The sequence below is a fragment of the Dromiciops gliroides genome, chromosome X (assembly GCF_019393635.1).
Source record: "Dromiciops gliroides isolate mDroGli1 chromosome X, mDroGli1.pri, whole genome shotgun sequence".
In the NCBI taxonomy this organism is placed as follows: Eukaryota; Metazoa; Chordata; class Mammalia; order Microbiotheria; family Microbiotheriidae; genus Dromiciops; species Dromiciops gliroides.
Window position 1 is genome coordinate 55,311,857 of NC_057867.1, and position 72,089 is coordinate 55,383,945.

General features: G+C 38.3%; 1 protein-coding gene and 1 non-coding gene across 2 annotated transcripts; both read right to left on the reverse strand.

Moving 5' to 3' along the window:
• Positions 1-14,474: 14,474 nt before the first annotated feature.
• Positions 14,475-14,581, reverse strand: LOC122734224. Its single transcript, XR_006354030.1, has one exon. It is a non-coding gene; the product is annotated as a U6 spliceosomal RNA (small nuclear RNA).
• A 33,569-nt stretch (positions 14,582-48,150) lies between these two features.
• On the reverse strand, positions 48,151-49,377 carry LOC122733955 (vacuole membrane protein 1-like). The gene has a single exon (XM_043974652.1). The coding sequence runs from the start codon at positions 49,375-49,377 to the stop codon at positions 48,151-48,153; it is 1,227 nt and encodes a 408-aa protein (XP_043830587.1).
• Between the last annotated feature and the right edge of the window lie 22,712 nt (positions 49,378-72,089).

A 72,089-nucleotide genomic window follows, 5' to 3' on the forward strand; every position in this document is an offset into this window, starting at 1 on the left:
ATGAAACAGAGGATTTTCAAGCATTCCTGATGAAAAAAAAAACAGAGCTGAATAGAAAATTTGACATTCAAACACAAGACTCGAGAGAAGTATAAAAAGGTGAACATGAAAGAGTAATCATAAGGAACTCAATAAGCTTAAATGATTTATGTTCCTGTATGGGAAGATGATATATGTAACTGTTGAGAACTTTATCATTATCAGTGTAGTTAAAAGGAGTCTAACATAGACAGAGGGCATGAGTGTGAATTATGTTGGAATGATCTCTAAAAAAATGAAGGAAGGAATGAAAAGGAAAGATGCCCTGGGAGAAGGGGGAAGGGAGAGGTAGAATGGGAAAAATTTTCACATAAAAGAGGCACATAAGAAAGAGCTTTTACAAGGGAGGGGGAAATGGGGGGGAGCATAGTTGGCAATGTTTAAATCTCATTCTCATTGGAATTGGCTCAGAGAGGGAAGAATACACATACACACATACACACACACATACTCATGTATAAAAATGTAACTTACCCAATAGGGAAATAGGAGGAGAAGGGGATAAGAGAAAGGGAAGAGATGATAAAAGAGAGGAAGGATTAAGGGAAGCAGTAGTTAGAAGCAAAATAGACTTTTGAAGAGAGGATAAAAAGAGAGGAAGAAACAGAAGAATTTGGGGTGAAGGGAAATACACAGTAAGCATAACTATTAATGAGTAAGATGAGCTCATCCATAAAATGGAAGCAAATAGCAAAATGGATTAGAAATTAGATATATTGTTTAAAAGAGATGCACTTGAAACAGAAAGACTCACAGAGTTAAAATAAAGGACTTGAACAGAGTCTATTATGCTTCAGCTAGATTTTTAAAAGGCAGGAGTAGCAATCATGATCTCAAACGAAGCAAAAGCAAAAATAGAACTAATTAAAAGAGGTAATCAGGGAAACTACATTATGCTAAAAGGTACCATAGACAATGAAGTAATAACAAAAATATTTACAGCAAGTTTATCTGAGAAAGGCCTAATTTCTCAAATATATAGTGAGTCAAATTTATAAAAGTGAAGAGTCATTACCCAATTGATAAATGGTCAAAAGGAGATTAATAGGCAGTTTTCAGATGAAGAAATCAAAGCTATAGTCACATGAAAAATGCTCTAAATCACTAGTAATTAGAGAAATGCAAATTAAAGCAACACTGAGGTACTACCCCATACCTATGATACATGACAAATGTTGGAGGAGATGAGGGGAAAATAGGTACACTAATTAATAGCTGGTGGAGCAGTTAAGTGGTCCAATGATTTTGGAGAACAATTTGGAGCTAGGCCCAAAGGGCTATAAAACTGTGCATACATCTCAAGACAGAAATTATGCTATGAGGTTTATATCCCAAAGAGATCAAAGGAAAAGGACCTATATGTACAAAAATATTTATAACAATTTTTTTTTGGTGGCAAAGAATTGGAATTGAGGGGATGCCCATCAACTGGAGAATGGCTGAACAAGTTTTGGCATATGATAGTGATGGAGTAATATTGTGCTATAAGAAATTACAAGGTGTATAGTTTCAGAAAAAAACTATTTGAACTTAGGCAAAGTGAAGTAAAAAGAACCAGGAGATGAATGTACACAATATTGTAATGACAACAAACTGTGAAAGACTTATCTACTTTTATCAATGAAATAATCCAAGACAATTCCAAAGGACTCATAATGAAAAAAGAAAGAACTGATGAACTCAGTGCAAATTGAAGTAAAATTTTCTCACTTTATTTTTCTTGTTTTTTGGGAAACATGGCAAGCATGAAAATATGTTTTGTGTGATTTCATATGTGTAATTGATATCTTATTGCTTGCCTTCTCAGTGATTGTGAAAGAGGTTGGGAAGGAAGGAGGGGGTACATTTTAGAACTCAAAATTTAAAAAGAAAAGAATCTTAAAATAAAATAAATAAATAAAAATTTAAAAGATAAGAAAGAAACTAGAAGCAATGGAAAATAGAGAAATTACTTTTTTTTACAAGTTCATTTGCTGTTTCTTCATCTCCCCCACCTATTGTTGGGACATTTTTAAAAAAATGATTGTCATTTTATCACACTTTCTTTTACATGAGAGAGTTGCTTTTCTTAGTTTTGGGGTAGTGATGTTGTTGTTTGCATTTTTGTTGGTAGTTGGTGATATTCTTGCCTTAACACATGCAAACTTGACTTTTCTCTGTATCCCTCTACCCAAGCAGCTGAACTTTTTTGAGAGTCGTTCTGCCTGAAATTTTTGCTCAAATTGGAACAGGTCGTCTTTCCACTTCTCCATCTCTGCTCCTAAAGAGACTTCATTGATTGATTTAACTCTACTTAATGTTTCTATCCAGAAAGCTTAGCCATATGATTGAACAGAGGCAGCAGGGCCTAGTAGATAGAGAATTGCAGTCAGATTTAGAAAGGCCTGGGTTTCAGTCCCACCTTTGACATTAGCTGGTTCACTCTGAGCAACTTCGCTGGTATCTCTGAACTTCATCTTCCTCATCTGTAAAATGGGAAATAGAACCAAATCTTATGGTTGTTATTAAGATCAAGTAAGACTGTTTATTTTTAAAAGTCTTAGAAACCAGAAAGCATCCTATTAATGTCAGTTATTCTTTTGTTTCTCCTGCCATCCCACTTATTCTTATCAGACTGATTTCAAAATATGAACCACACATTTACAAACTGTTGGTGGCACCAATCAGCAGTGGCTGAAATTACTATTCTAATTTCTCCATCAGGGAGGCTTTACCAGTGGATAATAAGCCTTAGTGGATTCTCTGCCAAGAAATCTTCTCTAGTGGTAAATGGGGCTCCTAGTGTAGACTTCTCCATGCTAAGATCAAGATTACCACAGGTTTCTCTGTTAGCAGTGGAAAAGAGACAGTCATTATACAGCAGCCAAATGTAATTTTACCAGGTAAGAAGACAAGCCACTTTTGGCTGCCATGACCCATTCACCTAAATAGCCTCCTTTCCCTCCTGCCCCCTTCCTTTGCATAAATCAGCAGATACTGCAATTTTCATAGTGTTAGACTCTGAAGTAATCACAGGGCTGAGCTATTTCACAATTCCACCATAGCAAAAGGGTTCAACTGAACCCTGGGGCCTGCTCTTTCATTTCACCATCAGACAATGGCCCACTTATAAGCAATTACTTATTATATGTTGGAAGACAATTGCAAAGCTCCAGCACCATTTGCCAAATGTAATTGGTTGAAATTGGGCATAATTTGTCCTGAACTCATTTTCTTTTTTTCTGATTTTTCCATATTTCCATTCCTATGCAAGAGCTATTCAGTAAATGCTTGAACGAAAACACAGAGGATAGATCTTTGCCCAGTTGGCCAAAGTTCGACAACAGGACTAAACTATTTAATAATAGAGCTTTCACTTATTCTATGGGTGATTTTTGACAAATGATTTGGAATGCTGGTTACTTGCTAATTTTGTAAATATTTAAATATTTCCCTATTTCTGACACCAGAGCTTAGATATGTAAATAAAAATAAAGCTTTTAGATTTTATCATGACTAAAATTTTTAAATATTAAATTTCTACTAATGGTTGTTTTTTTACATAATAACAGAAAAGTTAAAAACTGAATTTGAATGGGGAAAAGTCTGGCTTCAGTTAAAACGTTGTAATTAGAAAATATTGTCAAAGAGTTAAATGGAAGTTAATTGCTGTGAAGTCCACATATTAACCAAAGCTAGGCTGACTTCCTGCCTAGTATTTAGGGAGAGGAACTTTAAAGAACAGAGCTTTGTGACAGTGGCTTACATTTATGTAGAACTTTAAGTACACACAAACAATCCCATGAAAATGTGAATATCTGTTTCTAAAATAAAAATAATAATTCAGTATAGGTCTTGTATAGGGCTTTAAGTTTACAAAGCACTTTATGTCTGGGACATGTGTGTATATTGCATAAAAATATAGCATATATATGTATATGTTAGTGTTGTTCAGTTGTTCCAATTGTGTCTCCATTTGGGGTTTTCTTGGCAAAGATACTAGAGTGGTTTGTCATTTCCCTCTCTAGCTCATTTTACAGATGAAGAAAATGAGGCAAACAGAGTGAAGTGACTTGTCCAGAGTCACACAGCTAGTGTCTGAGACTGGATTGGAATTTAGGGAGATGAGTTTTCTTAACTTTAGGCCTGGTGTTCTATGCACTGCAGCGCCACCTAGCTGCTCCTATTATGTATATAGCATATATACCCATTACGCTGCACTGTCTGCAATAATAATAATGATAACATTAAAACATTTCGATACTGCTTTTAGGTTTTCAAAGTGATTTCTAAACAATATTCAGTTTGATCCTCACTAATCCTATGAAATAGGTTCTATTATTATCATCACTGTTTTATAGAAGAGGAAACGGAGGCAGACAAGTTAAGTGACTTGCCTATAGTCACATAGCTGGTAATCATCTGAGGTTGGATTTGAACTCAGGAATCTCTTGGATCCATGTCCAGTGTTCTGTCTACTGTGTCCCTTCTCCAAAGAATCAAGGGCATTAGCCCAGTGCCTTATCCTTCATAGACCCTTATTTTTATTCTTTTTTTCTGACTTGTACAGTAAGGTTTAGCTTCTTAATTTAAATAGTCTTTAACAATCTTATTTATTTTATTTACTTATCTGCTATTTCCCTTTTATAAAGAGGATACAAAGAGAAACTTGAATCTAGTCTACTGTACTTTCTGCCAACCATTACAGATCAATTCATAACTCCATGTGTTGGTTGTTTTATTCTTTTTCACAAGAGCCTTCTTTTGTAGTAGGTATTCTTATCCTTATTTTATAAACTAAGAAACTCGGCTTGTATCTAAGGATAATAAGAGCAGACAGTTACTACCTCATGGTTACCAATGCATTTTATCTTCATGACTACCCTGTGAGGTATTCCAGTCCAACCTAACAAATAGTTGGAAACACCATTGATTTGATGCATCACATACACTGTAAGTGATGTGGAGGGCAGCACTAACCATAAGGGAAGGCATTATTTGTCATTTTAATCGCTTCCCTGGGAGACAATACCATAAGTATTATCATCTCTATTTTATATCAGTCCCCTTTGCCCCAACTCCCAGTGACCTCCTGAAATCAATGACCCCTTTCCTCTACAGTACTGGCAAGAAAGAGATGAACTGAATCAAACTTGATTATTAACTCAGTTCAACTTCTATCCTTCTCTCTCACCTTTTAAATCCAGTATAATTCCCTTTTTGACTATACTTCTCCCCACACACACTCTCACCCTGAACACTCATGTCCCCTCCACTCCAGGTATGTGTGTGTGGAGGGGGGGGACCATGAACCAAATATGAGCTGTACAGTCATTGCCTTATGGAAATATTCATGGCAGTGTTTTGGTGTAAGAAAAGATTTTGCTAATGACATGCTTGAAAACATGGTATTTAAAAAATTGATTAATATGTTCAGTGCTTACTTTGTTTTAGCCAAGAATTTAATCAAAAGCGAGGCACTTTTATCTGTCTTTGTTTTAGAAATTGTCAGAAATTAATCAAAAGATCTCCCAATGGAACAGGGAAAACTGACTGCTCAAAGCCTGGGAGAGGAACAAGGCTTATTTTCCTCCTGCTTGCTGTCTCCATGGAAATAGGAGAGGATGAATAGGAGGGAGGAAAACAACCCAAGAAGGAGTTATAAGGTTATTTTGAATGAATGCAACACTAATTCAGAATTTTAGAAACAACTTATTTTTTTTTTTACTAAAATTCATTTTGGTGATTTGTTTATCAACTGACACTTGCATTTAGTTTATGTCCAACACTAGTAGCACTGTTTAAAACAATTTTAAAAATTTCAAATGAAGCCTTTATTTATAAATGTTGCAAGTACTTCCAACTGACAAATGGGCTGTGTTGTAAAAGTTCATGTTTAAATCACATATTTAGAACTCAGAACTTGTTTCTCCTTTAAAACAGCCCAACATATTAAATGGTTGTTGGGTTGCCTTTCTCTCTCTCTCTCTCTCTCTCTCTCTCTCTCTCTCTCTCTCTCTCTCTTTCAGTATATGTATGTGTGTATATACAGTGTGTGTATATATAAACACACATGCACACACAGATAGATAGATAGATAGATAGATAGATAGATAGATAGATAGATAGATAGATAGAGCAATACCTCTTTAAGTCCTGGTATTCAATCCAATTCAACAAGTACTTGTGAAACAGTCTCTGCTTTTGGAGCTTACATTCTTCTGGCTGAAATATTTTTATGTAGTGAAAATGGTAGAGTAGAAATGAAGGTTGTTGCAGGTGCCAGCAGTATAAGTAGAGCAGGCACCTGGGACTTTGTTCCCAGGTCACTCACACAAATTTAACAGATATTCACTTCTGCTGCAATACAGGAACCAATTCTCTCTCCTGGTCAACTGAATTTGTTCTTGTTACTATTTGTATTATTTTCATATTATTAATTATATCACTGGTTTGAGGGAAGTTTCTTGTTGCTTGCTCTCAGTGCCAAAATGGTTCGTTACAACTGGTATCTGTATGTTTTATGTCTTTGATGTGCTAAGGAGATGTCCGTGGGTTGCCTTTGGAATTTAATCACTATTTATAATAATTTTATGGGAAAATGCATAGGAAGTTCTAACTTGGAATACCTAGGACCATAGGGGACCTCTCTCTCCAGCTGGAGACTTAGCAGTGAAGAGAAAACTTCTGTAGTAAGAAGGGGAGATTCCTTTCTTTTTCAATCATAGTAGTAGATACACTTGCTTCAGTAGGGATTCATATGCCAGGGATATTTCTATATCACTTGCTTGTACTTTGAGGAACTTCCTATGTGTCCAAAGTATTGCATTCATGTGAAGATGAATTATGATTCTTATTTTCAGGGTTTTTTTGTTCGTTATGGTTGTGTCTACACGCACAAAAGAGTTTGACTATCTTGACAGGTCATCTGTCAAACTGGCTTCTGTGTAGTTATATTCAACATACATTGCTGAACTGCCAGAACTGTGGAAGAATATGAACTTTTTGTTCAACATATCTTCCTGAAGGCTTTAGTTATACTGGTCAGTATGTTTCACTCTTTTTTTTTTTTCTGAGTGCTGTAGACCCTCTACCCACCATGCTTATTTTAAGAAAGACGTCTTACTAAATGATATCTTGAAACCAGTAACCAAAACAATTGGCATCCTTAAATTTTAAACATAATTCCAAGGTTACATAAAATATCCAGGAGTTGGCAAGTAGGTGAATGTGTATTACACTATTTAGAAACATTGAAATGATTAAAATTGAATAAACAAAACATCTGAGTCATTTAGACAACTTCTCTTTCCTTTCTATCCTATTCTAGATTATTTTTAGGTGGCACAGTGGATAAAGTTCTGGGCCTGAAGTCAGGAAGACTCATCTTCATGAGTTCAAAGTTAGCCTCAGACATTTACTAGCTGTGTGACCCTGGGCAAGTCATTTAACTCTATCTCAGTTCTTCTTCTCTAAAGGAGCTGGAGAAGGAACTGATAGACCACTCCAATATCTTTGGCAAGAATACCCCAAATGGGGTAACAAAGAGTCACACATGACAGAAAAATGACTCAACAGCAATATTTTTGTTAACAAGCAACTTTTTCACCCTCTCCTTCACATGTCTCCCTGTAGAAAAAAGGAATAAAATATATTGTAATAGATAGGCATAGTTGAGTAAAATAAATTTCCACATTGGCCATGTCAAAAAAAATGCATATATCATTCTGCATTTTGAATCCTTTGCCTCTCTGAGAGGAGGTGGATGACATGATTTTTCATCAGTCCTCTAGAGTCATTGTTCAGCATTCCTTTATCAGAGTTCTTAAGTTTGACTTTATAATGTTGTTGTTATTGTATAAATTTTCTTGTACTTCTCACTGTACTTACTCTTCATCAGTTCATACAAATCTTTATAGGTTTCTCTGAAACTGTCCCTTTCACCATATTTCACAGGATATAGTATTTCATTATTGCCGTATGCCATAATATTTTCAGCTATTCTCCAGTTTATAAATACTTCTTTCCAGTTCTTTGCCATTACAAAAGAGCTGCTATTAAAATGGTTTTTTTTGTATGGTTCCCTTTTCTCTTTCTTTTGCTTTCTTTGGGGTGTAGGAAAATAAGTGGTATAGCTATGGCAAATCATATGCATATTTTAGTGACTTTGGGAGGCAGATTTTCAAATTGTTTTTCAGCATGGCTGGAGAAAGTGTCAACTCCCTCAGCAGTGTATTTTAGTGTACCATAGCCTCTACAGCCATTGCTATTTTCCCTTTTTGTTTGAAAGGAGGTATATTGAGGTCCCCAATTTTTATAGTTTATTGTGCACTTCTTCATATAAATTGTTAAATTTTCCTTTAAGTAGTTAGATGGTATGCCATTAGTGGCATGCATGCAAACAAACACATGTGGTAGTGATGCTAACTCATATGGTGCCTTTAAGCATAATGTAATTTCTTTATATCTTTTAATTAAGTCTATTTTAATCTTGTTTTGTCTGAGATCATGATTATTATTTTCCCTTTTTTTTTGTATTCTCTTGAAGCATAGCAGTTTTTTCTCTAGCTCCTTATTTTAACTGTGTGAATTTTTATTTCAAATGTATTTCCTGTTAACAATGTAGTGTTCGATTTTGTTTTCTCATCCATTTTGCTATCCTCTTTTGTTTTATGGGTGAGTTTATCTCATTTATGTTCAAGGTTATGGTTAAATTTTATCTTTCTGTCTTACCTCTTACACTTTTTCCCTCTTTGGCCCCCTTTGCCTTCTCTCATGGTTCAAGTTTGAACATTGTATCAGCATGGCATAGTGGAAAGTGTACTGACTTGAGAACCAGGAAGCTTGACTTTTTGTCCCAGCTCTGCCTTTACTGTGTGGTCAGGTTGCTTAATTTTTTGGTGCTCAGTTTTCTCATCAAATAAATTAGTGGCTTGAGCTAGATGGCCTTTAAGGTCCCTTTTAGTTTTATTTCTATGATGTCTATGATCCTTTGGCATGTAAAATCACTTATAGGTAGATGGTATAGACTTGTTATTGTTGTTGCTTGTCCTTTTTTCTAGAAGAGGACCATGACATCAGGGTGATGTCATAACCTGCACTGAATTGGACTTAAGTGAGGGAGGGCTGTGCAAGGTCACCAGCCTCACTCTCTCCTCCAGAGCCATCTGGGTCCAGTGGTAAGATATACCTAAGGATGACTGCAGAAGGTCTAGGATGTTTAAGGTAATTGGTGTTAAGTGACTTGCCAAGATCACATAGCTAGTAAGTATCTGAGGTGAGATTTGAACTCAGGTCCTCCTGACTCTAGGGCCAGTGCTTTATCCGTTGCACCACCTAGCTGCCAAGTGGTATAGACTTAGATGATATGGCTATGTGTAATTTGTCTTGAATTTTCATCCCTATTTACATAAAATAGTATTTTCAAAATGAATAAGTTATTTGATATATTGTTTTGATACAGTTATTTTATATACATGGGGACTGTTTGAAAAATACCGTGTTATGGGAATCTTATTAAAATATAATGTTGTGAGTAGATTATGTGTCAGTAACAAAATGCTTAGATATTCTAAAAGTAATACTGGCAAAATGATAATATATGCATTATTATCATCCTAATGGGAATGTTAAAAATATTACACTTATTCTTTAGATTTTTGCTTTCATATATCATGCTTTTAGATATATTCATCTTTGATTCTGGAGACCTATTTTAAACTGTTTACTTTGTTTTAAAATGTAAAAATAATGAAACTATAATAACAACAAAACTGGTAATAAACTATAAGCCTAATATTAGCAAATGGCTGAACAAATTATGGTATGTGTGTCTAAGAAATGATGGATAAGAAGAATTCAGAGAAACATGGGAAAACCTGTACCATGGGAAGGACCTTTATATATCCTCTTGTAGATCAAGTGAAGTCTAATTTCAAAAAAAGATGAACAAGAAAGAAGTTGGAGCTTTTAATAGAAATTTAGAAAAGTTAAGTATAAAAGATCTTTGGCAATTACTTAATGGGAATAGAAAGGAATATAAACTGATATAGAGTAAATGAAGCAGAACATAGTGAACAGTATATGGTTATATCTACATTTACAGTATAAATGATGCTGATGCTAAAAAGGGACAAATAAGGTAAAATATAATGGCCAATGTTGGTGCCAAATTATTGCAGTGAAAGCATATGTCCTTACTTCCTGTTAACATACAGTAAACCATAGAAATAGAAAGAGAAATGTATACTATCATTAGCCATGTCTTTATTAAGTGGTTTTGTTTAACTGTTTTGGGGAACTATATACCATGTGGGAGGTTTCTTTGAGCATGTGTGACACTCTATCTCTTGGCTCTAGGCATTTTCTCTTGCTGTCTCCCATGTTCTCCTTCCTTATCTTTGTTGTTCCTGGCTTCCCTTAAGTCTCATCTAAAATCCCATCTTCTGTAGTGGTAGTGTCATACTCAAATAGAAAGAGATCCCTGGGACCACAAAATGACATTTAGAACCTCAAGAGTTTTATGGTCAATTGCTAACACTGAATTTGAAATCTCTTGTCTACAGGAACCCTATAAATCCACTTAATTCTAATTGCCTTCACTCTTTAAATTATTTCCTACTTTTTTTCCTGTATATAGCTTATTTGTACATATTTATTTACTTGCTGTTTCTCCCATTAAATTGTGAGCTCCTTGAGTGTAGCGATTGTCTTTTGCCTCTTTTTGTATCCCCCACTTAGCACAGTGCCTGACACATAGTAGTCATTTAATAAACAGTTATTGATATATTAACTATATCTTACACTTACTAGCTAAAAGAAAGTCACTGAGCTTTTCCAGGCCTCTTCATATGTTTCTTCATGTGTAAAATGAAGCTAATAATATGAGTAATATTGACCTCATAGGGTTGCAAGACTCAAAAAGGAATAGACAGTAAAGTGTATTACAAAGTTTAAAATGCTCTATAACTGTCAGCACTTATTGTTAAAAAATGTATACAATTAAAAAATAGAATCCTATGTAGAACTAAACATGGCCTTGGAGGGCATCTATTTCTACCTTCAAATTTTACAAATGAGGAAACTGAGGCTCAGGAGGATTAAGTGATTTCCCCAAGTTTTACAAAAGTTGTACATATCAGAGCTGGATTTGAATCTAGGTCCCCAAATTCTTAACCTAGGACACATTCTACTGCACCATAAGACATTCATTGATATTCTCACATCCTATTGGTATTTCAAGGACTTTTTCTTATCGGTAGATGCTGCTCATGCACCTAGTTTGTTCCAGTAAAGCCTGAGAATCTAATTTAAATTGCACAATGAAAGAGACTTCAAAAAGAAACATGTTTTCTATGGCAATATCTCTATAGATGCATGAGGCAGATTTCTACTATACCATAAATGCATTCAAACCAGAATGTTGAATTATGAATAGTACTTTGGTAGCACAAAATAAAAGCAAGACCTGGTAGAAATTTAGTTATTTTCATCAGAATGCTGATCTATAAATGTCTTCACTTTCTGCTGGGGATCCACAGCTGTAGTAGGCTGCCATGGAGTATGCTTTGAAGGCATTCCAGGCCTTTGAAGCTCATTTTTTTCGAGAGCAAAGGCTCATAGATTTAGAGCTAGCAGTGTCCTAGCCAGGGTAGCTAGGTGGCACAGTGGATGGAGCACTGGGCTTGGAACCAGAAAGACTCATCTTCATGGGTTCAAATCTGGCCTTAGACACTTACCACCTTTGTGACTCTGGACAAGTCATTTAACCATATTTGCCTCAGTTTTTCATCTGTAAAATGAGCTGGAGTAGGAGTCTCTTCCAAGAAAACCCCAAAATGAGATCATAAAGAGTTGGATACTACTTAAATGACTCAATGAGTGGCCTAGTCTGACCTCTTCATTTTACAGATGAGGAAACTGAGGCTCAGGGATATTAAATCACCTGCCTAAGGTCACACAGAGAATAAACAACAGAAATTGGAATATAATTCAGGCCTTCTGACTCCAAATCCAGCATTCTTTCTACTGTTGGGCAGAGTGAATGGCTCTTTTTTATGATTTTTTTTAAACCAATGGGTAACAGCGTGTATAGCCAGGAATTCCTTGCTGAAAACCCAAGCACGCGCACACACACACACACACACACACACACACACACACACACACTCTCACACACAGAAATACATATGGAAGAGTTGAGCTAGAGAAATGATTTTTTTTTCATTAGGCATATCTACATTGAGAAAGGTAGTTGGTTCTGGTAGTATTAGAAGAAAATAGACAACAAAAATTGTGCTTCAACAAAACAAGAATCAGATCTTTGAAAATGAATTTTTGTCATTTTTATCAATTTATGAATATGGCATTAATGTGAGTTTTTTAATGACCAAAACTGTTTCATATAACAAAATTACTAATGTATGTGCTAACGTGGAGAATATGAGTTACTTTGGATCAGTAGCAGGAAAAAAAGGCATTACGTACCAGGCTGCACAATTCCTTAAATAGCCTGAATTTATTTCAATTGAAAAACTTTACCCAACTGCAAAGAATGACAAAAATGCTATTGTTGGAGTAGGGGGGAATCTTTGAGAAGTTATGAATGTCTAAAATTTTCTGGAGTTATTTTCTGCATAGATTGATTCATATTTAGATTAGCTTCCTGCCAGATGGAAGAAACACACAGTAAATCAGCCTTTTGCAGGAGATAATCCAAAAAGAAACTAGGAGCTCTTATTGAAAGGGTTTTCTCTTTCTCTCTCCTTCCATATTAATAGCACATTAGCTCACAGCAAGTGTCCTGGAAAGTAGAGAAATAACCAGGGGGTGGTCACCAATGCATTCTCTAGGAGCTCAGAACATTTTTCAGTCTCCCACATCTAATAAAGAATGAATTAATTGGATAACACAACTTGATTTCATGACTGTGCCCCTTACCACCAATATCAAGTTAATTGTCAAATTTCATCCATTCCACCTCTACAGCTTTTGCATTGGACTCTTCTTCACTTGTTCAGCCAAGACTCTAGGTCAAGGTCACATCACCCCTTGCCTAGACTACTGCAATAGTTTTCTAATGGGTATCTCTGTCTATAGCCTCTTCCTATTTCAATTTCTCAGTGACATAGCTGTCAAACTGATATTTCAAAAGTAGAGGTTTAACCATTGTAACCTCCTGTTGAAGAATTTTCATTGGCTTCCCTTTGCCTCTAAGATAAAATACAAACTCATCAATTTTTAATTTAAAGCCCTTCCCAATCTGGCTCAGTCCCATCTTTCCAGAATCATTTCACATTACTCCTCCTCACACACTTGATATCCCTGCCAAATCGACCTATTTATTGTTCCTGATTCTCTGTATTCTACCTCTTGTCCCTGTACCTTTGCACAGGCTTACCCCCAAGTCTGGACAGGCCTCCTTTCTCATGTCTCCCAAAAGAACATTATCAAGTTTTCAAATGACAAGAGCCAACAATGAATCAAGTCTCCACCTGAGAATAGACCCCTATTCCAGAGAAGTCCCAGATGTTTTGACTTGGTAGCCCTTGAGAGGTCTATACTGGTTCTAAGTTATCCCCTGTTCAGACTACTGGTTCTTTGGGTTCAGTTTCTCTCAAAAGTAAGTCTACTCCATTGCATTCAGCGCCAAATTCAATCGACTCTTATGAATGGAGGAGACACCAGTCATTTGCCTTTTTTGTATCATTATCTCATCTTAGCTGACCCCTGTGGACAATGATAAAGTTGATGAAGTTTAGCCTTGGCTCCCAGGCTTCTCCTTCTCAGTTCTTTTGACCCCTCCCCGCCACCACATGTGCCCAAGGACTTCCTGGTCTACTTTTCATTATGGATGATTGTATATTTTTATTATCAGTTGATAAAAGTAAGAAAAAACGAGCTAGTAACTGTAACTTTTACAAAGAATTCTTAGACTTTTTCAAGGCTTTTCCTGATCCCCGCAGTTGTTAACCACCCCACCCCCCCAGATTCTCAAATTACTTTGTATATATCTTGTACACAATTTGCATTTGTTTTTCTGTGTACATGCTTTCTCCTATTAAACTCTAATCTCCTTAAGGGCAGAGGCGGTTTTGTTTTTGCCTGGGGATCCTCAGTGTACAATGCCTTGCACATAAAGTTGGAGACTGGACCTGTGATTTCATTGTTATATGGAACTCACAGAAGAAGAAACTCTCTCTCTCTCTCTCTCTCTCTCTCTCTCTCTCTCTCTCTCTCTCTCTCTCTCTCTCTCTCTCTCTCTCCCTCTCCCAATGCACGTTGGCATTCTCTACGACTAAGTTGCCTTCAAGAGTTGCTTAGAGTTCAATGAGAGATGAGGTAACTTGCTCAGGGTCATGGCCAGTGTGTGCCAGAGGTGGGACAAGTCTTCATAGTTCCGATACCAGCCCTCTTTTTTTCTTTTGAATTTAATTTAAATTTTTTTTCTTTTTTTTTTTAATATGGAACGCTTCACGAATTTGCGTGTCATTCTTGCGCAGGGGCCATATTAATCTTCTCTGTATCATTTCAATTTTAGTATATGTGCTGCCAAAGCGAGTACCAATGCTGGCCCTCTGGCTTAAAAAGAGCTTGTTGTTTCAAGTAAAGTAATGAACAAGTGGTCTGTAGGCATCCCTTCACCTCCTTTTCTCCCTTATCTCATTGTAATCTCTGGATTTACCACCGCTCCCTCTGTTTTCCTTTACCAAGCCCTTTTCTTTGTCTGTATTCTGACCTCAAATCCCGTAATCCCTTGGTTCTGTCCCAGGCCACATCCTCAAGTTTTACTGATTACTCTATACCTATGTCTATAATTAATCTATACTTATGTCACTGCTGGTAAATTACAGCAAAACTCCCTTCTTGATTGAATCATTTCAGAAAACACAATTAGAGTCTGAAGGTGAATTAATCCATAAATTTTGCCTGTATTTAACTTAATTTATAAAATGATTCTGGTAAAAGCAACTTTGTTTCTGAATATATTATTATGGAATTCAATGGACTTGAACAAAAATGATATTAGAAAAAAAGATAATTAGACAATGTGGAGGAAGAGATAATGACAAGTTAATAAAGGTCATGATGGGTATGCTTTTGATTCAATCTCCTAAATTAAAATGTGAAATGGCAGTGAAAACCAGTTACCATCATCATTTTGGTTTTAAAATCCTAGCATCACTGGAAAGTCATGGCAAATCAAAAAATGCCCTGAAATCCATGGCTAATAGGATGTTTACATATAATATGTGTGTGTGTGTGTGTGTGTGTGTGTGTGTGTGTGTGTGTATAAAAGAATGGCACACTGGGTCTGATGTCAAGAACACCTGAATTCAAATCCAGCCTCAGACATTGCCTAGCTTTTGTGGCAAGTCACTTAATCTCTGTTTGCCTCAGTTTTCTCAGCTGTAAAGTGGGGATAATAGCAGGATATTGTGAGGACCACATGAGATAATATTTGTAAAGTGCTTAGCACAATACTTGGCGAGTAATAGGCACTATATAAATGCTTTTTCCTTTCCCTTTCCCTTATCTCCCCTATCAAGTCATAGACATTTTTTTTCCTTCTCTCTTAATTTCCCCCTTTATCCACTTTGGTCATCTTTCCATCAGACTCTTGTTTTTGATGCCAAGCTCATTGGATCTCTTTGGGGAAAGGATGACAGTGTTATGATTGTGATCTGGAAGAAAACTCAGAGGGCATCTGGATCAGTGAACCACTAGCCCATACAGAAGTGTCCCTGCAGGTTACATATTGGCTTAGTTTGAAAAATGTTATGTTATCTACGTTTTATTGTACTTTTATTTTATTTTATTTATTTATTTTATTTTGTCCAATATTTACTTATGACATTTTGGGGTGGTTTTTTTTTGGCAGGGCAATGAGGGTTAAGTGACTTTGCCCAGCGTCACGCAGCTGGTAAGTGTCTGAGACCGGATTTGAACTCAGGTCCTCCTGAATCCAGAGCCAGTGCTTTATCTACTGCACCATCTAGCTGCCCATCCTTATGATATTTTAATTTCATTCAGTCTGGTGCTGTTAGACACCGCTGTTTTAGACTATAACCCTTGCTCAGGTCACAAGGATAGAAAGTGACACAAATCATACTGTGGTTTGAATCCACCTCTTTTGACTTCAAATCCAGGAAATTTTTCTACTGTGCCATATTGTGGAAGGAGGGGGCAGCGAGGTGGCATAGTGGATAAAGCACTGGTCCTGGAGTCAAGAGGCCCTGAGTTCAAATATTACCTCAGACAGTTACTAGTTGTGTGACCCTGGGCAAGTCACTTAACCCCAATTGCCTTAAACATCCAGGGCCATTTCCAATGGTCCTGATGTATATCTCACCACTGGACCCAGATGTCTCTGGAGAAGAGAGTGAGGTTGGTGACCTTGAACAGCCCTCCCTCACTTCAATCCGCTTCCTACATCTGTCATGGTCCTCTTCAAAAATGAAGGACAAACAACAACAACAAGGACAAGATCTGTGGAGGGAGGTTCTTCATATAAGGCAACTGAGTGAGAAGAGACTTCTACAGCCAGGGCTGGAAAAACCTTCCTTCCTCTCCCCAAAAACTGTTTTTGAAACTTGAGGTGTGTGGTTGGATTACTTCTAAAATGTTAACAACCAAAAATAAATTTATCATTTGGTGACATTTAGTCCAGGCCTGTGATTTCATTGATGTAGGGAATTTCCATTGTAGAATATCCTCTACAGTTGCAGATCAGCTACTCCTTTGTATCTGCTGGTCTTAGAGACTTGTCCTGAGTACTTAGATGACTTGTCCATGGTCACACAGGCAGCATGGACTGCAGGTTGCACTTGAGAGCAGATTTCACTGACTCCAAGGTCGACAGCTCTTCACGAACTACACCACACTCTGCCTCTATTTGATGTAGAATGTTCATATCCTGGCTGCATTTTGTCTTTGTGCTAAGCATTTTTCTCTCTTACTTTAGCTTTTCTTTTAGTAGAATACTAAAATCTTCAAATATCATGGAAATATTGTCACAAATGAGGAAACTTCTACTTAGGGAGAAGAAACTTGCCAAAGATCACTTCTCTAGAGGGTGTGGTAGAGCCAGCTCATATAAGCTATAGAGAGCCCATTGTTAAATTTGCTATGTGTACATTTTCACCTCAGAAATAGGCAAACATGACAAATGAAGGCTTCATATTTTGTTTTGTCAATTGCCTAGACTTAAGAAAGTTATGGAGAAAATGTTAATAATACAGATTAAATTTAAAATTGTGCTATGTGTACATTTCCCCAAAGAGAGCCAGTTGTTAAACATAGACCAGGACTCTCCTAGTTCAGTCTTCTATTTGCCATGTGGAGTAACATGAAGATGATACCCATGTCCCTCAGGAGAGATGTGGTAAGGATTTGAGAGGTGTGAATATTAAACATGGAAACTGTTATTATAACCAGCATAGCAGAGCTTCTATATCCAGGCCTGTACCATTGCCTCTAGGGGCCATGCACAGTTTTGCTGCCAACATTACTGTACTTCCTTTGGAGAATTCCCTTCAGAGCCAGCTGAAGAAACATATGAGAAAGTCTGTCTCATCCCTTTGGAGTCACAGCTTGTTTTGGACCAAAATGTTACCACCCCCTCCCCCAAAGAAACAGTTATATTCAGTTCAACAAACATGTTTAAGCACATGGGTGCTAGATACAGAGTACATAAAGCCAGACATGAAACAATCCTGGCCCTCAAGGGGCTTGTATTTTGGGAGCTGGGGGGTGGGGTGGGGAAACACATGCAAATGAGTAAGAAAATGCAAAATAACATCTTAAGGTCTATGACTTGGTTCCAAGTGACTTTTAGTCATATCTACCATCAGAGAACAAAGATCTGCCACCACGGAAAATATTTTTAAGAATATACAACTTATTCCCTCTCTAGTGGCTAACCACTAATTGATCAATACAGGAAGCAAAGCTCCATCAAATAGGGATAAAAATACTGCCACTGCCAACTTTTTATAGTTATTTTGAGAATCAAATAAAACCACGGATGTAAAAATACTGAACAAACTGCCAAATACGATGGGAGGTTGGTTGTTTTGTGTGTGTGTGTGTGTGTGTGTGTGTGTGTGTGTGTGTGTGTGTGCATGTGCGCAGGGCAATGAGGGTTAAGTGACTTGCCCAGGGTCACACAGCTAGTAAGTGTCAAAGGTCTGAGGCCAGATTTGAACTCCTGAATTCAGGGCCGGTGCTTTATCCACTACAGTGCCACCTTGCTGCCCTCGGGAAGTATTTTTAAAAAATGTGAATGGCTAGTAATTTCTGTGCCCCACACTAATACCAATTATTCAGGCCCCCATTGGTGTCTTTCACACCTGGGCCTGTCTTCATGTTATCTGTCCCCCTTGCTCCTTTCTTAAACTTGACCATTCACTTCAACAACAATTTTTATCAAGTACCTAGTATGTAAAAGACACTGTGCTGCCACCAGGGGAAGAGACAGAAGCACAAAATGGTCTCTGGCCCCTTGCTTTCTGATAAGCTGATAGACTAAGCCATGCTAGTGCTTCAATGGGTACTGAGGGGCTAATATGGTGCTTCCTCCCACATAACAGGCAATCTAAGGCAATGTCTTGGTCTAAAGCAGTGGCCTGAATAGGGACTTCAAAGCTCATGCCTAGCAAGTAGGGCAGAAAACTACAGATAGGCAGTTGTTGTTGTTGTTTGTCCTTGGTTATCAAAGAGGACCATGACAGATATCATGACTTGCAATGAATTGGATTTAAGTGAGGAAGGGCTGTGCAAAGTCACCACCCCCACTTTCTCCTCTAGAGCCATCTGAGTTCAGTGGCAAGATATGTTATCAGATGGCCCCAGATGTTTAAGGCAATTGGAGCAAAGTGACTTGCCCAGGTTCACACAGCTAGTAAGTGTCTGAGGTGATATTTGGACTCAGTGCAGAAAGAGCTATGGACTTGGAGTCAAAAGATCTGGGTTCAAGTCTATGTGAATTTGGGTAAATCACTTTCCTTCTTTAAATGGCAACTTTCTTTTTTTTTTTAACATGAAAATAATTTACTTTGAGTTCCAAATCCTCTCCTTCCTTCCAACCTCTCCCCCACCCATTGGGAAGACAAGAAATAGGATGCCCATTCTATATATGAAACCATGCAAAACATATTTCCACATTAGTCATGTTGTGAAAAAAAACACAAGAAAAATAAAGTGGAAAAATGCTTATCATGAGTTAAATGGCTGGTTTTTTATCTGCAAAATGAGGATAATAATGCAAAGTGCTATGCAATCACAAAGCAGAGATGGGACAAAGAATTTTGATAAGATTGGAGAATTGAAGCCCCTCTACTTGAGCATGCACAGGAGAGTTCTGCACCCTAACAAACATGAGTAACTTGGACTCAACTTCAGTCTGACTAGGAAATCTTTAGAGAAAGTTTTCAACTTTGCTCTCCATGTCCCCCATTTCCTGGGGACTGTTTGGAGGGACATAAGTAGCAGATGTATCAGAGCTTTGCTCTAGTCTACAAAATGAGGCATCGCTTCGGCGTAGTAGGTACTGCAGACATACAGTGTTTGTAATGTGCTGCTCTATGCGTATCTCCTTAGGAACAAGCTAGAGGCTCTTACTTCAGGCTGAGATGCGCTGGATGTGCTCGCTCATTATTAACAGCAGTAGCAATATGACCGGCTGCTTCTCCTTTTTCCTTCTCAAATCTACAATGCTGGGCTTATTGTCAAACAAGCTGAGACAGTTTGTCTGAGACACTAATTGTGGCAGGCAGACAAACCAGCAGGCCATGTGGGGTCAGGAGGGGCTGCACCAGGAAAGTGGCATTACCAGAGGAGAGAAGAGGGGGGTTTGCAAGAGGTGCTTCAGTAAAATCAATCGACAGGCCTTGGTAACAGATTGGATGTGGGACATTTGGGAGAATGAGGAGGTGAATATGACCTCTGGATTGTGAGCCTGGGTGACTGAGTGGATGACTGTGCCCTCAACAGTAATAGGGAAATTTGGAAGGGGGGAGCTTTTTGGGGGAAAGATAATGAGTTTGGCTTTGGATATGTTAAGTTTAAGATGTCTTCAAGACAACTGGTTAAAGGTTTCAAATAGAAAATGAGAGATTCAAGACTGGACTGATGTCCAGCAGAGGATAAGGAGATTTGACAATCACTAACATAGAAACAGACATGATGAAGTGGATAGAGCACTGGGCTTGGAGTTAGGAGAACCTGGGTTAAAATCCTGACTCCAACACTTACTAGTTGTGTGACCAGGAGCAATTGCTGTCAACCTCTATAAGCCTCAGGCAAACTCCCTTGAATTTACCTACTAAGTTATAAATTAATGTTGGTGGAGGGAATTCGCTACCCTGTTGAAGTCCCAGATCATGCCACAGATTCTTGGTCCAGGTTGCATTCACAGACAAACCAAATGGAAAATAGCCAGTTGAGAATTTATTCAGCCAGAGGAGACTGGTTATCTAAAAAAAAAAACAACAAACAAGCAGAAAGCCCCCCCAGCTTTTTAACTTAATTCAACCATTACAAAACAAAATCAACTCAATGTGTGAGTGTAGACACATTTTGAGTTTCAGCCTTGATTTCATTGACTGGTTGCCAACATCAACCCCCACAGAGCACTCTTTGTTCTTCCTCAGGGCATGCAGCTCTGGAGAGGACCAGCCCCACGTGGTCAGGACATTGAAATTCATGAACTTACTTTCAATTTCACAGACCATAATTCTGATCTGACAGGAAGCGATGGGGCTCAAACCAAGGTCCCTTTGTGAAGAGGGACCCATAATTATGTGGGCTGCTGAATGTCCCACTTTTGTTTGTTAAACAATAGGCTACTCTAGCCTGCTCTCCTAATTACATAATACCCATTCCCTCACATGCATTACACTAGCCACTGACCTTGAACATTTTCAGGTGAGTCTAGCTAGGGAGAGGAAAATCCATGTTCAAAAAGGAACAATACACTACTGTGCAAAACTCCTAGAAGATTGTCACTAATTAACTAGATATTTGTTACATTATAGTTATGGATTTTGAGACCTGTCTTATATTTGCATATGTTTGATATTAAGGGAAGTATAACAAATGCAGATAAAAGAGTCATTGCCTAAGATTGGTCTGAAGAAAACGATTGTTTTATTCTTAGATTTCATTGTGAATTTTATGATTATGGTTTTATTTTTGCTACTCACCTTTTCCATGAGTACAACTCTCCAGGATAGATGTTATGGCACATGAGCTTCCTAAGAGACAGTGAAACCTGGAATCAGCTAAAACCCCATTTAGTTGCATTTAAAACTGTTAGAGATGCAGTAGTGCATCTAGGTTAGCATGAAGGTGAAAAGTACAAACAATCAAACTAGTGATTTCAGCCTAGAAAAGCTTCAGTTCTTACTTAGCCAGGGGCTCTTGTCATTCTGTCTTCTTTCCACCTTAGGACCATGATGGCTAATTTGCATGTTCCATTCTGAATGTTGACTTGTATTTTTTGCCTTGAGAAGGATTAGGAGGAGGTAGAATGGTGCCCTGGAAGGAAGGCTGGATGTAGAATCACAGCACTGGGGTCCACATCTCAGTCACTCATGAATACAATTTCAACTTTACAACTATTCAACTCTTATTTTGACTGCCTGAGTATAAAGGATGAAATAAAAACAGTTCATTGAAAATTGTACAACTGGGGCAGCTAGGTGGTGCAGTGGATAAAGCACTGGCCCTGGGTTCAGGAGTCCCTGAGTTCAAATCCGGCTTTAGACACTTGACACTTACTAGCTGTGTGACCCTGGGCAAGTCACTTAACCCCCATTGCCCTGCAAAAAAAAAAAAATTGTACAACTTCTGCCTGTGGTACTTTGGACATCTGATAACCTCTGTGGGCCTCAGTTTCCTCATCTGTAAAAATCAGGGGGTTGAAGTATGTGGCCCTTGGGATCCATTCCAACTGTGAATCTGTGGTCCTATGATCCATCTACTTTGGGAAGCTCACTTGATATCCCTGGGCTCTTGTTTATTCTTTATTTCTGTAAAATTAGAAGGGTTGACTACATGACTTCTTTGTGTGTGTGTGTGTGTGTGTGTGTGTGTGTGTGTGTGTGTGTGTGTGAGGCAATTGGGGTTTAGTGACTTGCCCAGGGTCACACAGCTAGTAAGTGTGTAAAGTATCTGAGGCCAGATTTGAACTCTGGTCCTCCTGAATCCAGGGCCAGTGCTCTATCCACTGCACCACCTAGCTGCCCCAACTACATAACTTCTAAAGTCTCTTCTAGCTCTAAGTCATTGATCATAGTTTTCCATACTTATTGCAAATATGCTTTCTATGTTCTGGCCAAATTGAAGTATTTGCTTTTCTTTATACATTCCATTTCCTACCTGTGTGTCTTTCCCTAGGCTGTGCCCCACGTATGAAAGACTCCTTCCCCTCTTCCTCCTGGTGTCCCCAGGTCCAGTCAAGGCTCAGCACAAGTGGTGCTTCCTACAAGAGACCTTATTTGACTCCTCCCCCCAAATTGTTAGTGTTTCCCCCCTGAAATTACTTTGTATTCAATTAGAATATATTGCCTATTTACTTACACATATACCTTTTGTTCCTCCCCATCAAGGCAAGCTTCTTCAAACAAATTACTGTTTCACTTTTGTCTTTGTATCACCAGTATCTAGCACATAGTAGGCAATGAATACATTGTATCGAATCACAAAATGCTGCAGGGCAACTCTTACTACATGGTGCCTGTCTCACTTCCGTGGGCGAAACTCATGATGTTGATATTCTCCTTGTCCACTAACACAGGTGGGGGCAGGGGAATCTTTTCTCCTTAGAGCATTAGCAACCTTTAGAAATGACTGTGCTGAATGCTTTCATGGCTAATGCATCATATTCATTAGAGCAGGTATGTGGTAGTTCAAATGCTAATAAAAGCCATGTGTACACCATCTAATTGTCTGTCCGGCTGGGAACTATTTGGGAGAATTATCACCCTATAAAAGAAGGCACTGATGGTGAATCATGAATTTTCCTTTTAACCACAATTTATTACACATTGAGAGGCATATGACTGTAGATCATCGTAATGGGGATAATAATGACACAAAAAAGGTAATACCTTTGTACAACAAAACTAAAGGATGAGAACCACCCAAGAAAATGGCTGTGTGTCCCAATAAATATCCAACCAGAGCAACTTAATAGAATCCAAGGGAGAATTGCCTGGATTTAAGGGTTCCATGAAGAGTTCTGCATTTCTGGGGAGGATTTGAAAAATAGATAGTTTGACTTTTCCTATCAACCCATAACAACCTTTTGGCCTGAAAATCACCTCTACACTTCCCATGTCTGCAGGCATTTAGAGGAAAGTTTGGGATAAATTTTAAAGGACAAATTGAGAGAAGATGAGGAGCAGTCAATCAATCAACCAATAAATATTTATTAAGTACCTACTGTGTGCTGAATACTGGAACAGGACCTAGAGATGAGCTCAGGAAACACTTGGCTTTGACTCTGAGTGCTTGGTTATCTGGGCTGTTGAAGATTGTGAAGATCCTCAACAAAGCCAAGGAGGATTAGTATATTTCATCCCCTTGGTGTTAAAACAATGGTTATTTTCTTTTGACATTACCAGTGCACAGAAACATTTCCTCAGAACTGTTCTGGTCACATGTGAAATCACATGCCGTTTTGTGCCCACTACAAAGACTGGAATGATGATAAGTCCCCAAATGGAGCCAATGAAGCTAGTACCTCCTCACTGCTCTGTTTGATGATAAATGAATAGCATTTTTAAGTGCTTACTATGTACAAATTACTGTAGTAAATGTTGGGAATATAAATAAAAAAGTAAGATAGTCTCTGATCTTAAAGAGCTCACATTCTAATGGGGGAGATAACTTTTTTTTTTAAAAGAAGGGCATGATCAGCATAACATTTAATAAGTATCAGACCTTTTTAAACTCATATCCTATAATTGATTCTGTACATTTTTTCCCTTTTCTCTTTTTCACAATTACTATTGCTGTTTCCTTTCATCCTATTCCTTTCCCCATGATATTTACTCTCCTCTAAAGGGATTTGCTTCTGACTGTCCCCTCTCCCAATCTGCTCTTCCTTCTTTTGCCCCTCCCTCTTTATCCCCTTTCCCCTCCAATTTTCCTGCAGGGTTAGAGAGATTACTCCACCCAATTGAGTGTATATGTTATTCTCTCCTTGAGCCAATTCTGATGAGTGTTAGGCTCATTTACTGCCCAGTTTAAATAGATTCTCCACCCAATTGGGTGTGTATGTTAATCCCTCCTTGAGTCAACTCTGATGAGTTTAAGGTCTTTGAGCCTTTTCTGATGTGTATAAAGTAGGAGATAACTCTTTGGGAAGGTTTCTGCTTCAAGTTGAAATGGCTTTTCTTTTCTCCATAAGAATTTTTTTTCCTGGGATAATGGCTATAGGGGCTGGGCTAGAATCAGGACCAATTATCTGGGTATTACTACCACTCATTGGATTCTTTGAGAAGTGATGGTTGAGCTGGTGACAGTGGTTTAACTTACCTGGCACATGCTGTTTATCTCTCTCTCAATCAGGGTGCCTTGTTGCTTCACCTAGCTCGGCTTGCCCAGGTAAACTACCAGATAGTTGGCATGTGTTACAGTGATATGTCATGAATTAATGGTAAGTCAAGCAGTATGGCATAAGGGGAAGAGTATGGGACTTAAAATTGAAAGATCTTGGTTTAAGACTTGGCTCTGTGAAAAAGACCTATTTGTACAAAAATATTTATAGCAGCTCTTCTTGTGGTGGCTAAAAATTGGAAATCAAAGGAATGCCCATCAATTGGGGAATGGCTAAATGAACTGTGCTGTATGATGGTGATAGAATATTATTGTGCTATAAGAAATGACAAACATGATGACTTCACAAAGGCCTGGAAAGCCATGTATGAAATGAGGTATAGTGAAGTGAGCAGAAGCAAGAGAATGTGCACAGTGCATAGTGACAACAATATTGTTTGATGAAGAACTGTGAATGACTTGACTATTCTCAACAATACTAATCCTAAAGGACTATTGATGAAACATACTATCCACCTCCAAAGAAAGAACTGATATTGATGGAACAGACTGAAACATGATATTTTCTACTTTCTTTCATTTTTTTCTTTAATCCAGTTTTCTTGTACAAAATGACAAATATGGTGATGTTTTAAATAATCATACATGCATAACCCATATCTGCTTGCCACCTCAGGGAGGGGGAGGGGAAGGAAAGAAGGAGGGATAAAAAAATGGAATCCAAAACTATGATTAAAAATGTTCACTACATTTTAAAAAAAAGACTGGGCTCTGTGACTTACAAGCAATGTGACCTTGGTTTCTCTGAGCCTCATATGTAAAATGTGGACCACAGTGCTTGTATCATGTGTCTATAGAAAGGTATAGGTCCCCCCCCCTTTCAAAGAACTTAAAGTCTCCTTTAATAAAGACCTGAGTTGTATGGCTTGCTGTGATGTCAGCAGTTACCCTAGACCTAATGAAAAACAACAACAAATTATACAGAAACAGAGTGAAAGGAAACCAACTAATCAGAAATGGCATTATTATATTATTATTCTAGACCAAAGCAAATGTACTGACATTTCTACATGCTCCAACTACTTGCAATGTTATAGTATCCTGGCCTGTTGGCATTTCTCTGCCACTGACCACAAGATCCTAAGGGGAGCAGGCTCCAGACATTTAGGTGTGTATTTTGTTAAAGAGACAGACATGAAAAACAATGGCTATCTAAAAAAAATAACTTGATTGAGTTTTCCAACTAATGCCACTTTGGAGATCCATATCCAAAAGTTCATTTCAAATGGGATTTGGCTTCCTTGAGATTTCCTCAGATTGGCTCTCATTTTACACTACTATTGATGGAGATGAGGCCATTTTGTAGTCTGTTTTTTGTCTTTCTGTGTCCCAATGTGATGATGGCATCATGCTTGGGAATATCTCTTAAAACTACATAGACTTTTCCCTTTGCTCCAGAGGCAGAACATTTTTGCAAGATGAAAGGCTTTTCTAATCATATGCACATCTCTTTGCATAATGTTCTTTGAGCACAAGGCATAAAATAAATATGGTATTCGGTTTATTTTATTCTTCACAGCTAATAAGATTAGTGGGTGAGCAAGGGCCCTTTTATTCACTCTCCTCTGTCACTTCTGTGTCCACTAATTCAATGATGGCATTTCTTGTCTTTGTGTTTAGAATTTGCGTGCAACTTCAACTTTACTGTCTAATATTTGTGAATATACATAATTCCTTGATTCTTGACTTAACAATTAAATTATGGGAGGAGTATGGCAACTGTTCATGTGAAAATAATCTGAGACTGAAATTTTAACAAGGGTCAAGAGAATGTTGTAGGAGTTAAAAAAAACAATTAAATATTGGGCTCCATTAAAAGAATACTATATCCAGGACTAGGGGAAATGATAATCCTGCTCGCCTCTGCTCTGATCCCACCACATTTGGAGCATAATGTTTAGTTCTGGGGAGTAATCACAGCAAGGCAATCAGCCCCAGCTCTCACAGTATCCTAGGTAATTGTTTTGGGTCAGACCTGAAGTATCCTGAGCTCTGGCAACATGCTCCCCTGTAAAAGGTTGCTAGATTTGGGAATTTCAATTTGCAATGCCAGAAGTGTCCCTGGAACAGCATTATCTAATGGCAGTATTGGGATACTGTATCAGCAGCTGAGAGACACTTTGAAGACGAACTAGACACCCTGAGGAAACATAGCTTTTGGAATCTACAAGGAACTCAGCAGAACCTACATGATCCCTAAGAATTTCATGAATTTCCTGTGAAGGAGAGAAAAAAGGTTATCAATAATCAGGAGTTGAGAGCATACTCCTTACTACACAAGCCCTTAAATGAGCTTGTCCTACTTGTGGAACAGTCTGCCCCTGGTATGGAGAAATGTTCTATACCAACCCTCATTATACTACCTTAGTAAATACACATCTCTAACAGCTAGTCAATTTGTGTTGGTTAATTGATACCAACTAATAATCAATGAAGAACATACTGGATAGGGGCTCATGAGCTATAGTAGTAGAAATACCCTAGCCTCTCAGGATTTTCCCAGAACTCCTAGAGGAGAGGTAGCTAACTACCTATGTGTACCTAACCTACTAGGCCAGTGAGAGTTGAGAGAATGAGCCCCAAGCCTGACCTATACACATATGACATATTTGATCTTATAAACTTTTATTCCTTATAGAGAACTATGCAGAGCAAAACTTCCTAAATGCCCTCTGAATGATCCCAAGTTCTAAAGCACAGTACTTTCAAGAGCTTCACTGACAGTAATAGTGAGGCAGATTTAGGGAATTGTTTTAACTTTGTGTATTCAACATTTCATTGCTACCTCCTAATTCTTTTCAGTATTTGAAAGCTGATTGTAGACTGGGAAAACCAACTGGAAAATGTCATAATTCATTTCCTTTATAGAATACATTCTAAAATATTCTAAAAAAAATCTTCAGATTAATAGAATATCATACAATAATTTTTACTATAGTGAAATTTGAAGTAGAATTGGAGCAAGATCTTTTCAGCCCTGAACAGCTCCCTTTGCAAAAAAGTGATAGAATATAAATCTATCATGATCACATGGTTGATTAAATAATATATATATATATATATATGAAATGTAGTTTTCATATCTTAATATGAGCTTGTGAAGGTATGAAACAATTTTAAAAATCAAAATAGCAGTCCAGCTAGAAAATCTACTATTGGAAAAGGTCTTTTGCAGAGGTTTATTCATCATTAAGATCCTAGAAAATGAATGGAGTGTTGCCATATTTGTTTGACTCTCCTCTACTATGGAGTATTTCTGGTCATGGAATGTTAGATCTGGGAGGTTCTATCCATGTTAGATCTCATCAATATGGGGAATCAGATTCAACATTGATTAAACATCTCCTATGTGCCAAGCCCTGCTGTGCTGGGTCCTGGGGATACAAAGACTTACATTCTACTGGGGAAGGTTACAGTGTATCCATAAGTAAGTAAACAGAAAGTATATAAAGAGTATGCAAAGTAATTTCAAGGGAAGAAGACATGCAAATAGTTTGGGATCATGAAGAAGGGCTTCTTGGGGAACCAGGTGGCCCACCTGAGCTGGGTTTTGAAAGGAGTTGAGGATTCTGTGAGGGGGTGGTGAGGTAGAAGTGCATTCCAGACATGGGGAGCCACTTTGCTTTTACAAGGCAAGGTTGGGGAGCTGGGTGGTGCAGTAGATAGAGCACTGGCCCTGGAGTCAGTTCAAATTTCAGCTCAGACACTTACCAGCTGTGTGATCCTGGGCAAGTCACTTAATCCCAATTGCCTTAAACATCTGGAGCCATTTCCACTTGTCCTGATATACACATATACATATATGTGTGTGTGTACATACATGTATGTGTATAATCTTGCCACTGGACCCACATGGCTCTGGAGGAGTGAGGTTGGTGACCTTGCACAGCCCTCCTTCACTTAAATCCAATTCAGTGCAAGTCATGACATCACCCTGAAGTCATGTTCCTCTTTGAGAATGAAGGACAAACAACAACAATAACAACAAGAAGGCAAGGTATGAGAATTCCCTCCACCAAATCACAATTGTGGGGCTTAGTGGTAAGACCTGGAGAACTCGAGAGTTGCCTAGAGCACATAGTTGTTAAGTGACTTGCCCTAACTAGAATCAAAGGTGAGATCTGAGCCAGATCTTCCTAACTTTAAGCCTAGCACTCCCCATGACAACATTCTGTATCTCTTTGGGGGTTTAGTATTATTAAATGTTTATATAAGATATTAAAGTTCATTTTTTGGAACTCAGGAGGTATATGTATTACCAAATACTAAAAGAACTCATCACTTAATGTTCTGCTTCTAAGTGGAATGTCGTCTCAACAATTCCCTACCTACTCCCCCTAGAGTATGCACAGATATCATCTGCTTGCTTCCAGTTATATATAACTCATTGCTGGATTGAGTTGATCGTGATTGGTTGCTGAGACAGAAAAGATGATGACACAGACTGCCACACCTGGGAGGAGAGGCAGCTTTTAGCTAGAGCTTTCTTGGAGGCAGCTCTTGAGAAGACAAGGTGTGACCCTTCATGGCAAGTGAAGGAAGGGTCTGAATTCTTTACACTAACATAAGAGTGGAGCCAGGACCCTCTTTGATGCTGGTTTCACACCCACTGCCTCACCTTCACCTCCAAGTGGATGCAACTGGGCAAGCTAGTACCAGAAGCCCATGGCTGCCTTACGTTACCTTTTTGTGTTTCCTTTCCTCTAGTATGGACTTTGTGAATGACAGAAACTTCTATGAGGTCAGCAAGACAATGGCTGTAAATGTTCATCAGAATGGTTGATTGTACATACAGTGACATCAACAGCAGGAGTGAGCTAGCACCAGCGAATGAGCTGGCATCAGAGAGCCAGAGCCCACCAGAAAGGATGATCATGCTTGAATAACTTAGCATTTGATCACACCCTAGAGGTGAAATGTGAATTAGTTAATTAGTAGCCTTGCAAATCTATTTGTCCCAACAAGGCATGAATGATTGTATTTACAAATGACTGTGCTAGTTGGGATGAGTTGTTGGATTCTGTTCTAATCATTCTTAATTCTTTAGTGCTTAGCATTATCTTTTCCTTGTCCTAATAAACTACCTGTTCCATACCTGATTCATGTTTGCACACTGGGTGCCTTAAAAAAAATTATCTTTCTTTGGACAAACCATAGACTAGAGGCAGAAGCAACATTATTTTAATTAGCAATTTTCCTCAGGTAATCAATCAATAAACATTAATTAGACAACTACTATGTGTGAGACACTGTGTTAAGCACTAGAAATAAAAAGAAAGGTAAAAGATAATACCTGTCCTCAAGAAGCTCATAATCTAATGGGGAGACAACATGCAAACAATTATGTACAAACAAGCTGTATATAGGGTCAATTAAAAATAATCACCAGAGGGAAGGCACTAGACTTTAGGGAGTAAAGGGCCAATGAATGAAAGAATTGAGGAGCCTGATCCCACCATTGAAAAATCAGGCTTTGGGGTAGCTAAGTGGCACAGTGTATAAAGCACTGGCCCTGGATTCAGATTTGAACCTGAGTTCAAATCTGGACTCAGACACTTGACACTTACTAGCTTTGTGACCCAGGTCAAGCCACTTAACCCTCATTGCCCCGCAAAAAGATAAAAAGAAAAAAGAAAGAAAAATCAGGCTTCTTCCACAGCTAGTACCTTGAATGTCAGGCAAAAAATGGAGATTGTTGTAGGTCATGTAGCCTCAGCTAAATAGTGCCTCTTTAGCTAGCTACTTTACTAGAAGTGAATCCCCAGGGCATTTCAATTCGGCAATCTAATATTCCAAAGAGGGTTGGGATGAGCTGGTCAACTGCAAAATTTTCAGGAAGATTTATCCAAGAGTCATTTTTGAATTCCATATGTAGGTAGACTGCATAGGTTGACATTAAGAGATTGTTAATATGCTAAGATTTCAGGACATGCTCAAAATGACTATAGTAAAATAGCTCGTGCAACATTTTCACAGAAATTGAAGCACTGTCCTTCTTCAGGAAAGCCAAGTGATAGTCCATGTGTGCATTCCTACAGGGCATCTCTGTACATCCAAGCTGATATTCTGTTGGGGAGAAGGTAGGATTCTTTAGAAAATGGTGCTTGGCTTTCACTATAGACCCATGGTAACAAAAACAGTGATCAGTGTGTGTGTGGGGGGGTTGGTTACATGGGCATCTTTGTGAATTGGATAGCTAGCTGGCTTTGGTCCATTTTCATGGGCTCCAGGGTCAATGAAGAACAGTGTATCTCCAGGCTTCTGAGGAGGGACATTATCACACACATTATGACAAATACACTTATCATGATAGAGTACCTGCAAAGCTCCTGCTTATTTTACAAACCACATTTTCTGAGCAGTGCCATCATAAACATAAAGAGCACTAGTCACCACAGTGATTGAGAATCTGCCATGGCAATGTATTTTTGTGACGAGTCATATTTCTCCCCCATAGATTTATGGGTAGGGAGAAAATTGCTCTTCTGAAAAGAAGTAATATAGATATATACTATCTCTGTAGCAAGAAGTCCTGTTAAGTTCCATTCTGCAACCCCTTTCCTGGACACACTATATATAGAAGAGGGGGCAACAGAGTATAATGGGTGGAATGATGGTCTTGGCCTCAGGAAAACCTGAGTCCCACTCTTACCTCCTACACATGTTAGCTGTGTGGCCCTGAATAGTCACTAAAACTCTCTGAGAACTGGGAACTCACAGGCTCACATCTACTGAGGCACAGATGGCACCTTGAGTGGAGGGTGTTCCCTAGGTGATAGAATCACAGAGCCTTCACTATTCAGTTATGTTTCAAACTGAGACCTGGGAAAGAAAAGGCTAAGGTGCCCCACTACTTCTGGGGCCATCTCCAGTTGTCCTGATGTATATCTTGCCACTGGACTCATCTGGCTCTGGAGGAGAGAATAAGGCTGATGACTTTGCACAGCCTGTCCTCACTTAAACCCAATTCACTACAAGTCATGACATCAGCTCCCGATGTCATGGGCCTCTTCGAGAATGAAGGACAAACAAAAAATCATGTACAGGGAACAATGTTTTCAGTTTCATTTGTGGCTTCTTGATTATTTGTGACTTGAATATGCTATGTTTAGGGATGAATATTTAGATTTCCTGATAGAAAATGACCAATACACAGCATTTCAGAGTTGGAAGGGACCTCAGAGCCCATCCAGTCCAACTCATCCCTCAACACGAATTGTCTTGACAGCATTCCTATCAAATGGTCAGCCAGTCTCCTCTAGAGAGGAGAAAATTGAAAGAAAACCTGAAAACTTTGAAATTCTGAAAATTCAATTTCTCCCACTTCCTCATGAAATAGCCATTTCTACAGTTCTGATTGGTGGGAAGTTTTTTCTTTCACAAAGGCCAGATTTACCTTCTTGAAACTTCCACCCTTTGTTCTAGTTCTACCTTTTGGGGTCAAACAAAATAAGTTTGATCTGTGACGCTCTCTTCCACCTTACAACTCTTCAGATACTTAAGGACAGCTACCATACCGTTCCTCCCACCAAGTCTCCTCTTTTCTAGGCTAAATATGCTCATTTTTTTCAGCCTTTCCTTTTGGGGTATGCATTGGAGGAGAGAAAAGGTTACATATTTCTAAGATTCTAAGGCTGTGTTCTAGTAACTAGCAATGTTTTAGAATAACAAATGACCCATGTCTATTTGAAAAGCATTGAGCAGGTGATTGGATTGTCAAAAAGTAAATCCTGCATCATCATTAAGATGCTGGAAATAGCTAGACTGTCAGTGATCCAAGAGACAAATTCATTGTAGGATCATTGATATCAAGTTGGAATGGACCTTTCATTTTACAGAGGAGATTTTACATTTTGAGCCTCAGAGAGGGAAGGGGATTTGCCCAAAGTCACTCAGGTAGTAAGGAGGAGAGCCAGGAATTTCTCACTAGGGACTCTGATTCCTAATGCTACTATCTGAATTGTGTTTTTTTCAGATGGCAGGAAATTAAATTGCTACTTAAGATCATCTAAATGTTAACTTCCCTGGCCATCTCCCTAACCCCATTCCAGCTAACAGGTTTCATTTCTCCAAACTATGTGATGTTGAATAAATAACGCAGATCATAAAGGAGATAATGTGTGTGAAGAGCTTTATAAACCTTAAGACCCTGTATTAATTTCAGCTGTTATTATTTTTAAATGCCAGTTACTTCCATATGGGCCATCCATCGAGCCTTCAGTTTCTGGTCATTACTTAGAACCATGATACTTGGTCATAATAAGAATCTGTGAAGTTTGCAACTTGAGTGGTGCTTTTTCTTACAGTACTTTATGGAAATAGACATGGTTCTGAAAAGTGCTAAATCTAAATTGTGCAAATCCAATTCTCATTTTCTCCTTGACAAATATGATCATTTCAAAGATGCTTTCTCCTCATTTCTGAGTGATCTTTAATGGACAGTAGCTTTTAACACTGGCAACATTTTCTTAGTCTCTAAGCCCTTCTATCTAGTAGTGAATAACCTGTAAAGCCACTTGCAAATGCACATGAGGAATCCCCCACATAAACTAATTCTATGGGGAATCCTTTTGCAAAGGCAAGAATCTTCATGTAATGAGAACACTGCAAGCCAAAGATAATTTATTGGTTTCTTAAGTTTGGCCTTTTATATTCCTGTTTCCCTTAAAGCAAGATGCCTGTATGTATCCTATAAATAGAATTCACAGTAAATTAGGAAGATCCAGGGCTTAACTCTGTTATCTCAGTGAAATACTATAAAACAGCTATGGCTGTCACCACTTATTACTCTCAAATAGGACCACTGAAGAGATGACATTAAAAATCAGGTATATCCTTGAGAAGAGATTATTTTAAACAATTGGGTTTTCAAGAATCAGATTTGGTTTAAATATTTATTTATTCATAATTTAAAAATAGGACATGTCATGACAAGAAATGAAATTAACATTTAAGGCCATCCAAATTATAACTTCTTGACTTGATCTCCTATATTCACCTCTAGTCTATGGGCTATACTGCCCCATTCTTAGTTCCTCTGTGCTAATAAAAGGTAATAATGTGCATTACTATCCAAGAGAACTCTTTAGTGGGAAAATCTAGATGCCATTTTTTGGGGGTGAGGCAATTGGGGTTAAGTGACTTGCCCAAGGTCACACAGTCAGTAAGTGTCAAGTGTCTGAGGCCGGATTTGAACTCAGGTCCTCCTGAATCCAAGGCCAGTGCTTTATCCACTGGGCCACCTAGCTGCCCCAACTTAATGCCATTTATGATGTATTTATTTTCTTAAATGAAGAATGCAAAGCATTTTCACTAATATTTAAAAGAAAATAATAAACCAAAGCATTATAACCAATGAAAAAAATTTTTAAAATAGAATATGATACGATTAGAAAATAGAGAGAGTAGAGGTAATCAATGGAGAACTAGTTGCTTCTGAGGTATAATTATCCTGGTAATTATAGTTATGTAACTTGGCCAAGTTTAGCTGAATTTAATACATATGTAAATACATGGTATTGGATTTACTCATGCTCTTTCCATCCTCTTTGCTGCTTTTCTATACTCAGTGGCCCAGCTGGGATTTGACTTTTATTTTGACATTTTTGTGAATGCAGTTTTCTCATAAAATATAGTTTCTATTTGGAGCCAGCTAGCCATTTCTTAATTGTGGGATATAAATGACTCTGGATTAATAATGAATCTTGTTGAAAAATAATTTTATGATCACTCTCTGATATCCAAAGTGAATTAAAGCAATCATAATAAACAGAAGAAAGAATCTACCTGTTTTCTTTCATCCCACCATTATGGAAACTACACATGGGTGGGTGGGGGGTCCCTCATAAGGTAGTTCGCTGCCACTAGAAGTACTTCAACAGATGCTGGATAACTGTCAGAGATGCTATAAAGAAGATTTCCTTATTGGGTGGGAGATTCCGCTGACCTTTTTTTTGTGTGTGTGAGGCAATTGGGGTTAAGTGACTTGCCCAGGGTCACACAACTAGTGTCAAGTGTCTGAGGCCAGATTTGAACTCAGGTCCTCCTGAATCCAGGGCCCATGCTCTATCCACTTTGCCACCTAGCTGCCCCTGCCTCTGCTAACCTCCTAAGATGCCTTACAACTCTAAATTTTAAAATGTTTCTTATCTTCTTGGGAATGGATCACAGAATCACAGAATTTATAGTTGGAAAGAATCTCAGCAGGCCTATAATCCAATAGTCCAATCCATATCCTACCACAACATACTTAATGAACAATCATCCAGCTTAAGCTGCTTGAGGACCCTCAATGAGGGGGAGCCACAATCTCCTAAGGCAGCTCATTCCATTTCTGGGTAAATCGAGTTAAAAGTTTTTCCTGACATCAAATTTGATCTCACCACTTTGCAACTTACACCCCAAATATAGATGTAGGCAAGTTTTCCTTCTAATGACAGACAAGTTAGACATGAAACAAGTCATGCAGAAAAGTAACGGGCCATTAATATAGGACAGGATCAGAACAACAACAAAAATCTGTGAATACCTTGCCATGGTTTGTTTATCCTTAATTTCCAAAGAGGACCATGACATTGGGGTGATGTCATGACTTGCAGTGAATTGGATTTAAGTGAGGGAGGGCTGTGCAAGGTCACCAACCACACTCTCTCCTCCAGAACCATCTGGGTCCAGTGGCAAAGTATAGATCATGATGACTGGAGATGGTTCCGGATGTTTAAAGCAATTAGGGTTAAGTGACTTGCCCAGGGTCACACAGCTAGTAAGTGTCTGAGGTGAGATTTGAACTCAGGTACTCCCAGCTTCAGGGCCAGTGCTCCATCTGCTGTGCCACCTACCTGCCCCCACCTTGCCATGGTAATTTGAACATCTGGCACCTTAGAGGCAAATTCCTGGTAACCCCATCCTAGTTAGTTTAGACCTCTCTATGTTTGTCATTGGTCAAATAACTCCATATGAAGTGACACCCTAAATAAATCTCATTTCCTTTTTCCTGTAATCAATGGAAGCTTTTGTAGGGGCCTGTTGATTATGTTCCTTGGCGAAGGTACTCCCTGCATGATATACTTGCTCTTTCAAATGCCTACCTTGAATTAGTTATCTAAACCACTGTGGAGAACTTATCATCAGGCTGAGGCCTTGGTCTTCACAAGGCATTTGTTTTATGATCTGAGGAATTATGGGACTCTGGCATCTGTTGACTTTTGTTTCTGATTATGAGTCAGACTATACTGTGTCCACATAGTCTCAACTATGAAGAAATCCAAACTCATACCAAACATTTCCAAATAAAATTTCTGCTATACTAAAACTTTGAAAAAGAAGACTGTAATTGAATGGAAAACCTTCTTCTCTTGCAAAATATGATCTGCTTAAGGTTGACCTTTTTTTGACATCTTTGTTAAGTTTCTATATGGGATATATATATATATATATATATATATACACACACACACACATATATATTACCTTTTATGATGAAAAAATGTTGGACTCAGACTTTGGAAATTATTGTATAGGATTCTGTGCTATTGGCTTTTGATTTCAGACTGAATCTGATTTCTGAGGACCACTAGTAGGTTGACCACTTGGTGTTATTTCTTTTTTTTTGGACACTGCAAATCAGGCAACAAAGAAAAACAAAAAAAATCCCTTGGTTCTATTCAAAACTGTTCTGCTTCTGCAGTGATGGTGGTACAGTGGTGGGAAAGGAGGCAGAGGGTGCTAAGAATAAGTTTTCAAATAATCAACAAACTTTAATTTAATTGATACTCTAATTGTCCTGTCCAATGACCGAGTTACCATATTGATAAAGAAGCTGACTCTTATCACTCCTAGCATTTTTGCTATTGTAAACAAAATTGAAAGAAATAAGGAAGTTGAAGTTAAATGATAGATATTTGCAAAAAGACCATCATGAAAATAAAACTGTAGCTTATGTGTCAACATTAGTTGTTGAAGAACAACTTAATCATAAGCAATTATAGCAATCAAGTGGTAAAGTTAACCTGTAAAAAACTTAATACTACCATCCATAGTAGATCAATATACTCTCTAATATTTGGTGATTTCAATGCAAAGTGGGGGGAAGATGAAAGACATACATGGGCAAAATGGTTAAAGAAGAATGAATATCCAAAGACTTGTAGATTATACCAAAGCTTCAGACTTAGACATTATTAATCCTTTTTAAAATTGCATTTGAGAAGCTGTCTGGCTCAAAATGGAGTTGAGCTGATCAAGTGGCAAGAATTAAAGCTAGGTAGCCCCAATTCTATATGGGTATCCCCAACACATTTTAAAAAGTTTTATTGATGCCTTTTGTTTTTCATCCCATAATCATATCTGAAAATGCCCCATCTCCAGTGAACACTCATAGCAAAGAGAAGCAGTTCAACAAAACTGATTGAAAAAATGACTGTCAGCATTTGTGACATTCTATTCCTATAGTCCTCCTCACTTACTATTCCCCACCCACCTAGCTACAAAGAGGAGGTGTGTTTTAACATTGATTCTCTAGCACTGAGTAGTTATTGCAATCATGAAAGCTGAATTTTACTGCTTTTGAGCCTTGATTTCATTTATATCATTGTAGTCATTGTGTATATTGTTTTCCTGGTTCTGTTTTCTTCTCTCTGTATTGGTTCATACAAGTCTTCTCATGTTTCTCTGAATTTTTTATATTTGCAATTTTCTGGGAAGCAATAGCATATCTCTCACCACCACCCCCCACCTAGATGGCATAGTAGATAAAGCACTGGGCCTGGAGTCAGTAAGACCTGAGTTCAAATCTGAACTTAGACATTTACTAGCTATGTGACCCTGAATAAGTAACTTAATTCCATTTGTCTCAGTTTCCTCATCTGTGAAATGAGTTGGAGAAGGAAATAGCAAACCACTCTAGTATTTTTGCAAAGAAAACCCCAAATGGGATCACAAAGAGTAGGACATGACTGAAATGACTGAATAACAGCAACAATAATAAACCTCTAATATATTAAAAGAACCAGTGGAAGCCCTCTAAGGTGTGGATGATTTAGAGAAAGTCACAGAACAGAATTGCATAGAGCCAGATGGCTGGAAGAATTCTGATGTTTATCAGTGGAGGGAGCACCTATACTAATAAAACCAACAAAGAAGGTTGCTAATATTTAGATGAACCATTTAATTTCATTAAAACACCAACTCTAGGAATGATCCACTGGTATAGTGGAAAGAGCCTTGGAGTTGTGAAAGCCTGCATTTCAGTATTGGTTCTGTCAGTTGGGAGCTGTGTGACCTTGGGCAAAAAAAATGACCTTTCTGGGCCTCAGTTTTCTCACCTGTAAAATCTTGTTGAAATTGATGGTGTCTAAGGTGCTTTCAAGCTCTGGCCTTCTCTGCATCTCTGAGTCTCTGATCTCTAATATTAATGATATGATGAGCCTGTCCATACTTCCCCCTCCAAACTCTTTGTGATTTTATATGCTCTAATTAGTTTCCCTTTCAGCTGTCTAAACGATCTGCTTATAAACAATTCAATTAAGCTAAATTTCTTCAACTATTTCTTGAAGATTATTGAATACAGGAGGGAAGGAATGGGGAAGCCTCAATTTTAAAAAATCAGGAAGTAAACATATAGGAATGAATACTTGCTAAATCACACACAAAGAGATGGTATATTTCAGTGATCAGTGTTTTCCCAACAAAACAGAAGAGAAAAAAAAGCTGCTTTTACATATACACACACTTGTAATATTTATAGCTAATATGGCTGACATGGCTACAAATCAGCTCATTTCTTTGGCATTAGGTTTTCTTCTACTATGACTGAGCTGTAAATAAAGTGCTATCTTTTTGGAGTTCTGTATAGTGTGTGTGTGTGTGTGTGTGTGTGTGTGTATTCTGCCTTTACTATCTTAGTTTTATCAATTTTATAAATGGATTTTGGTCCCTGAGTCACAAACAACTTACTTCTGATACAGGGTTACCTGCACCACTGTTTAAGAAAACTTGTTTTATCCATTGATTTGACTTTTAATTATAGATTGGTTGCTAACTTTATACTCATCACAAAGGTTGGAAGCATCTCATCTTGTCACTACTTTCACCTTTGATTAACTCTCATATCCTTAAATGTCAGTTTGACTTTAAGAAAACACATCCAGTTTATACTGCATTGCAGTGTTTATCAAATTATTGTTTTCAACAACCCTAATTTCTGGAAAGCCTCCTTTTTAATAATAATTCTGCTTTTCTTTTCCCTTGCATCACAGAAATGAATTGGGAAGAACTGTAGTTTTTAAAATAATTTGTATATGTGTCATAGTTAAATGTCTATGGCAATCAGATTTTATTTAGTATTTTTATTCATTCATTCATTTGTTTGTTTGTTCACTTGTTCATTTTAACAAATTAGGTCCAATGTATAGAAATTATAGTTAGAAATATTTCTATAGAAATATAGAAGGAAATATTTCTAAAAAGTTCAAACTGTCCAAGAATGGAATGGATTCCTTCAAGAGGCAGTAAATTTCCAGTCCTTGACAGAATCAAGTAGAAGTTGAATTTCCTTGTTGGGGATGTTGACTGCTGCTTCTGGTAGGTGTAGGAACAGATGACTTTTGTGATACTCTGGTGCTACCAAGTACCTACTACCTAGATCATAAGATTGCCATGAATTTAAAATGAAATAATGCATATTAAACTGTTCAGTCTTTTATAAAAGTAAACTATTGTGGGGCAGCTAGGTGGTGCAGTGGATAGAACACCAGCCCTGGAGTCAGGAGGACCTGAGTTCAAATCTAGCCTCAGATACTTAACACTTACTAGCTGTGTGACCCTGAGCAAGTCACTTAACCCCAATTGCCTCACCAAAAAATAGTAAAATATTGTTGTTGTTGTTATTATTATTATTATTATTGTTATTATTATTATTATTATTACCTTATGTTAGGTGTTAAAGAGAAAAATAAATATGTCATGACCTCTGCCCTTAATAAGCTTGTAATCTCTTTGGGGGATGAGATATATGTACACATGTAAAATTTAAACACTAATATGAGGGAATATAAGATTACATTTACCTGCATTCTTTTTATAGATTATATTGATTTTTGATGGCTTCTGTGTTCTGCACTGAAATTTCCCACCCAAGCACTAAAAGGTGGAGGGAGGGACAGAAGAGACTATATGACACATTTCTTTTTTCTTTTTAAATCATAAAAGAATTTTATTATTTTCTAGTTACAAGTAAAGATAGTTTTCAACATTTGTTTTCATAAGATTTTTAGTTCCAATTTTTTCTTCCTCCCTCCCTTCCTTCCCCCCTCCCCAAGACAGAAAGGAATCTGATATAGGTTATAAATGTACAATCACATTAAACATATTTCTGCACTAGTCATGTTGTGAAAGAAGGATCAGAACACAAGGGAAGGGGCAGCTAGATGGTGCAGTGGATAAAGCACTGGCCCTGGATTCAAGAGAATCTGAGTTCAAATTCGGCCTTAGACACTTGACACTTACTAGCTGTGTGACCCTGGGCAAGTCACTTAACCCTCATTGCTCCTAAGGACAGCTAGGTGGTGCAATGGATAAAGCACTGGTCCTGGATTCAGGAGGACCTGAGTTCAAATCCAGCCTCAGACACTTGACACTTACTAGCTATATGACCCTAGGCAAGTCACTTAACCTTCATTGCCCCGCCCAAAACAAAACAAAACACAAGGGAAAAACCTCAGAAAAGAAAAAAACAAAAACAAAAAAGTAGAAACAGTATGCTTCAATCTGCATTCAGAATCCACAGTTCTTTTTTCTGGATATGGAGAACATTTTCCATCATGAGTTCTTTGGAATTGTCTTGGATCACTGCACTGCTGAGAAGAGCCAAGTCTATCACAGTTGATCATCACACAATGTTGCTGTTAACTGTACAATGTTCTCCTGGTTCTGCTTACTTCACTCAGCATCAGTCCACTTAAGTCTTTCCAGGTTTTTTAAAAAATCTGGCTGCTCATCATTTCTTACAGCACAATAGTATTCCATTACATTCATATACCATAACTTGTTCAGCCATTCCCCAACTGATGGGCATTCCTCAATTTCCAATTCTTTGCCACCACAAAGAAAGCTGCTTTAAATATTTTTGTACATGTGGGTCCTTTTCCCTTTTTTATGATTTTTTGGGGATACAGACCCAGTAGTGGTATTACTGTGTCAAAGGATATGCACAGTCCCTTTGGGCATAGTTCCAAATTACTCTCCAGTATGAATGGATCAGTTCAACAACTCTACCAACAATGCATTAGTGTTCCAATTTTTCCACAGCTTCTCCAACATTTATTATTTTCCTTTGTTGTCATGTTAGCCAATCTGATACGTGTGAGGTGGTAGCTCAGAGTTGTTTTAATTTGCATTTCTCTAATTAGCAATGATTTAGAGCATTTTTTCATATGACAATAGATAGCTTTGATTTCTTCATCTGAAAACTGCCTGTTCATATCCTTTGACCATTTCTCAATTGGGGAATGACTTGCATTCTTATAAATTTGATTTAGTTCCCTATATATTTCAGAAATGAGGCCTTTATCAGAAACATTGGCTGTAAAAGTGACACTTTAAAAAAAATAAACATTTTGTATTTAAAGTTTTGAGTTCCAAATTTTATCCCTCCTTCCCTCCCTCTCTCCCCTCTCTGAGGTGGTAAGCAATCAGTTATAGGTTATAGATTTGCAATTTATGAATTTACCTGAATTCTTATTATTAATACTTCTGTTATTAATAAAAAAACAACCAATCAACACATATTTAGTAATTACCTCTTACATGCTCCCTGTCCTCAAGGAGCTTAATTATTATGGTGATTTATTATTCTGTGTATAATAGTAATCCCTTCATGATCAGTAAATAATAAATCAACTTGACCTCTCCTGTTTTATCTAAATTTATACATTTTATTAGAATAAATTAACTGCCTCAGACCAAACTCATAATAATTACAGAAATATGTTGGACATTTTAGCTCACCTGCTAATGGCCCAAATTATGGCTATAGATTATCATGTTTGTCCTTCATTCTCAAAGAGAACCATGACATTTGGGTGATGTCATGACTTGCACTGAATTGGATTTTTTAAGAGAGGGAGGGCTGTGCAAGGTAATCAACCTTACTTCTGTTAAGGGCTAAAATTCTAGCTATTCTTCTAAAATATCTAATGAGTGGTCGCCAATAAATTATAAGCTTTAGCAAGAGGTAGACCTTTAAGCATTTATTAAGGAGAATAAGAATTTGGTAAAGAGAGAAGAAAAGGCCTAGATTCCTATCTATTAAAGGGAGAGCACATTTCTAGCTCCGTTCTCCACCAGAGTCCCCAGGAAAGAGAGCAAGAACGAGCGCCAGTCTCTTCCTTCTTCCTTCCACTAGCCAGCATCACTTCCTGATGCCAAAGAAAGGACTCCTGGTCTTGCCCTCAAAGACCTTTGCTTCATGGGCGGAACTCTTCTACAGTAAGTCTCCAGCAGGTGGCGTCACTCCAATTGTTACACTTCCCTCAAGAGCCATCTGTGTTATATGTGTGTTTATCTATCTATCTATCTATCTATCTATCTATCTATCTATCTATCTATCTATCTATCTATCTATCAATCGCTACTGGACACAGATGGTTCTGGAGGAAAGTTAGGATGACTGGCGATAGCCCCATATATTTAAGGTAATTGGAGTAAATGAGTTGCCCAGGGTCACACAGCTAAGTAAGTTCTGAGGTAAGATTTGAACTCAGGTCTACCTGACTCCAGGGCCAGTGCTCTATCCACTGTGCCACCTAGCTGCCCTATGGCTATAATTAAAAGATGTGGGAGGTGTGACTTGATGATAGTTTATTTTGGTGGCCTGCAAGCTAAAGTGGAGATAAAAGAGTAATGTGATGGCAAAGAAAAAAGCCAACATGATATCTGGCTGCCTTAAGAAAGGCAGAATATATAGGTTGAGGCTGTGATAGTGCCACTGGCCTCTGCTGTGGTCAGACCACATCTGCTGTAATGCAGTAGTCACTTCTGGGTACCATATTTAACTCATCATACTCTTTTTTTGGGGGGGGCGCAATGGGAGTTAAGTGACTTGCCCAGGGTCACACAGCTAGTAAGTGTCAAGTGTCTGAGGATGGATTTGAATTCAGGTCCTCCTGAATCCAGGGCCAGTGCTCTATCCACTGTACCACTTAGCTGCCCCCATGGGTGCCATAATTTAGGAAGGACACTGTCATCTGGAAAGTGTCCAGGGAAGTCTGATTAGGATAATGAAAGGCCTCATTCATATGCAATATAAGGATTAGTTAGAGGATCCAGGAAAAAAGAAGACTCAAAGGAATATGACAACTATTTTTGAGTATTATCTCCTGATAGCATGTAAGCTTCTTAAAGGATCATAGATTTAGAACAGAAAGAGACTTTAGAAAATTCTTAGCCCAAGTCCCTCATTGTACAGATGAAGAAACTGAGGCCCAGAGAGGTTAAGTAATTTGCTTAACACTATGCATCGAGGTAGTAGCAAAACCAAGATTTGAGTTTGGTTCCTCTGACTCCAGATATAGCAGTCTTTCCCATGTGTAGTTTACATGAATGGTTTTCATTTGTGTCTGTTTCCTTTAACATAATAGGTCCTTAATGAATGGTGGTTTTTTTTACTTTTATTTTGAAGTATTATTTTGAAGCTGTCACATGGATGCTGCATTAGATTTGTTCCATTTGACCTTAGGAGAATTACTAGGGAGTTCCTAGAACTAACCCCGAATGGAATAGATTGCCTTGGAGGTGATAGGTTCCTCCTCATTGAATGGGTTCAAGCAGAGGCTTAGCGACTCCTTGTCAGGGATGTGATGGGGTAGGGGTTAGATGGGATGGCTTCCAAGGTTGCTTCCAACTTTGAGATTTTGTGATGCTGTGAATATGGTTCATTTGTCTTTAGCAGCCACATACCAAGTGTCTGTTGTATAGGAGCAATAGATTTGAAATGCTTGAAAGTAATAAATAAATGAAAGAAGCCATGAGACAGGTCTAAGAATCCAGTCCAGTTCCTAGCAATGCTGCATTTGCCTTTGAGATTCATTCCTAAGAATATTTTAAGGTCAATATCTCATTGATTATTAGATTTGTAATTTTACAGTTGGACTGAATAACCTGTTTTCATTTTGTTGTTCTGTCCCTTCTGATAATGTTTAGAGGTTATACATATTTCTAAATCTTTCTGCTTGTAAAGAAAGACACCGCAGTAGAAATTACTTTGGTTGGACAGAGCTTTCTATATTATTTCTTGACAGATTCATGTCAGGAAAGAGTAATGAAATGTTCTTATTTGCCTTTTGGTGCTGGTTATGATGTTTTAAATTTCTTTTTTATTTCTTAAGCCCTCCCCATGTGTTAGATGATTGATAGAAAATATACAAAGTACTCTACCCTTGCAACTAACTAGGTGGGCTTTTACCATAGTTTGCCTAGACCCAGGCCTTTATCTCACTTCCAAGCCATCTGCAGACCATGCCACTCAAGAGTACTTAGCCCTCTCATCATCCTTTTCATTACCTCTTTATGTGTTGTCTTCCCCCATTAGCTTACAAACTCTTGGAGGGTATGGATTATCTTGCTTGTTTGTATTTGTATCTCCCGCACTAAGCACAGGTCCTAGTATATCATAAGCACTTAGTAAATGTTTTATCATCTGTCATCTCTCTTTCTCTCCCCCCCCTCCCCCTCCCCCCCCTTCTCTGTCTCTAGGTCCCAATATACTTATATCCTAAACAGTGATGTCATGGGGAGAGTACTGAATAGAGAACCAAGAGTCTTGGAATTGCAGAATTTCAGAATTAGAAAGGACCTTTGGATCCTAAATCTAGTTGAATCTGTACTTGAACAGGAGTTCCCTCTACAAAAGACCTGATTGGTCCATAGGTTCTTGTTAACCTTCCATGGCAGAAGGGGGCCTATTCCTTCCTAAGGCAGTCCATTTCCCTTATGAATAGTTCTAAGTGTTAAGAAGTTTTTCCTAAATCTTCCTCTTTGAACTTACAACAAATATTAATCCTTCCCTACTTGAATATATCTATCATGTGCCATTCCAGTCCCCCCAACCAAATCTTTTCTACCCCAGGCTAAATATATTTGGTTAATTCATACTGTCCTTGTCACGTATGGTTCTAAGCCTTCCTCTGGATGTCGTTTCTAAAGTTAGGAACTCATAAATGAATAAAGTACTCGAGATGTCATCTGTCTAGTTTTCAGGGTCCCTCATCCTTGGACACAGGTATGTGTGCTTGAGGAAATGGGGTCTCTTCCTGTCTTTGCCCAGAACTGATTGTATGGGTGCAAGAGTGCTAGCTTTGCAGGTGGAGGCCCTGAGTTCCTTTTTCAGTTTTAACACTACCTGTGTGACCTTGGGCAAATCACTTCAGCTCCCTAAGCTTCAGTTTCTTCCCCTATAAAATAAGGGGATTAGATTAGATGGCTTCTGGGAGCCTTTCTAGCTCTATATCAAGGATCCTATGATCATATGGCCTTGCACAATTACTCAGTTTTCTTACCTGAAAAATGATGAGGCAGCGGATAGAATGTTGGGTGGGGAGTTAGGAAGACTTCAGTTCAGATTCTGTCTCAGATCCTAGATGTGTGATGTGGGCAAGTCACTTCATGTCTTATCTTGGTTTCCTCATCTGTATAATGAGAATAATCATAGCACCTACCTCCCAGGGTTGTAAGGATCAAATGAGATAACATTTGTAAAGTTCTTTGCAAACCTTAAAATGCTACACAATTGCTAGCTACAGAACAAAGAGAAAAAGATCTGTTTGCCCAGTGCTGCTGGATCTTACTTCTTAAAAGCTATGAATTTAGACAGCTCCTTAAGCCTCTGGCCTGCCCCTCCCACATCCTGCTTCCTGCTTCTTCTCTACCAGCTGTTCTTTTCCTATCCCTGTGCTGGTAAGGGCCACTGAAGTGAAGCTAAAAAGTCATACAGCTTACATTACAAAATTATCTATTTTACTAGCCTATGGTACAGTTTGGACTGGGTAACATGAGGTTAGCTGATGCCTAAGGTTCTTTCTTGATTTAAAGGATTTTTAGTCTATTAAATTGTGTAATTTAGTCTATTAATTCCATTGCAGATTGTATCTAATACTATAATCAATTAAATTTATCTGTCCAAATGTGTGTATGTATGTATGTGTGTGTGTATACACACACACACACACACACATATACATTTACAATTTTCCTTTACAAAGGCAGAATGATAAGAGGAATGAATTTGGAATCATAATACCTCACTTTGAGTCCTGTCTCTGATCCTGTATTGGTATGAGTAGACAATTGTGGGCATTTAGTCTCAGCTCTCAGCCTCAGTTTCATCATCTGTCGATTGGAGTTAAAATACTTGCACCATCTACCTGATCAGGTTGTTGAAGAAGACACATCATGAGTCCTGAAATGTCACAGAAGTAGCAACGATCCATTAATGTAGCTGCATCAGCATATATGGCTGTTTAAGAAAGTTGTATTGTTTTCAGTAGCAGTTTCAGGAAGATGTCATGTAATTGGCCCCCACACGTATGAAATGATCACCCATTCCTTGTAAGGGTAATTAACAACTATCATCTTAAGTGCGGAAGCTATAACAGTTACAAAGGATCTAGAGCACAGGGCATCCTCTGACAGTGAAGCCATAGACTTTGGAGATTCCATCTGGAGAAGCAGTAATGGATATCAGAATGCCAAAGAATGGCTCTGTGAGGAGCTGAAGGAGGTGGCAGGAAAAAAATAAATACAATAAAGACCACATGGGAACCCAGTTTGTAGCAATGGGATAGTCATCAAAAACTGTATACCACCACCCATCAAGGAAAGTAATAGTAAGTGTACCCGTGAGCCCTGGGCTATACAGTGACATGGCTGATCATAGGATTATAGAATTGCAAGCTGGAAGGAACCTTAGGGATTTATCCAATCCACACCTGTGATTTAGAGGAGATTCTTGGTCAGATTTGGGTTAGACTAAATAGCCTCTCAAACTCCTTCTAGCTCTAAAGTTCTGTGACTCTGTTATCTCTGATCTTAAATAATGGAGAGCTTTCTGTTGCTGAAATGTTCATTTATTTATTTCAAAATAAATCCAATTCAAAATAAATACAAATATCCTAACAAGGCTTAGGACTTCATGTTGCCAATCAACTCAGAAGCTTCTGTCAAGTAACAAATGTTTAGAATAGTTCAGGATGTCACTGATTCTTATTATGACAATTTAAATATTTTTCCACATTGAATGGGAAAAATAATTCTAGGGAACGGGCATTTTCCTTTTCTCTATTACTTCCCCCCCAATTTGAAATTTAGATTATTGGCTTTATGATTGAAAGGTCTCATTACTTATTTAAATCTGCAAAGAAACAAATAGAAAAATTAAATAATATAAAAATAACTAAATGAAATGAGGTAGGACCAGTTGATCACTAAGATTCCTTATACTTCAATATCCTATGAGCATATTAACAATATGCCTAATTCTATATAATACATAAATCTAAAAAGTCCATCTGATGTGTCTACCCAACAGGTGTTACTAAATAATTTGTGGAGAAATACTGGAAAGAACACAAGAGGTAGTGGAAAGAAAATTCTGGGGATCAAGAGACTGGGTCCTGCATCTGTTTCTAGCATTTACTACCTGTATTACTTTAGGCAAGTTCCTTTTCCTCTCTGGCTTCAGTTAGATAAGAGTGTTGAATAAATGATCTCCAAGAATTCTTCTTGCTCTAACAGTCTTATTATTCTCTGCTAATAAAAATGAATTCTCTGTGTTATGTACCTGGTTTCTTGCCTCCTCCACTTATGATTTTTAAAAATATTTAAGCATGACTTTAGAAAGTTTTTCTAGCCTTCATCTTAAATATACAGAACAACAAAATGGCATGGACTCACTCATGAGAGACAAACCAGATTTTGCTTGTGTCATCTCAATGTAAAATAATAATAATGTCATCTTTGGTGGGTGAATGAGGAAGGATAGAGTATTAAGTTTCATGATAGATGTGTGTGATTTATCAAAAGTTATAGTATGAGAATGATTGTAAAGCTCTTTGCAAGCCCAATAATACTATGTTTCAGTTATTATATGCATATTTTATGGATTAATAAACAAAATGACCACGAATTTCAAGGCAAAATTTATTGAAAGTGTTTTTGGACAGAGGTGGCTGAATTAATTTGGCCACTGTGCATTCACCTATGAATTTAAATCCATAAACCAACCCTAAGAAAGCCCAGTTCAGAATAGAATGGAGACTGCATACCCAACCTTTACATACAGTTCTTTCGATGAAAAGTATAGAATAATTGCCTTCAAAATCAATGTTTTTCTTCATTCCCCATAGGGAAAAAATTCATTAGTGTGGAAAAAAGGATCTTCTTTTCTTTATAGAACAGTCTAATTCAAGTTGGTTCCATTAAATCTTGTTTCTGTGAATGCACATGTTGAACTTTGCCTTAATTCATTTTTTCCTCTGAGTCCATTTGCTGCTGGGTACGTTTGGCATAGCTTTGTGCCATGGAATTAATTATAGACAATATGAAGTAGGACACCATCACAACCACCAGCTTCTCAAACACCCAGGATATCCAGTTTCCTTTCTCTGGAATGTTCTTTATCTCACTTTTGTGGTGAAGCTTCAGCCTCTGTGCCTCTAAGTAATCTTGGAATGGTTTCTGCAGAGAAGGACCTAAAGTGGGGACAGCACCAATGAGGGTCACCATCCGTTCCACGATGTCTTTGCTGAAGGTCATAATAACTAAGAGTTTCTGGATGTGCATCTTCACTATGGCTTTTCCAATGAGGGTTGCTCCAAAGAAGGTCCAAAAAGGAACCAGGAAGTGTCCGCAGGCTATCCCTGCCAGATCAAATAGAGGATTCGGAATTGAAGCACAGGCCAATATTCCAAAAAACCCAACCTTCTTGACCAGATTCTGTATGGCTTGCTTAATCCAGGAAACAAAGTCTTGACGAGATTCACACTCTTCCAGCATCTCTTCATACTCCTCATACTCTTCATCATCAGCTTCAGGCCCTGACAGTCGGGCAGCCCTGGCCATGAAATAAGGGGGCAGTTCTCCGATGGCTGTGCCAGCACCCCACATGCAGGCTTCAAGCCTAACCTTTGAGAGGATGGTCCATAAAGTGACAGATCCTTCGATTCCTTTGTTGTCTGGGCAAATGATCCTATCGGGATAGGGTGGCTCTGGGAAGTTAACAGTATTGCACTCATAAGCAGCCAAGGTCACGGAAGCAATGTGAGGGCCCAGATACAGCAGAAAAGTATGGAGACCTGTTCCGAGGCCAACAGAGGAGAGAATTCCTAGGCCCACCCAGTAGCCACACCACAGCAGCTTTTTCTCCACGTACTTCACATACTCCTGGTGAGCGCCTTCCATGTAATAGGTCGTCCCCAGCATGATGAGCAGAAGCACCACCGACACCAGGAGACTTCGGCACCGGCACAGGCCAAAAATCCACCTCTTCAAGGTGATCATGATTTCCAGCAAGAAGTAGCGCAAGGTAAGGAACGGCTTCTTCCACAGGACGATGTTCTGCCTCACCTCCCAGTCCAGCCGCGTCCTTTCGCTCAGCTGAAGATTTGGCTCCAGGAAGGCTGCCTTGAGCAGCTCAGGCTCCATCCTTCTGGAGTCCCCCCTCCGCCATTTGGGTTTGTTCGCCATTTTAGGCATCATGAAGAGCCTGTCTTGGCCACCCGGGCTCAGGGGAGCCCGCTATGGTCCACTTGGTAGTCGCGCCTCCAAGACTCTGAGAGCAACGGGTTCCGACTGCCTGCTTCATACACGTTGCTAGGCGACGCCTGGCTTCCACCCACATCCGATCGCCCCTCACTTCCGCCAGTTAAGGAGCGTTCGTTAAAGAGCCCGTTTTGTGGCAGGCTCTGGGATATTCAAGCTGGAGGTGTAATATTAAAGGATGGTAAAGCTGTACAAAACACCCCCTGCTCTCGAAGAGCTCCTAATCTCTGCTATTCCCGAGCTCGAGGAGAAGCAACTCCCGCCTGAAAAGTGGCGCCCCTAGGTTGCCGTCTGGCCCTATGTGGCTGGGGTCAGTTTCTTTTATTTCTTCAGTGCAACCCCCCCTCCCCCCCAACGCTCACTCCCCGCCAGGCTCCAACGGGACCCCTGCCACGTCGCAGTACTCACAGTGGGCGCTCATTGAACGCCTCTGCTGACTTGACAGCTTCTCCCATCAGCCTCCTTTCTTCCGAAGGGAAGGAAGTACAGTAGCACAGGGTTAGGCGTAGGCCCCTCTTCCTGCAAGCGCCCTCCCAGGTTTCTGAGCTCAGTTACCTGCCAAAAGGTGCAGTCTGGGTAAGGAACCATCTCCACTAATTCTGCTATCCCCTGCATCCAGTGAGGGGAGGGCCTTTGCTCCCCGACAGAACAATTTGCGTTGAAGAAGAAGAAGAAGAAGAAGAAGAAGAAGAAGAAGAAGAAGAACAACAAGAACAAGAAGAAGAAGAACAAGAAGAAGAAGAAGAACAAGAAGAACAAGAAGAACAAGAACAAGAACAAGAACAAGAACAAGAACAAGAAGAACAAGAACAAGAAGAAAGATAACTTGGAAATGATGTGGAATAGTTTTTTAATTTTTTAAAAAAAATTTTGGATGCCAAATACTTTTGTGAATTTTAAATGGAGTTGATCCCATTTTTACTATTTCAAAATCATATATATATATATATATCATATGTAAATATGAGAAATCATACATCATACCGTTGCTCAGCTAGATTTACTCATATTTTGAACGTCCTGAAAATTCGGTAGCATGACACAAGGCAAGGGCATTGCAGATACAGAGAAATCTACTTGTCTGACTTTGTTTATTTTAAAAATTCTGGGGTAGCAGGGCTTTCAAAGGATTCCACATGGCCCAGAAGCCTAGCCCCTGCTGCTCTTGATTCACAGAGGGATAGAAAACATGTCTACCTAGTTCAGCACACACAAGGCAGGTCACCAATAGTCTGCTGCTTGCAGTTTGGCTTGTGGATAATTGTAGAGTTTGAGACTGCTTGTTCTTTGCCCTCTAGATTGAAACCAGATCAGGCTGATTTAGATGTGAGGGCCCCCTTTGAGACAGGATAAGGTGGGACAGGTTCCCTATCCAGTATGTTGAGAAATTGAGTGAATGGAGATAAAGTCAATAAAGTTAAGTCAGAAAAAGAATGATGCCATATGTGATTCAGAAACACCATATATGCTCTGCAGGAGTATGTGAAGTGCAACCATACTATCTCAAAGAAAGGGGTTTATGCCCCTTTACAGGCCAGATTTTCATGAGGAGGCAGCTCCAAACATGAAATTTGTTTGGGACAAGGGACTTTTGACCACCATATAAAACTGCCATCACTTCTGAGATCCTTGGAAAAGAGTAGAAAAGTACACATAAGTTGGTAGAATTTAATTGCATGTTTTAAAGACCTCAAATGATCAATAATTGACTTTATATTTAATCTGTCAACGCTGCTTCTGCCTTCTTCAATGTGTTAACTCAGACTGGTTCAAATACTTTCATCCCCCAGTCTGCTGCTGGTAGCACCTGGTCTTGCTATCTTTCTCTGCAATACCTGATCCTCTTCACATGTGAGATTTGATTAAATACAGCTCCAGATGTTCCAGATGCAGAAAGAAAAGCACATTTTACTGTAACTTAGCCAGCAAGATTTGTAGGCTGCATGGGTCAAAATACTCATTGCGGGGAGGGGGTGGGGCAGCTAGATGGTGCAATGGATAAAGCACCGACCCTGGATTCAGGAGAACCTGAGTTCAAATCTGCTCTCAGAGACTTGACACTTACTAGCTGTGTGACCCTGGGCAAATACTCATAAGTGATCCAATAATAGTCTCATTTGAAGAGTGGTTTCTAGAATTATGTTACTCTTAGTTTTCTCTTGTATAGTTGCTTTAGAGAAAGATGTAGTGCTGTAATTAAAAATAAGGTAAAAACTTAATGTTTGCAAAAATTATTTCCCTTCTATTATGACAAATAGGTAGGAATTTATTTAGCAGCGCTATTTTGACATTATTGCCTTTTGTTTTATCCATGATCTTCATGAATTAAGAAAAAAAATTCCATCAGAGAAGTGATTGATATCTTAATACCTTTTTGATTTGCAACTGTTAGTTTTTTCTGAGCTTAAATTTGCTTTGATAGTCATAAGAGGTGATCGCATTTCTTCACTAAAATTAATTTACCAAGAACACTCTCTTGGTTTTTTCTTATCAGAATTGATTAAATGTAGCCATTCATTTGGGATGGTGATATTAAGTAAGGCCTTAGTGTTTGAATCTGACCAAATTAGACCCACCACAATCAATACACAAAGTGACCTTTCTTAATTCTTTTCCTTTCAATGATTGCTTTCATTGAATTTGAGCAATTACGGAAAATTTCCAAACCAGGTGTATTACATTTCTCCTTTTAAAAGAAAATACAAAGTATGGGAAAGGGGGTGTTGTGATTTCTGGTATCTATTTGGGCGACCAGCCAAAAAATTTAGAAATCAGACCTAACATAGGTCATTTGGATTTTGCTGAGGATCTAAAATATATGTTGGCTCCTAAGTCTCATGCCTGAAATTATGCTGAAACAAAGAAGAACAAAAGAAAAGAATTCTACTGCTATAAACCAATACAGCCAGTGTATCCACAATCTGGAATAAATTTGAACTTTTATCAAAATATATGGAAAATTATCCCATCCAAATGCCAGTAACTCACTAAGATGAAACATCTGTTCCACACTGTATATGGCTGTGATGAAAATTACTAGTGAAGCTATTTGCTTTTTTGCTATATGAAGACAAATGCATACATTGATGGAAGCCTCAGGAATATCATTAATGGTGGTTTGTTTTTGGTTAGGTTTCATTGATATGAGAGAGCATCTACCTCAACAAACTGTGATTACACTGGTGACAGTCTATAATTTAGTACATAAAATGCTTAGAGAGTTACCTGAAGGTCAGAGAGATGAAGTGACTTGCCCATTGTCACACAGCTAGTGCCAGGGGGAGAAGTGAACTCAGGTCTTCTTGATTCCAAGTCCAGTACTCTCTATTCACTAAATTACACTGATCTGAGAAACAGGTCAATCATGAATGGCTAGCCTTTTAAAGGACATTTCATGGGGATGCTGTCACGTTTGGTAGATTTTGTTACTGCTAATAATTATGCTTTAGAAACTAGGAGCTGAGTACTTGCTTCATCTATGGGATATCTTCTTCATGTACTACATCCTTTGCCTTCTTGGAATGAGGCTATAGAGCCAGAGGACCCAAATATCAGTTATCTGCTGGGTCAAATGCCTGAACAGAATTCCCTGCTGCCTCCACCTACCACTTCTACTTCCAGATTCCCAGCATTTGCAGTGACCACCAGTTGAAGTCAATTCCACTGCCCTTGACCTGATCCCAGGCTCGGTTATCACAGGATCCCAGGGTAGGGGAACTGATCAACTGGTTTTTCCCTCATCCAAAGGCTACTATACTCCTACTTCTTCTCCCACCTATACCTATGATTGAGAGTTGCTGTCTACCAAGGCAAAAATCATTTCCATTGCTATTTCTCCTCATACTCTTATCCCAGTCTATGTATCTTGCTATCTTATGACCTTCTCTGCCCTCCTGCTTTTTTGTGCCTGCTCAGAACCCCTATTCTATTGTTCAGAAACTCTTCACTGTACTGACAAAGACCTAGATTTCCCTAGAAGACCCAGCATCTCTGACCCATATTACTGGCCCTGGATGATTGTTTGCTGATCTGCTTCCCCCTTGACACAGTGGACTTGGAAGAGACGAATGCTCCTTTTTCTTCACTCCTGCTTTCTGGATTGTTTCTTTGTCACCACCACTCAGCAACCTTTGGTGTTTACTCCATCTATCTATATCACCCATTCCAGATCTTTATTGTAATTGCTAGGAGGTAAATGGATAGAGTTTTAGGCCTGGAGTCAGGAGGACCTGAGTTCAAATGCAGCCTTAGACACTTACTAGCTATGTGACCCTAGACAAATCCCTTAACTCTGTTTGCCTCAGTTTCCTCATCTGTCAAATGAGCTGGAGAAGGAAATGGCAAACCACTCCAGTATCTTTGCCAAGAAAACCCCAAATGGGGTCCTGAAGAGATGGACGTGACTGAAACAATTGAACCAGTGTCCTTTTCCCTACAGCAAACTCAATATCTGAGTCTTCTTCTCCAACCCTTGTCCTCATACTTGGAGACTTCAGTATACACGGACATATTCATTCAAGTACATTGACCTCTAAAGTCCAGCAGCATAGAATGGAAATTTTTTTTTTTGTAACTTCATATGTATAATCAATACTATATTGCTTGCCCTCTGAAGGGGTGGGGTTGGGGAGGGAGGGAGAGAGTTTGGAATTCAAAACTTTAAAAGTGAATATTTTAGAGGGCAACTAGGTGGTGCAGTGGATAAAGCACCATCTTTGGATTCAGGAGAAACTGAGTTCAAATCCAGCCTCAGACACCTTACACTTACTAGCTATATGACCCTGGGCAAGTCACTTAACTCTCATTGCCCTGCAAAAGAAAATTAATTAATTAAAAATAAATAAATTTTTTAAAAAGTGAATATTTTAAATGTCATATGTAACTAGAAAATATTTAACAAAATAAATTTTATATATATATATATATATATGTATATATAAAGTTCAGCCACTCAAGTGGCTTGTATCTTCATTCTAACACAGTCACCCACAAGGATGGTCACACCAAAAATCTAACCCTCACACATGACTGTCCTATCCTCCTGATTTTCAATTCTAAAATTCCTTTTTCTGACTACAAACTTTTATCCATCTAAATCTTCCTCTGCCTCATTTCTACATGTTTTTTTTTACTCTCAGGAGTGCTGCAGTTTTCTTCTACCCTGATCTTGTTCTATTCTATCACTGTTGCTCTGATCTCACATTCTTCCTTCCCCAAACTCAACCATTTATGGGATCAGTGCAACTATACACTATTCTCTTTTCTTAAAAACCTTAACACCCTGTGCCATGGCCACATGAGCCCTTCCAAACATGAATCCTAGATAACTGCCACCATCTGCCTTCTCTGGTCTTACTCCTATGCTCCTTAACAATACTGGAAAAAGTCACACAAACATGCTAATGGACTCTGCTATAAATTTATGCCACCAAAAGTCAACTTGGTCTTCATTGCTGCATAGAATTCTTTTTTATTCTTTCCTGTCTGATTGTACTTGGACTCAGGAATATTGGGCTCCAAATCCTGCTTCTGACACTAGTCATGTGACCATAGGCAAATCTCTCTGAGATTCAAAAAACTCCCCAAGACAGTCAATCAAGTATATATTAAGAATCCACTGGGGCAGCTAGACGGTGCAGTGGATAGAGCACCGGCCCTGGAGTCAGGAGTACCTGAGTTCAAATCCGGCCTCAGACACTTAATACTTAACTAGCTGTGTGACCCTGGTCAAGTCACTTAACCCCAATTGCCTCACTAAAAAAAAAAAAAAGAATCCACCGTGTGCCAGATGGTGTGCTAGATGCTGAGGATACAAGAACAGAGAATAGAAGAGTTTAATGTTACCAAGTACATATTCAAGTAAAACAAATACATATAAACAAGTTAATATATATGTATATATACATATGTATGTATATATATACATAATGAATACAATACAAACATGAAGTTAATAAATACATGCACACAAATCTAGCTCTACCAAGTTATATATGGATTGTGATCTACGTAGATAAAGGGAGTTGTCACATTGATATACTTGGTCTCTTATATGTGCCTTATAGTTATACCTAACTTTCCTTGTAATTTTCATTCTAATGCTATTTAGGTTGTAGGACTGTGTGCAGAAGGTCAGGATCTAGAATCATAGTTCTATAAGCCATACAAGAAAAAGTCAAGGACAGAGGTGCAAGAAATTAAAATTAGATTAAAAAAAATCTTATTTGATTTTCTCCTTTGCTAAACTATTTGATAAGAGAAATGTTGAACATACTGTTTCCCTTGATTTAGTAAAACATCTGTTAAAGTCTCTCATGTTCTTGCAAAAAAGATGGAGAGATAGGGGCTAGACAATAAAGTATAGTTAGATGAATTCAGAACTGATTGAATAATCATGCTCAAAAAGTCCTTATTAATGTTTTAACATCAACTTGGAAGAAGGTATCCAGTAGTGCTTCAGGATTGTGTGCTTGGCTCTTTAAAAACTGCTGTCTGTTATTTGGATAAAGATCTAAATGGTATGCTTATCAAAATTACAGATGACAAAAACCTGGGAGGGACAGCTCACACACCCAATAATAGTTATAATCCAAAAAGGTCATGATAGGCTGGAACATGAGACTGAACCTAAAACATTTACCTTTATCCTTTTAAAATTTCTAGCCTTACTCCTTGCTTCCAAAAAAATCAGTTGTACATTTACAAGATGGGATTGACACAGCTAGACAATAGTTCTGAAAACAATCTGAGGGTTTTAGTGAGTTACAAACTTAATGTGAGTAAGCAAGGTGATATTTTAACAACCAGCACGACTACCAGCACCACCACCTTCGCCTACATTTAGAGAGGAAGTGATAGTACTGTTGTACTCTGCCCTGCTTGGTCCATACCTGGAGTATTGTAATCATTTCTGGGTACTATATTTTAGAAAGGACATTATAGTGCAAAGAATGATGTAGGGGGTAAAGTCCTAAACCTAGAGTCTTTTCCTGGCTCCTAGTTTTATAACCATTGGCAACTCATATGGTGTACCTCAGTTTCCTCATCTGTAAAATGGAGCTAATAGATGGAATATGCATATGAGGACAATGAGATTAGTCTTTTTTTTTCCGGGGCAATGAGGGTTAAGTGACTCTCCCAGGGTGACACAGCTAATAAGTGTCCTGTCTGAGGTCAGATTTGAACTCAGGTCCTTCTGAATCCAGGGCCACTGCTTTATCCACTGCACCACCTAGCTGCCCCCATGAGAGTAGTCTTGAACCAATATTTTATCAGGATTGGGTGAAGGAATTGAGGATGTTTAGTGGAGAAGACTTAGGGGGCTATAATAGCTGTATTAAAATATTTTAAAAGCTTTTATATGAAAGAAAAATCAGACTTCTTGATTGATTGTTCTATTTGGCTCTAAAGGAGAAGCCTAGGAAGAATGCTGAAGAAATGGAGTTAGGTTTGAAATATAGAAAAAAAGCCTCCTTAATGACTAAAGCTGTCCCTAAGTAGAATGGGCTGCCTTTAGGAGCTGTTGGTTCCTCTACTCTGGAGGGCTTCGAGCAGAGACTAGATGCTCACTTGTAAGTGATATTGGAGAGGGGATTCTTGCTCAGGTGTGAGCTGGACTGGATTGGTGGCTTCTGAGGTCCCATTCAACTGTGCAATACTGTGATCTAGTCTAATCCTGGTATTTTACAGAAGTGGAAACCTGAGTTGAGAGAGAGGAGAGAATTTTTCTAAGGCCACCCAGGTACAATAGCCCAACTTGAACCCAGTTCTATTGCTTCTGAATGTAGGGCCCTTTCGCTCATGGTGCAATGACATCATTCTGCTTCTATGACCTGGCATGAGTAATATGGCAGCTGCTAGCCTGAGGCTGATCCAAAAGAGTCACTGTAACTTTTACACTTTGCTAATTTATCCAAAGGAATGTTGGGCCTCCCAACTGGTCTGTTGTTTTTGTGTGGTTCTAAGCGATTTTATCTGACTTCTTGTCTCTCCCTTTTGTTATCATTTCTCCTGCTGCTCCATTCCTGATAACTTCCATTCTCTTTTTCTTATAGGAATTATCATTGAACTTACTGGAGGCATTTCCTAGAGTAGGTAAGTAGTAACTTTCTCTTTAAATTATTCACCATACTTACTATTAACTAACTTTTAGGACAAACCTTTTTCCTAGAGGAAATGAAATCCAGCCATGCAGTCTTATCCATTTTTCAGTAGTAATTCCCTTTGTGATTAACCAGTCATCAAGGAGATCACTGACCTTTACATACAGATCAGTGTCCTTTATTCATAGGCTGCATAGGGCATTTCCCTGAGGATGGATAAGACTAAGCCACATGGCTGTGGGTGTGGATGTAATTGCCTGCTAAAGTGAATGACTGCAAGTAGGTCAGATTAACCTTGCAGGAGTTACTCTGTCTTTTCATGATGTGCAATTTTTGCCCATAGGATATTCACTCTCTACAGATGGGTGATTACGCTGTGAATGTATTTCCTAGTCTTTTGTATTTCCATAGAAGTGACAGCCATATATTGAAATCTCACAAGTGTTGGCCTTCATATATAAATATAACATTTCTTAATTCACCACCAGCAGAATGGTTCATTACTAAAAGTTACCAGCTTCCACAAAATAGTCCCCTCCTAGAGTGCATGGATGATGGGACATTGGATGCTGTACCAGCTACTCTCTTGTCCTCATATAGCAGGATATAGTAGAGAGAGCACTGAATTTGAAGGAAGGCCTCTACTAGTTATTATGTGTAGGCTTTAAGGCCTCCTCCCTGGGCCTTAGTTTATACCTCTCTAAAATCCTTTTTGTGTGTGTGTGTTTTTTTTTTCCTGGAGTGGGGATGAATTTGAACTGGCCAGTGTTTTTAAGCAAATTGTCTGAAGTTGGGCTCTAATTTGTGGCCAGAGAAGAGAAACTGAACATATGCATAGTGTTTTCTTCATCCATACCAGGTGATAACCTAGAGTACTTCATCAGTACAAAAGATTCCATTTCAGCAGACATTTCTTAAGTACTTATTATGTCAGGAGCACCTGCTCCCAATTGCCACTGCCTTTCTCCCTTCTGCCAAAACACACCATGAAACTGAATGGAAATATTGTAGTTATTTTGAATAGGGCACTAATAAAGTAGCTTTATTTGTATTGATAATCATAGTGATTATTTTTTTTTCATGACAGAAACAAAAGTATGCACATCATCATATTATAATTACAAGGGATCAACCTGTAGAATACCAGTGGTCGGTCCAAAGATCTGATTCTGAAAAGCTCTTGAAAGACATAGTATAGAGAGTTGGTATGATATAGTAGAAAGCCTATTTGACCTGCAGTTAAGACCTAGGTTTAGCTGCAGGCTCACACACAACTATGGACATTGGCCATGTCACTTATTCTATATTAGTTTCAGCTTCTTCATCAGTAAAAGTGGCTTAATAACTTCTCTGCTTATTATTACATAGTGTGGATCTAATATGGACTTGGAGTCAGAAGACCTGAGTTCCAGTTCCACCTCTGACACCTACTCACTACATATATGACCAGGGACAAATCACTTAAACTCTCTAAGCCTTAGGAAGCTCTCTTAAGGCTCTAAGTAATAGACCAGTCTGCAGAAAGTCACAGATGGGTAGCATTAATCTGTTCTGTGTATTCAATAAGCATTTATGAAGTACCTATTCTGCAGTGCCCAGCACTGTTCTAGATGCCAAACATCCAGAGACAAAACCAAAACAGTCCCTGTTCTCAGGGAACTTATATTCTCTTGGGGGAAACCACATATACACATATAAGTCAATGCAAGATATATGTAAAGTGCAAAGCAGCATTAAGGATGCTAGAGGCATCAGGAAAGGCTTCTCTTAGGAGGTAACACCTCTCCTATGAAGAATGCCTTCCATGTTTGGGATGTCCACAGCCTGTGCAAAATATGGTGATGGGGAAATGAAATGTTATATAGACAGAGTAGCAAGACCACATGGAAAGATGGTGATAATAATCACAAAATTTCACATCCAGGCAACCTTAAGACATTATACCCATTAGAAAGAGAAAAAGAAATGAAAAAAAAAACCACCTAAAAGTGTATTGTCAAGGCTATTGAGAAAAGCAATCTAATATATCACCATAAGAACTGTAAAATGATATAAATATATCATGGAAAATTGTTTTGACAGTCAAATGAAACAAATGATACAAACATGATTTATAAGTAATGTTAACCTGGAAATTAAGGAAACAATCAATATAGGAGAAATAAGGTCTTTAATCGGGGCAGAGGAACTATAGCTCATGGTGTTGCACAGCTCAGAAGCTAGGAATACCCAAAGATGGGAACAGAGGACAGGGTTTTTAATGGGGTAACAGAACAAAAAGATGGCTCCAGAGTGACATATAGCTACTTAATGTAAATGAACCTTTGACAAAAGAAATAATAGAACTGCTCCTAAGTTAAGTCTAGGCTTTACAGACTGAATAGAAACTACTTAATGTAGGTAGACTCTTTTTACATAATAACAAAGTCCAGGGAGTCAGATGGGGAACATTGGGAGGGGATCAGTTACTTGGGGGAAGGTCCTTAAGTCCAACAAGAGTCTGGAAAGGACCAAGACAATCAGTCCCAGGCAATTCATTTTTCTGGGAAAGAGGGGACTGGGTGGGGAATCAGTTCTCAGTAAATGTTGTAGTTCTCAGTAAATAATAAGACCTAGTATTTATAAAGCACTTTACATTTTGCAAAATGCTTTACAAATATTTTGATTTACAAACATTTTGATCCTTACAACTACCTGGGGAGACAGGTATTATTTTTATCCTTATTTTGTTGATGCTGAAACTCAGGCAAATAGAGGTTAAATGATATGTCTGGTCACATACCTAGAAGTATCTGAGACTACATAAGAACTCAGGTCTTCCTGATTCCAAATCTAATGCTCTATACATTGTGCCACCTACTTGCTTTTAAGTTCTATGTAAACTTTAGATGGTGGTATTTTAACTGAGCTAACCATTTGAAGAGTAAAATAAATATGGAAATATCCGCTCAGGAAAATGAAAAAAACCTAGCCACAAAATGATTAAACATCTGAGTTAAAGCATTTTCCAGCTTCTATAGATGGTCCCTGCCTTATGAGCTTACTCTCTGAGTTAGGCTGGTGAGACCTATGTTCAAAGGAAGGAAGGAAAGAAGGGAACAAGCATTTATTACGTTCCTACTCTGTACTAAGCACTGTGCTAAATGCTTTACAAATATTATTTCATTTGATGCTTAAAACAACCCTGGGAGGTGGGTGCTTTTATTATTCCATTTTAAAGATGAGGAAGCTGAGGCAGACAGAGGTTAATTACTTGCTCTGAGTTACAAAAGTGTCTTAGGTCATATTCGAACTTGGATCTTCCTGACACTAAGGCCCAGAACTCTATCCACTGTGTCACCCGGCTGCTTCTTTTCAAACTAATAAGACTGATATTTGAGATATGGAACAGATAGGAAAAGATACAATTTGAATATAATATGGGACAAACATAATCTTTGCAGATATAGGATTTGTAATTTTCTGAGTTGGGAACTCCAGGTATAGAGTAGATCAAGAGGTTAAATGACTTGCCCAGAGTAACACAGCTAGTAAGCATCAGAAATGAGATCTGAACCTGAGTCTTGTTCAGTATGCTAACCACTGTGCCATGCTGCTTTTATCTGAGAAGATGAGTTTTTAAAAAATCTTCAGTCCTGGAATGAAGAGCTCAATGTTCTAATATTTCCTCTGCTCTGTTTTTGTAGAATCTCCTCCTTCCTTTTATTCCAAATGAGCTGACTCATTACTAAAAATGAGCAGTTTCCACAAAGTAGTCTCCTCCTGGAGTCCATATACGGTGGACCATTGGGTGCTGTACAGTCTATTCTCTTGTCCTAATATAGCAGGATGGAGTGGAAATCCATGGATTTGAAGGAAGGCCTCTATTATTTATTACCTATATGTTTTAGGGCAACTAACTCCTCCTCCCTGTTCCTTAGTTTACATGTCTCTAAAAGGTCCTGAGTAGACCTGATCTCTAAAGGCTCTTCTTGTTCTGAAACTAAGATTCAACAGCTAAGGACAAATAAATAAAAACTACTCACTGGAAAAATTCTTTGCATTAAAAGTCTAATGTCTAAAATCTTTAGGAAATCGATAAAAAATATATTCTAGTAAAAGCCATTCCCCAATAGATAAATCCTCAAAATATATGAAGTCAGTTTTCTGAAGCAGAAACATAAACTACCAACAACTGTCTGAAAAAGTGTTCAAAATTGTTAATTATCAGAGACACAAAACTTAAGACAACTCTCCCATATCACCTTATACCCATCAAATTAGAAAAGATGATAAAAGATGGAAAAATTCATCTCTGGCAGGGCTGTATCAGATACATTAGATATTATTTTGATGCATGCCTGCCTAATAGCAAATTTCTCTTTCAAGTGGTTCAAGTTATACAGTAAAGCTCCCAGCTTTAAAAAAAAAAAACCCTCACATGTTCACATGGAAAATTTGACCAATGCAAGCTCCCTTCATACTTGTATCGAAGTGGGTTCATTCCTGATGTGATAACAAAGAGCACTGGATTTGGAGTCCAAGGACCTAGATTTCAGTATTTGCTCTTCAACTTACTACCATGACTACGGCCAAGTCATTTCACTTCTGTGTAGATGTCCTGTGTAGATGTCCTTTCCAGCACTGATGTTCTATGACACCAAAGATCCATGGCATGACAATCCCTTCTGGTACAATGTTTTGTGACACTGCGGTATATTTTGGTGAAAAAGCATTTACTTACAAAAAAAACAATGGAAAGAAAAATATTTGTACCGTTCTCTCCAGTTACTGTTTCGACTATTCTCTTTGGTTTTAAAGTTTGTGTTTTTAAAATGGCAACCCAACTTTTACATAACCTGTAATTTAGAAATGTTCTATATTGTCATGTATCCATTGCCTTTCTGTAAAAGCCTTTTATGTGTCAAGTAACAAAAGTGGAATGACATGAACGTCTGTGAAGTTCCCCATTAAACTACTGAAAGGAAAAGAGAAAGTAGATAGGGATCTGCTAATGCTACCAAAGTTAATGAAAGAAATACACAGATGAGTGTCAAGTTTCTTACATTAGGAATACAATGATTTTCTGATGAGGAAAGGACCACTTCTGATTCTGTATTTTGACCCCCAAGTGCTTTGTTACTTTTTATCTGATATTTCATTAGAATGGGTACTCTCTCCATCAGTACAGATCACAAAGTCTTCCATACCTTCTTCCCGTGTGTGATTCTTGTCTATGTTCTTTCAAAAATCCTCCATGGAGTATCTATCTAACATGCTAGAGACTTTCTTCTATGTATTTTAATGTTCCATGGGAATCAGATCAACATGTGAGGATGTCCGTTTATTCTCTCTTATTCTTGCTACATGACTGCTCTACCTCCTCTTTTTGATGATACATATTTTTGATGTTATATTTAGCAGCATTTCTTTTATTTTTTCTATTTTGAATTTGATGAATACTCAAAAGGAGAGAATATTTTCATATAAAAAGTAGCAAAGAACAATATATATTTTGCAACTTTTCTTATGTTCAACAAACAAGTGGTAAGATTTGGCAATTAAAGGGTAAATGGCAGGGAGAGTGAAGAGTCACAGATATCTCCAAGATTTAGAACCTAGAAAAATGGAAGGATTGTAGGGAAGTTACAAATAGGGATGAATGTTCTTTTCTGGGGGGATGATAATGAGTTCTATTTTGTAAATGTTAAATTCGAGATGTCTACAGGATATATAGTTGGTGTTATAGGATTGAGGTTCAAGAAAGAAACCAGGGCTGGATCTGGGAGTCATCTGTATAGATTACAATGGAACCCATGGGAGGTGATGATGTCACTGAGAGAGAACATAAAGAAAAAAGTGCCCAAGACAGAGCCCTGGGGTACTATAGGACATGGATAAGATCTGTCAAAGGAGAGTAGTAAGACTTCTAAAAACAGTAAAATGGGAAGATACTCAATGTACAATATGAACCAGATATGGGAGAGGTAATTATTTCCTAGAGAAAAAGGAATGCTGAATATAAAAGACTAATAGCATATAGAACAACTTAAAAACAGGATTCAGTAACATAACTACTGCTACAATTTTCTGGTGGCTGCTACTTAAACTTAGGGGTGTCATGTGGCTTAAATGAGATAATGGATAACAAAGCCCTCTGTAAACCTTAAACCCTAATATATTAATGTCAGTCATTGTTATTACTAACGTTACTACTATTATTATATTACAGTTGCTAGACTTCTAGTCTGATGATGACTTCATTCCTTGAGCCTTCTTTATAGTACTGCTGCTGAGCTGAAGCAATGTTTATAGAACAATATAGCAGTGTGGTTGTAAATGTTTAACAACAGGGTTTGGAGGGAGTATGCATATACTTTTTTTTTTTTTTGCAGGGCAATGAGGGTTAAGTGACTTGCCCAGGGTCATACAGCTAGAGCGTATCAAGTGTCTGAGTCCGGATTTGAACTCAGATCCTCCTGAATCCAGGGCCTGTGCTTTATCCACTGCGCCACCTAGCTGCCCCCTAGTATGCATATACTTTAAAGTTTAATATGCATTACTAATACTTTCTTAAGTCTAGACAATCAAAAAAACCGTTAAGTCAAGCCTTGATTTATAGCCAATTATAATGGCAATTTCTGGGGTATAAGTGCTCATACTGAAAATTTAACAATCAGCTTTTTACAAGCTGATTACAGCTGGCTTCAAGCACACCCCTGCTTAAACCTCATCAGAATATAAAGTAGTTTATAGGGTTGCTAATTCGACATTTTACCTCTGTGCTGCACTGTCCAAACAACTCTAAGTACTCCTCTGGCAAAACAGCCAGTTTTGGGTCACTCCTCTTCTTGTTGGTGGTCATCTCTTTTTTTTTTTAATTAATAAAGTATTTTTTTTTTCCGTTACATGTAAAGATAGTTCTCAACTTTTGTTTATACAAGCTTTACAATTTTAGATTTTTCTCCCTCCCTCCCCTCCCTCCCCCCCTCCCCTAAGACAGCAGGTAATCTGATATAGGTTATATATATATACACATAATAACATTAAACATATTTCTGCATTAGTCATGTTATAAGAGAAAAAATCAGAGCAATGATAAAAAACCTCAAAATAGAAAAAAACAACAGCATCAAAAATAAAAGAAATAGTATGGTTCATTCAGCATCTATACTCCTCAGTTCTTTTTTTTTTCTTGGATTTGGAGATCCTCTTCCATCACAAGTTCCCTGGAACTCTTCTGTGCCATTGCATTGGTGAGAAGAATATAGTCCATCACAGTAGATCAACACTCAATGTTGATGATACTGTGTACAATGTTCTTCTGGTTCTGCTCATCTCACTCATCATCAGCTCATGCAAGACCCTCCAGGTTTCTCTAAACTCCTGCTGCTCATCATTTCTTACAGCACAATAGTATTCCATTGTATTCATATACCACAACTTGTCCAGCCATTCCCCAATTGATGGGCACCCCCTCAACTTCCAATTCCTTGCTACCACGTAAAGAGCAGCTATAAATATTTTTGTACATGTGGGTCCCTTTCCCCTTTCCATGATTTCTTTGGGAAAAAGGCCCAAAAGTGGTATAACTGGGTCAAAGGGTATGCACAGCTTTATCGCCCTTTGGGCGTAATTCCAAATTGCTCTCCAGAATGGTTGGATCAGTTCACAGCTCCACCAAAAATGGATTAGTGTTCCAATTTTGGGTGGTCATATTTTTTGATAAAGAGACATCCCTTGATACCAGTCAACTTTACTCAGTGGATTCAGGACCTATAGTATTTTCAAGGTCACAAAGTCACATCCAAGCGTGGACTCATCTATCTTAAGATAAGAGACTCATTCACTCAAGATCAGAAAAGAACAAACACAAAATGGAAAAAGCATCCAGGGACCCAAGTATGAACCATTCCTTTCCTTTCCATACTAGAAGTTTTAGAGTTTTGAGTCCTGTGATCCTACCCATCTAGAGAGCCAAAGCTGTTACCTTCTTTTGTTTTTTTTTGGGGGGGGGCAATGGGGGTTAAGTGGCTTGCCCAGGGTCACACAGCTAGTAAGTGTCAAGTGTCTGAGTCTGGATTTGAACTCAGATACTCCTGAATCTGGAGCTGGTGCTTTATCCACTGCACCACCTAGCTGCCCCCTGTTATCTTCTTTTAATTGACATAGCACTCTACCCCTGCTTCTGTCACCAGCAGAGGAAGGAGCAAGGGATAACTCAAAATCTGCCACCTCATACTTAAATGCTAAATCTTTTGGATGCTGGTTTAAAACCTGTCCAGAAGCAACCAAAGGGTTTGTCATCTTGGATGTGTCCAAATGCTGAATCACACATGCCCTAGGAATTTCTGGAAGTTTCTAGAGGATTTTCAGGGGCACACTCCCTGGGATGGCCCTAAAAGTCAATTCACTTTCCCCTTTGTGTATGTATTATGTATATACTTAACCACATACTTGTCTTCTTTTTCATAAAGTACTTAAGGGTAGAAACAGCCACACTTTTTTCTTTTGTATTCTCAGCACTTAGCATAATATCTGCCACATAATAAGTGCTTACTAAATGCTTATTGATTCATTATCCATGATAGTCCAATTATTTATGCTCATTGTGAGTTTTTAATTTCATAATAGCTATCCATTGTTTTGTTTCTCTTTTATTATCACAGATGGATCATCTGACTTGACAAGTTTGGGAGTTCATACTGTGTCCAATGTTTTCCAACCATTTACCTGGAAATACTCCTAGGGTCATGTTCAAAGGTTGGCCTGGAATAGATTGGAGGTAGGAAAACCCTGTATCATTTTTTCTTTTTATTCTCCCAAGCCTGTGACCCTGGAGCTGCCATGGCAACCTTATTTTAAGGGAAGATTTTTTTCTGTATTTGTCAAGGATGATGTGTCTCTTCTACTACACTACTCCTTTGATGTCTCATTGTGGGGGAGAAATGACCCAGGGTTCTTGAAGGTTGTGTCTGTAGAGCACTAAAATTTTTAGGTCCTTTTAAGCTGGAAAAACTTCCCCCATGAGCCTGTTAGTCATCCGAGGACTGCAAACTGCAAAATGCCTAAGTCTGGGACCATGGGAAATACCATGACAACAAGAGTTACAGTGTACTAGCAAAAAGAATTTTAGTATAGTGATAGAAAAAATAAGAGAATAGCTTAGATTTCTCCAGATAACATCCCTTTGGAGTGGGTCACTGGATGGGTTATCTTTCAGCCTCATGGCTTTGATCTGGGTAGAACCCTCACTAATCGAGTTTGAAGAAGTATTTTTATAGGAAACTGAATTCATTGGGAATCAGTTTGGCCGCTGGATCTTATATAACAGGTATCATCCACTGTGTTAGCACTTGGGCCTCATAAAACACATAGGGGAAAATAAGGGAATTCTGGTGGCTGGATTGCTATATGTTTGAAACTGAGATATTTTGTTCAGTTTGTTTATGTGTAAACACATTCTTCAGAAATCTCTGTCAAACACAAGGACCAGTATAGCTAAATTCAGAGAGGCTCCTCATCAGAGGGATGGCCACAACCCTGTGTTGAGTTTGGTGGAGGAGATTCCTTCAATGTATGGATTGGCCTAGAGGGCTACTGAGGTCTCTTTGAGCTCTTGCATTCTATGATTCTGTCATTTTCTTGGCCTCAGCATCTCATTACTAAGGTATAAAGGGGTGATGATCTGCATCAGGGGAAAAGGCACCTTCATTAACAAAATCATGAAACTGGTGAGGTATTGAAACAAGTCTGGGGCTCTACAGCTTTCTCTGCTTTGATGCATGAGAATTGCTCATGTATTAGAATTAGAAGGAAATTCGATTTATTCTTTATGATCATATTCTACTTTTTGTAGACTCTCTTGCCAACCTTGAACATTCTCCTCCAATTTGAAAATAGTCCACACTGTAAAAGCTGGCCTGTGAAGAGACTCACTCTTTAAAACTCCTAATTATTACCCCAAAGCTGTGATTTGCACAGAATACTTAGGATATTAAGCTATTCTCTGTTACCTCCCAACTAACTACATTAAACTCCGCTCTAAGGTTGCACTTGTGCTAAAATCACAGCTTTTTGTAACAGTCAAAATTCTGGGTGCCCAAAAGATTTCTTACAACTTGGATTCCTAAGAGGTAAGTCTGAAAAGAGAGGAGTGCAGTTGTTGGCACTAATGGGAAGGAAGGAAGCAGGGCTTTCATGCCCATATTCTTTCATTTGAAAAAGGGATTGAAAGGAATAGAAAGGTACAGCTCTTTTTGTTTATATGACATTCAAAGACATGAGAAGTACCATTAATGGGCCATCACAACCAATTTACTGCTGGGGTGCTGTTAGCATCCTGTCAGATACAGGGGAGCACATCAAAAATACAAATAAATCCTTTCACTATTGAGATGGGATCACATTACTTTCAATTTAAGCATGTGTATTTAATCTGAGAAACTTTTAAAAAACAATTTATATCTATTCTGGGTAAGAAAAATGTGAATATTAGCAGTGGGAGGTCTGGTGGATACTGTGTATTTTTAAATTAGCATAGCCTACACTGTCAGAGAAATCTGTTTCTTCATTCTTTTGACATCCATGATATTCCCTTTGCTTTAGCTAAATAACAGTTATTTATTATGGTGCTTGAGTCTTGTCTGTGACCTCCCCTGTTTACTTTCCACTCTTTCCTAAGGCTTTTTTTCATTGTGTTTACAGTATTTGAATATTCTACATTATAGTGTGATCTTCATCATAAGAGAAAGAAAATTATTAGTATTTATCTATCCAATAGAATACAAATAATCCCATAGTATTAACTTGACACTATAAGCTGTAGTAGAGATAAGGACTAGACATGTGATTTCATTGGCACAATGAACCCTAGTAAATATCTCTTATTCAGAAAATGTCATTTTCTGAAATGACTGGAACAACTGCAGTGTTTCTTTATATTTCATGATGTCCAGCTATCAAACAGTGAGTGGTTCAACCACTTAGGCAAAATCTTCCTTTCCTCCCTGCTGACATTTTACTTCTAGCTACACAGGCAAGAATCCATTTTATTCTATCCAAATAATTCCTTGCATTGACACATTCTGCTGGGCTCCCATTTGGATGTTGTTCCTTCTCCATTGTCCATCCATTTATGCCCTGCTGCATCAGGAACGACAAAAATGTCTGGCAAGAAATTAGTTTGAAAATCATCAGAAACCTGCCTCAGAAACCTTATGCTTAGGTTATCCCTAAACCAGTCCAAACAAGGCTCCCTTTATGGGTGTTGAGATGTTGTGTGTGGTGCTCCTTTGGTACCAAATGAACTGATGAAGGTAAAGTTCTTTCAGAAAAGAGGTTGAAGAAACAAAATCCTTGTTAAAGTAGTATGGCAAAGCCTTGGGTGATTCATTTCTCTGTAATTAAGAGGTTTTTTCCCTTGGTCGTAGTCTGACCACTGTAATGGCTTTCCCTTTCTCTGAGTTTTGATTCTGTACAGCACTCCAACTGTGCCCCCACATCTGTCTGGTTTTGACTTGATATTTGTGACTATGTTGGTCTCTGACCTCTTTGGTTTTTCAGGAATTATGAAAGAACAAAGAGGAAATATTTTATAATCCCACATAACTCTAGCTAACAGCTGTTGAGAGCAAGCCTGAAACAGACAACATAGCAAAAATTTCCAGCTTCTTTCATAAGTTCAGGACTTCTGGATCACTAAAGCACAACTTCCCTATATTCTATGCCCATTACACTCTCAGCCATGGCTTCTTTGCCACTCCCCAAATGTCATTCATAAAATGGCCTACTATGGGGGCAGCTAGGTGGTGCAGTGGATAGAGCACCGGCCCTGGAATCAGGAGGACCTGAGTTCAAATCCAGCCTCAGACAGTTAACACTTACTAGCTGTGTGACCCTGGGCAAGTCACTTAACCCCAATTGCCTCACCAAAAAAAATAAAAAGAAAAGAAAAAAATGGCCTACTATGTTCCATCCTCATTTATATTGGTATACTTTGGCATAGTTGTGCCTTCTTAGTTCAGTTGTGTATTGGTGCCTCAGTTTATTGTAACTAAGCTTCTGCTGTTTCAAATTCCTTTGTCCTTCTGATGGATCCCCTCCTCCCTGTTAATGTCTAGTGTGTCTGGTCTGTGTTTCTGTTGAAGGATTCATTTTGTTAGCACATGCATTTCTTGAAAGAAAATTCTTGGAAAAATATACAGACCACAAGACAAGCTGAAGGTGCTACAGTTATTTCTAAGACTTGAGCATCCTGTTCTTGGGGTTGGGCCAGATGCCCAACTCTTTCCTCTAATTTTTTTCTGTTCCTGGTTTCTGTTGCTTCTCCTTGAAGTAAATCCTTAGCTAATGTAACAGATTCATTTTCCACTGACTTGACTTGTTCCCTCTTTCTGATTGACTTAGGTATCAAGAGTCTGTGTCTCTAATCCTACCTCTGATACTAACTTTCAGTGTGACCTTTTACAGCTTCTTTCTCTTCTCTGTGCCTTGTTGCTTAATCATTTCAGCCATTTCAGCCGTTTCTAACTCTTCATGACCTCATTTGGGGTTTTCTTGGCAAAAATACTGGAGTGGTTTGCCATTTCCCTCTCTAGCTCATTTTACAGATGAGAAAACTGAGGCAAACAGGGTTAAATAACTTACCCAGGATCACACAACTAGTAAGTGTCTGAGGCTAGATTTGAACTCAGGTCTTCCTGACTGTATCCACTGCACCACTTAACTGCCCTCTCTGTGCCTTAGTTTGCTTATTTCCAACCCTAATATTCTGTGATACTACTAATAAATTTTCTTTATTCTGGGCTTAGTTGACAAAACAGGGATAACACTAGTCCTTTGGAGAGATAAAGATTTTGCCTATGACCTGTAATATTTATGTATCTATAATTTTTTTCCTCTTCCTTTGTCTGCGACTTTCATAGGGGTAAATGAAAATTTGAAGGACCTTTTGAGACAAATGACTAAATACAGTTGAACTTAGTGATCTGTTATATGCATATGTATACATATATGTACACATGCATACAGGGCAGATAAGTGTATGCAGACGTATATACACATACATGATGTCCAAAAGTCTTAGTGCATTTTAAAGCTTTAGTAACTTTTAAATGCACTAAGACTTTGGGGATACCCTGTATATATCCCTTGCCTGTCCACTGAGCAGCATTACCAAATCACAAAATTTCACACTATTTAGAAAATCTTTGATAATTGTTTTCAAGGGGTAAATATTCCAACCTAGGTCTGAAGTATGAAGTTGAAATCTTATGTGCAAGAAAAAAAAACAATCCAACAACATACTGTTCTGATAGAAAAACAAAAGAAAATAAAATGAAGCTTGAGTAGTTTTTTTCTGTCAAAAGAAAAGGTCTGCTCATTTCTGAAGAAACAAACAAGGAGTATGAGAAATTAGTCATTTCCCAGGTCATGATAAGCATGGTGTTAGAGGGAATCATACACTATTGGCAGTGATTTTTCTAAATGATGATGATTCAGAAAAAGAATGCAAGGAGGAGATGTAGGCAATGAGGAATTTCTCTGCTGCAAATTATGGCCTGGGGCAGATTTCATGATGGAATGATAACTACTGGTTAGTGTGTGTGTGTGTGTGTGTGTGTGTGTGTGTGTGTGTGTGTGTGTGTATTGGGGGAGGATGTGTGAGGGGAAAGAGCTTGAGTCATCTGAATTCCTCGTGCCAGGGATACCAGGAGGAAGTTGGAGGCTATGTTGAGTAGGATACCAAGATTGTAAATCGTACTCTGGCCCAGACCCTGACTCACTGCCAATTCTCAGAATTTCCTGATGAAGATCAGTCACAGTACTTAACTTTGCTATTAAACAGTGTCAAGTGGTAGGGTCAGAGATAGAATCTTGATGACTTTGAAGCTTGCTTTGACAAAATAAGGCTTTTTTTTTGTAATAGAAAGGTTGAATCTTCTGAGAAGTAGAAAGGAATGGAAGGACTTGCCAAATATTTGTGTTTTAAAATTCTGTATAAATCACTGTATAAAATCCTTAAGGCTTGGAGGAGTGCTTGAACACATTAATGGTGACATTATCAGTATTCAAGAGTACGTTGAACTGATTTGAAGGTACACAAATGTTGAAAATCAATGTCTTCTTTATTCTTGAGCTTATATCCTTAAAACAGTTTAGAGGAACATCATAAAGTCTTGAAGTGTTCTCTTATTTGGGACTTGATGGTAGCCGTGTTCAATGGAGCTTTATTGAAGTAGGCTACTCTGTAATTATATGTAATGGGAATGTGTTTCTTTGAATGTGTCTCTTTGAATCCTTCCCCCCTCCCCATCCTCAGGTATGCTTAGGTTGAGTATGGGAGAAGAAAAATAGATCCTTGACTTATGTCTTTGTCCTGTGCAGACTTTTCTCAGAGATCAAGCAAATCACTGAAATCAGATAATAATTTCAAATTGAGGTAATTGAACCACATTGACAAAACATGACAGAAAATCTCTGTAATAAAATTATTCCCAAACCCTCATTCCAATGGAAAACAATCTCTTCTCCTCCACTCATTTCCCCCTTCCC

Coding starts and splice junctions, on each gene's coding strand:
- LOC122733955 (XM_043974652.1), bottom strand. CDS start 49,377: ATGGCGAACAAACCCAAATGGCGGAGGGGGGACTCCAGAAGGATGGAG.